At 40.1% G+C, this 72,089-nt stretch overlaps 4 protein-coding genes and 1 long non-coding RNA gene across 8 annotated transcripts in view; 3 read left to right on the forward strand and 2 right to left on the reverse strand.

Moving 5' to 3' along the window:
* Positions 1–14,998: 14,998 nt before the first annotated feature.
* Positions 14,999–27,331, reverse strand: LOC307040168 (uncharacterized protein). The gene is made up of 5 exons (XM_079682758.1): positions 27,205–27,331; positions 24,724–25,257; positions 22,258–22,791; positions 19,634–20,167; positions 14,999–15,550 (listed from the first exon to the last, which is right to left on the reverse strand). Exons 1-5 carry the CDS (start codon positions 27,279–27,281, stop codon positions 15,013–15,015), a joined length of 2,217 nt encoding a protein of 738 aa, XP_079538884.1. The 5' UTR covers positions 27,282–27,331; the 3' UTR covers positions 14,999–15,012.
* A 7-nt stretch (positions 27,332–27,338) lies between these two features.
* On the reverse strand, positions 27,339–38,998 carry LOC307040169 (uncharacterized protein; the record flags this gene model as incomplete). Its single annotated transcript, XM_079682759.1, has 5 exons — positions 38,911–38,998; positions 37,996–38,276; positions 35,349–35,882; positions 32,702–33,235; positions 27,339–27,738 (listed from the first exon to the last, which is right to left on the reverse strand). Exons 1-5 carry the CDS (start codon positions 38,917–38,919, stop codon positions 27,339–27,341), a joined length of 1,758 nt encoding a protein of 585 aa, XP_079538885.1. The 5' UTR covers positions 38,920–38,998.
* LOC307040172 lies at positions 27,608–32,395 on the forward strand. The gene is made up of 2 exons (XR_013808440.1): positions 27,608–28,748; positions 28,841–32,395. It is a non-coding gene; the product is annotated as an uncharacterized lncRNA (long non-coding RNA).
* Positions 38,188–45,838, forward strand: LOC307040170 (uncharacterized protein). 3 transcript variants are annotated; one of them, XM_079682760.1, is made up of 4 exons: positions 39,029–39,155; positions 39,281–39,367; positions 39,482–39,532; positions 42,939–45,838. In XM_079682760.1, exon 4 carries the CDS (start codon positions 42,942–42,944, stop codon positions 44,184–44,186), a length of 1,245 nt encoding a protein of 414 aa, XP_079538886.1. In that variant the 5' UTR covers positions 39,029–39,155; positions 39,281–39,367; positions 39,482–39,532; positions 42,939–42,941; the 3' UTR covers positions 44,187–45,838. The 3 variants fall into 3 exon arrangements, with proteins under 3 accessions (XP_079538888.1, XP_079538886.1, XP_079538887.1); XM_079682762.1 differs by lacking the exons at positions 39,029–39,155; positions 39,281–39,367 and adding an exon at positions 38,188–38,444; XM_079682761.1 differs by lacking the exon at positions 39,029–39,155 and having other exon boundaries at positions 39,270–39,367; positions 39,485–39,532.
* A 23,400-nt stretch (positions 45,839–69,238) lies between these two features.
* Positions 69,239–72,089, forward strand: part of avpr1aa (arginine vasopressin receptor 1Aa) — a 5,281-nt gene continuing 2,430 nt past the window's right edge. The window contains exons 1-2 of one of the 2 annotated variants that reach the window (XR_013808838.1): positions 69,239–70,519; positions 71,309–71,657. Coding sequence is in view for 1 of the 2 variants with exons in the window: in XM_079685112.1 (XP_079541238.1) it covers positions 69,574–70,519; positions 71,309–71,592 (1,230 nt within the window). In the remaining variant the exon portion in view is untranslated. Of the gene's footprint in view, positions 70,520–71,308 lie in introns of both variants that reach the window. The other variant, XM_079685112.1, reaches the window with a different exon arrangement.

Here is a 72,089-nt window from a genome sequence, read left to right on the forward strand (position 1 = left end):
AAGGTATCGTCTTGTTTCATAGATTTCAATTATTTGCTTGTTTTGTTTGTTTAGGATCACTGTCCCGTGTCATTGTCAAAACAAATGGCGCTCAAATTTGACCTCAAAGTCAAAGCATTGTCTTATTTTATTCACATTTGTTTGAGCAGGAAGCCAAAAGAACATCCGTAAACCGACTGACTGCACTCTACGTCCAATCTTAAAGTCTTATAACCCAGAAGGGATTCTCGTGGATTTATTATCATTCATTATTTAAAGTGTAAGTAGCAATTTCATTTTGTAACTGGTGGAGCTAGTTTTACTACTTGACATAAAGTTGAGTATCTTGATGTAAAGCATTGTGTTTAATGAAGGAATGTGTGTTCTGCAGATCTTATCAATCATGTACCTAGCAGTTAAAAAAGAACAATAATTTGAATAAAATGTGATATAGGTACTTATACAGTAATTCAATCAAGGTACTTTCCATCTCTGCCACAAGCTAATTCTTTGACACAGCAGTTGTATGTAGAGGTCAAAGCTTAGCAGGCACACAACAATAATATATGATATTTCTATTTCTTGCAAAACATGGCTTAGTGCTGTAGATCGACGAATGCTTCCAGGAACTTGGCACAGATGTTGTTTATTCGCAGCTGTGACATACAAAGCCTTTTCTTGTATCCTTTCACCTCTTATAGAGAGAAAAAAAAGAAAAACACTTCTGCACAGAAAAGTGATTTAGAAATGAGTCAGTGATACACATGCTTTGTTCTTAGGCACCCTGCTCAGTGGGGGTAGGGTCCTGGACAAGTATTCATAGCAGCAGTTACGTGTTACATCACGTGTCATTAGATCCTGCGGAAGAAAGTTATGATCAATGCCAGCCCAGTATTGACCTTTTTACTTGGCCCCTCTCTGCGTGGCCTGTGCGTGTTTCAGATTTCTAACTGCGTTGAGCAACACCAAGACAAGGTCCAGGATTCTTTCAACAAACTCACAATATCATAAATTTACATCGCCTGTGGGGCTTATGGAAGAAAGGCCACAGAAAAGCCCAATTTAAATTCCTCCTACCATATTAAAGGTATCTGTTGCATTTGGCACAGCCAGTTTTCATTTATCTTATAAATGAGGTTTCAATGAGCTGTATAGGAGACAGAGGAAGGTGGGGGACATGACATTCTCCTGATGAGAATACCTTGAACTCTTCTCTGCTTGCTTGTTGCAGCGCCGTTACACAGAAGACAGCTGCTGTCTCCTCCATACGGCTCATCTCGAGTGATGCTTGACCTGACCGGGCTAAGATTAAGGAGGATTATGGGTAAAGAGGATGGCATGCTAGGTTGGTGTCATCATGTGAGGCATGTTTCCACTTAGCTTGGCCCCCCTATCTGACAGTTAAAGAGCTGGAATGCACTGGTGATCATCTGTCCATCCAGATACAAAGGTCAGATGTGTGCACACGCACCATCACATGTTGACAGACATGCATACTGTCATCGTAAAACCATCCACAAAACAGTTTACTTAAAAGAAACATTTAAGAATGAGAGAATTCCTACAAGGGTCTTGTTTTATTGATCACAGTACATAAACTAAAATGCAATGGCAAAAACATTTGTTTTATTATTTCTATATGTGTCTTTCCAAGTCCCAGCTAATACATATAATTGATGCATGGAACCTTTTATTTTCTTCTGTCTGAGCTTGTTGAAGTGAAAGAATTGTCATTATATTACTCACTTTAGGATGTAACAGTTTTGTGATATTACTGTATAACAAGAAAATAACTCCATTATGTTATTCTTGAGCAGCTGTTGTAAATTATCTAAAAGCAATACCACCGTTAGTACGATTGATTATTTAAAATATTATGTGTATTGTTTGGATGAACAATTAAGCACAATTTACTAACCTTTAACTGTGTCCTTAAGGTGGTTGCATTATGCAGTTTAACACTTTATGGGATAGCATGATACATAATGGAGTTTACAGTAGTGATATACAGTAGGGATGGATTAACAACATTAAATGATTCGACATGATCAAACATGTATGTAAACATGTATGTTTACACTTATCATCTGAAGTGTTAAAAGTTGACAATGTTAAACTCGGGCGGTATCCATGATTGGCTTTCGAACTGTCTTAAAAATATTAGGAAGTGACATTTTATTTTTAATAACGTACCCGGTAACCTGACAAAATAATGCAATTAATTGAATGATGTGCTCCTTGGCTGGAAATCATGTTCCATTACAAGTGTCTGTACAAAACCAGCTAGCGTGCATGCAAAACGAGCCACCTTATATTCATTATATTTCATAATAGCCCAATACACACCACTTTAACATGGACTGATTAGTATGGTTGCAATGGTTCAGATTTGATCATCAGTTTTTGAGGGAGGGATTTAGTGAATGGTCCTTACTGTAACTGATCATTAGTAATCTTTTGTAACAGCATGCAATCTTGGATAACTCACCCTATATGTATTTAAAATATTCCACAATAATAACTTGAAGTGTTTAAAGGATTACTCGTTTAGACAATCTTAGAAAACAAACAATAGCTCTATCCGTCACTTTCTGTGTGCTTTTGTTTCTGATCAGCAACAGAACTAACATGAAGATTAATGAAAAATCTGCTTTTCATGAAGCCTTTCCTTTTTCAGAAGTTTGGAAGGAAATATAATCCAACTTTGCCCGTCAAAATCTGTCAAACTGTAAGGGCTTTTTTTTCTTCAAATGTTCTTAAAGTGTGCGTGAAATTAAACATAGGTTCTACAAAACCTCTCTTTCAGGCCGTTTAGGTTGAAAGCTGCAATAAATTATTCTTTACTTGCTGAGGGGTAGGATTGTTCGACATTGATCAATAACAGCATCTGGCATAAAAAAGGCATTACGTCAGTGAGACTTGTGTGTCTGAACTCACTTTGCACCTTTTATTCTTTGTTTGAAAGAGGCACGCTCATGCATCTGTTCTAGAGCCAAAAAAGAAAGATGTATATTTATTACTGTAGAAAGAATTTTGTATTGTGAAATACCTCGTTAGATATTTCAGATTTTCTGATGGGTCTCTTCTGTACAGTATTTTTCCAACAAATACTCATCAGCACTGTGAAATATGCTTGTACTTTTTGGATCAAGCACACCATGTGCCAGACACCTGTTGACAAGGCAGAGGTCAATACAAGTTATGGATTACTTGATGACTTTTCAAAGGATTTTATTATGTGTACGTCACATGGTAGTACTTAAGGGACCCAATATGTCATTGTGCTTTCCAATAAGGGTGTTTGAGGGTTTCCTGTAAGCACTGAAGTATGGAGACAGTTATGAAACACCCACTGAATATAAAAAAGATCAATTACATTTCTTAAATTACAATTTAAGTTAAAACTGGAAGGTTTAGTTTCACACACAACATGTCTAGCAGCTGTGGCCTCAAGTCGCTTGGCACAAAATCATGTAATCAAGTGCATATCATTAAAATCCCCTCTCACAAAGTACTCATTTTAGATGAGTCCGATGGAAGTGTTAAAAATGTCAGCTGGAGACAGTTTTTTGTAGCTAGCGAGCTAAAGCCATTATTTTGCCTAGGAAAATCGATGTTGTCCTGCTGCAAAAAGCAAACAGAGTGGGGCCTCTTGATTATTTAGATCCTTGTATTTTGTACTCTGTGTGAACTTGTGTTGTGTTGGAATATTGTGATTATTGTTATATGTCATGTCTATATTTGTTGTGCTGCTGAAACTTACATTGAGCTTTTTCTCACCCATGCTGTACCAAAAACAAATTCCACCGGCTCTGGTTATGTGGATACCCATGTGCAACCAATCACCCGTTGGGCCCTATTTCAATCGTAAATATGCATGGGAGTCCTGGCTTAAAGGACATTTGAATTTAAAGATGATAGAAATAAGTTTCCAGGAAACAGGATATGATTCATTTTGTAGACTCTTAACTTGCCATAAAAATGACATGAAATAAATAATGTATAATCGATCCTACAAAGTCGAAACCACTCTGCTGTTCCTTCTTTTAAAGAGGTCTTAACTCAAAAAATCGGGAGCCAGTATTCTTGATCACCCTGCCCTTTCGCTGACTATGAATTATAAAAACAAATCTTTGAGCATGTGGTTTGACTTTACGTCTAATGCCGAATGTGTCCTTTTCAACATTTCTGCATTCAAAACCAGCTTAAGAACGCTTACAGCTTCACTAAAATATGACACCATCATAAAAGTAATGCATGAAGACAAATGATCCGGCACAGGACACGCTCAGCCACAGATTTAATTTAAAACACAACATGTACGCTTTGCCCTCCCCAGACCTCATATTGGAATTGTAATGAAAACTGATTGCCACCAGCTACTGCGCCTACTCGTGTGAAGATGAGTGACTGTCTCCACTCGGTCTTTATTCAAAGGTTTTATCACAAAGCAAACAAATGTAATGAAAATAGAAATGTAGCAGGGAACAAGCTGTGTGATAATACCGCTTTAATGACTAGAAATTAGATACTATGTCCCATCAAGCAAATGAAAAATAAAACAAATACTCTAAACGCTTATTGGATTTTGGGAAAGGTTAACCCTTCTCACGGGGCTTCAGAGCATCTCACTTGTATTGTTATGTCTTGATTATGAACACTCACTGATAATGAGAAAGAAACTGTTTAACAAAACCAATTTATTTAAAAAGGTCACATGCTGCTACTGGGGGAATATGACAGTCAAGGCAGGTCAGCTGAAAGACTCCCCTTTAAAAGTAAGGACATATATGAACCTCTTGCGAAACACACTAAAGAATATATTGTGGGAGTGTATATACACATACAGCTGCATGCATGGTTACTGAAACGTGTTGTTTGCATTTCAGTGATGTATGAAATGATTTTGGCTTCACATCACGGACATCTTTAGTTAAAATGTTCTCAAGATGTTTAGCAGCCCATGCACTGATGTTCCCTGATCTGTGCTGTTATATGACTTGTTTATAATGCATCAAACCACTACATTGACAATTCATATATTTGAATAATCTCTCTTTGTCATTAATGAACTCATAATGATGCAAAAATATGGCTTTTGGACGTTTGAAAAATGTAAAGCTTACTTTTTATAAATTAGCCAAGTGAGTAATGGAGCATACTTAAAAAAATAGGATCAGGCTAACAAAGAAATAAAATACATCACCTTAACATGAGACTTAGCTGATTTGTCTTACTGAACAAAACAACCTTTTTATGTTTGCATTGGAGTGCCTGCCAGTTACATGGTCTGTGCTTCTCATGCAACATATATCCAACCTCAATCATAGCACCCGTGTTATGTTATCGCTTTCTCTGTATGACTCCTGCCACATCGCTCACCTGAATGCTGTTTCTTGCTGATACGGCCAGCGCTGCATCCACCTGACACACTGCGAAGTTTACCATTCACTCCCAACTCTCTGCTGTTTCCTTGTGGGGAGTGGTGAAGCCAGAGACTAAACCCTCGTTGAATACTGAACATGTTCTACTGTACATTCCCACTAGAATTTGTTCCATGTGAGTTGGCTGACAGAACTGGGATCATGCTAACCTTTAGTGTAAAGCAATCCCATTGCGACTATACAGAAGTCATGCATTGCATATTCTTAGAAAACTTTTTCTAGGAATTTAATTGAACACATATAGTATTTCTTAATGTTTTGAATGTGGTTGTTGACCCTTAGTCTGTGATTTAACTGTGTTATATATATATTTGACCAAAAGAGCTAGGAGAACAATGTGGGTTGGACAGTCTTTGTATTTTGTGAACTGCATGGACAGACCAAGAAGGATGGAGTATATGGTGAGGGGTCACATTTCCTCAATAGTTCAACTCCCACAATCAGCTTTTGGGATATAGTCTAATGGAAGGAAACATGCACTGATAAACATCCAATCCTAAAGAGAGCTTAGCATTCCACCATCAGGCTCTTAAGGGTCCCTTGAGATCTGCGCAATATCCTAATTCCATATCGTTCACATATTCACATCATGTTACCGATCAACTCATAAAGATATTTGACTGTTCTGACACTGCATCCTCTAAGATTAGAGTTAACCCCGGTAAAGTTTACATATCTGACATTTTTTAGGCTGTTGGGTCTTGCCACATGACAAGCAAAGCATAGGCATATGGTTCGAATACATTAATGCTTTATTACAAACACTTCAATTCAAGACTTCTAATGGGAAACCAAGGCTTTTAAACACAAGACCAAATGGATGTGGTCAGCAACAGCATTCTTAAACTAGAAATCAAGACAGATGATTTGTTATTCTTACAGTCATAGTTATTCAGAGCACGATTTGAGATGTTTTCCATTCATTAGTGTGATGCACGTTGAATATTATGCTATCGTTTAACAAAAGTTTGAGGTCTCAACCATATAATTATATTGTGACATTTTCATAGCGACAGACTGAATCACTGGAATATGCAGTATTAAATGTACGGCCTCAAGGGGCCCTATTATACTTTTTGAGGATTTACCTCTCCTGTAGTGTGTTATATACTGTAGGTTTGTGTGCATGTAAATGGTCTGCAAAGGCTAAAATCCCAAAGTTCCCTCCAGGGGAGAGTTTCTCTCCCACACTCCCACCCTGCCTGAATTGCCTCGATTGACTCCTTTTTTGGCTTAAATGAAATAAATAGAGCACATTTTTGAAAATGAAAGCATGTAAACATTTCACAATAGAGGCACTAAATACAATTATGTAATAGTCATATCATGAAAATACGCATATTAGGGTCCCTTTAAGTCTCCACTATGATTGCAAAGGAACAAATGCATATGCTAAGTGGCCACAGGTTAGAAACACAAGTCATCAAGCTTTGACTTTTAAACTTTGAATTATTATAATGATATTGGTACAAAACTACTTTTATGGTTAATATTTCAATCACACAGCCATAACCAAAAAGGGGCTGCAGTCCGACTTCCAATCCTTGATAAATGGTTTTAAAAGGTTTTCCGCTGTCAGTTTTACAGCTCTAGTGAATGAGATCAGGCAGTAATAAAGTAATGTCAAGTCTTTTATAGCTCAGTTTCACTTATTATGTCCCAAAGGGCTTTAGGCCCACGACAGCACGGCTCCCTGACCCTGCTCAAGCTCGCTAAGAAGGAAAACAAAAACTTTGTAAAATAAATTAAGGAAACCTCTGGAGAGGCAGGGCAGAATTATTGTCTGGTGGTTTGCCTGAGATTACATCTGTCCACAGTTTCTCATCTTACAAAGTCAGTTACCAGTAAGCAATGAATTCCCAAAACAGAAATGTTAGATTGTACTAATTCCCAAAAGAAAGAACCGCAAGAAGCAATACACGCACACAGCAGCTGTCACAATCTTATGAAGGACCCAAATGCCGCACTCGAGAAACCAAGGAGTATTGGTAATATACTTTATTGGTAATAATACCAGAGCAGAGGGATGCCAGGAGAACAGTATCAGCCGGATGATGTACAGGCAAACGAACCAGAGGACAGCGGGCAGAAGGTGAGTCAGGGCCGGGCAGAGGTTCAGGGAGCAGGCGAGGCGAGATAGTCCAAGGACAGGCAGGATCGGGGAACAGGCAGAGCAGGCAGGTCAGGGACAGGCGGGGTCGGAACCGGGTAGGAAATCTGGTAACAAATGCGTGAAAGACTAGCATGAAGGCAAAGTACGATCTGGCAACGGGTGTGTGTCTGGTGAGGGTTTGAATACTGGCAGTATGACTGATGGGTGCAGTAGAGAAAGAGAGTGAGCAAAAACGTGGGTGTGGTTAACAGGTGAGACAGGTGAATGGAAAACTACTGGTGAATGATGGAGCAGACTGTGACAGCAGCTTATGAATCTTAAATTAAAGGGGAACTCATGGGTAACACTACTGCATGCTGAAACCAAAGTTGAATGAATCCTTTTGGGACTCGAAAGGGAAGTGATTGAAATCTGACAAATTGCCTCAAGTGATGTCACTGAGTGAGAGAGTAGCTGTGTTTATCTGCTGGACGCTAGCGGCTTGAGGCTACATTAGCTTGTCTGGCAGGTGGGTGAGATTTAGCAGGATAAGGAGCCGGGTGCAGAGAATCCAGGAACACAGAAACCGTTCAGTGATTTATTATAGAAGAGAGTTACAATAGCTCATAGGAAAACAGGAAGGTAGATATAAATAGGCTAGGGTGAATACAATGAACTGCATAAGGACAAGCTAGCAAAGAATGAGTGAAAAGTAGCTAGTTACATAACTAGCTACTTTTCACTCATTCTTTGCTAGCTTGTCACAACTTCTTGACACATTTTGTACATGACCTGTCTGTGGCACCTTCGGCTGACCTATTTTAAACCCAAGCAAATAATGCCTTCCCCTGTCTGTGTATTCGCAGTGTCAACACAGATTGCCATAATGCATTTGCACAGGATATGCGCCAATGAACAAAATGGGAACATTGAGGAAACACAAAGCAGAACTGTTCATTAGTTTTAATGGTGTTATGTCTGGCTACCACTTATACGTCATTCAGTAGATCAAACTGACCCTTAGTTCCCTTATAAATAATGTAACCAGTAAATTAGATTACTTACTAGAAGTTAAAATAAGAATGAACACAACAGCACGCGAGTGTCTGTGTTTGACTGATGGACAGTTGATCTGGTTAAAACTAAGTTGTTCTTTTCTTCAAGTCTGATTGATGATTTGTACTTAGAGCCTTACTTTGAAAGAAATGTAAATGTTCTCCTTGCGCAATTTTGCAATGGAAATGTATGAAAAGAGGCTTAACATCAATCAGGTTATCTGCATGAATAAGTCCCCTTTGTATGTTTTTTTTTTCTTTTTCGAAAGCCTTCCTAAAAAATATGCTTGAAAAATGACACGCGCATCTCTCACTGACAGTGTGCAGAGAGAGACACACTGTGAAAAGATAAATATGTGACTGTCTAGCAAAAGCCTTTCTCTTCACTTTTCTTTAAGAATCTAACGATGCTTCTTCAGATTTCTTTTGTCATTTAACTTTAAAAAAGAAATCCCCTATTTAAGTCAAAGTATTACAACTTATTTCCTTCTTTTTCTTTCAACCTGTTCTATCGACCATTAAATCAATGAATATCACTAAATAATTTCTGGGGCAAGTTATTGATTATGAGCTGAGAAGAAAGATAAATATTAGCTAAACATCCTGTCCTTGTCAAGGGATTTAATTTGATTATACAGTCTTATCCTCATGTGTACACACAAAGCTTATTTATGATAACCCAGTCGGCTAAGATCTCTTTGTAATCTTTTGAACTGCATATTGAAAGGATTATTTTCACTTCAACCTCTTTTATGGCTTTTAATTATTGGAATGATAATGATAAAGATATGAGTTCAACTTCTTTATCCTCTGAAGTACATCTGATTTACAAAAATAGTTTTGACGTGGAAACCTCTTTCACCTAAAACAATCAACTATGCTGTTTAAAGTGCCTTACAGGTGACTGACTGATGCAGATAATAGGTACAAATGCAAAGTGATACAATGTGTGCCCTCGAGAAATCCCAAATACAATAGCTATTGCAAATAATCTATAAATAATTCTGTTGACTTCACAATGCTTACAATGTGCTGTAAATAACTTCTGAAGCTTTTGTGGCATAAACATATGTATGTGTACAGAATCTACATTGTTCATTGTTTTCTACCTTAAAGAGGCCCTATTGTGCTTTTTGCGGTTTTCCCTTTCCTGTAGTGTGTTAGATTTGTGTGTATGTAAATGGTCTGCAAAGACCTAAATCCCAATGTTCCCTCCTGAAGGATTTTCTAGAGACATAATATATCCTCTTTAAAATAGTTTATTTGTCTTATGCAGTTCTAAGTGTCTATGCCATGAAGCTATGTATTAAAAATGTGTTAACTGATTATAATTTTCATTTGTAAAAACATATTTCAATGTTTACTCATGCTTGCATGCAGATACAAATAGCACAAATCCTGATAGACCATGTCTGTACAAACAGATACACAAGCCATCATTATAATAATCAATTAATCATGAGGACAGGCTGGCCCAGGTCACCAATGTCTGCCAAGGCAGAGTGAGAAGATGATTAATTAAGTCTCAGTTGGTACATAAACAAAGATATGGAAAAAAGAGACCACAGCAGCCATGACGGCAAATGGATGTTTTGCGTGTTGACAAAAGCAGCTGGGACAAATCAGATTTTCCATCCTCCCAGGTCAGAAGCTGTAATATGTATGCCTTAACCTGGAGGAGAAGCGCACACACACACACACACACACACACACACACACACACACACACACACACACACACACACACACACACACACACACACACACACACACACACACACACACACACACACACACACACACACACACACACACACACACACACACACACACACACACACACACACACACACACACACACACACACACACACACACACACACACACACACACACACACACACACACACACACACACACACACACACACACACACACACGGTTTTGCCGTTTGGAACACAGGATTGCTTATTGAAGTGGAACATGGTGCTTGACGTGTATAGTGGAAGTGTTTGCTGCAGGTTTACTTCACTCAAAATGTAAATTGAGATGGAATTCATGCAGAACCATCATACTTGATCAGGTCTGCAGCTGGAATATGAACTTGTTGTATGAAGAAAACAATCTTTAAGTTCGCAAACTGTGGTGTTTGATGAGGAGTAAATCTCTTATGTACAGTGTTATTCGTGGAGCTGATATTTAAAGGGCATACTTTTGTGTATAGAAAATAAACAAGATTATTGGCACTGCCAATGCACGACTAAAAACAGCTTTAGTAATGTAATCTTTATATAGATCAGCTTGAAGCTGCACAATGTAATGTTATATGCTATCAACCATGAAGTCTAAATAATATAATATTATGGAATCATTTATTTTTTGCTGAGCAATCCAGTAGCTGTCCTTCAATTTAACATTTTGGTAAATCGATTTTTGTCATAATTCTTTACAAACGTTTTCTGGAAGGTGCTGTTCAACTTGAATGATCTTTCTAATGAATTTAGAGACCCTTGTTGTATATTGTATTAAATACGTGGTTCTGATGTTTATTTCCACACACAAAGTTACCAAATTAGGAGTTCTTTTAACAAAGACATCTAGGCTTACTTCCCCATTGAAAGACGGCCGTTCAAGTAGGTTCAATGCAGCCAAGTGAATTCCCTCTGTGGTGACTGAAGTGGCTTTCATTCTCTTACCCTTTATAGTCTTGATTTCCCTGCTGGAGATGGGTTGAGAGCAGGTTGTTAAAGCGTCCAGCAGCCTGTCCCGCTCACTGCACTTCCAGCTCGGGTGCATCAAGAGAGCAGCAGATGTTTGTCTAGATTACAGCTGCATTACATTGTTAGAGCAGCTTTCCTCTTTACCTCGAGGCACTTGTTCGGTTCTGTAACCAGAAGATTAGAAGTGGTCACCAGTTTGCATGAAAACACTTGAGACAAACATGAAAAAATACAAAAGAAAACATGCCTGAAGCTAAGAACTTTCATATTTCCTGTTTGTGTCATTGTGTTATTATCTGGAGAACCTCATGTGTCAGAGGAGAGATGGAATTGTTTGTTTGTTCATTCTCTTAATTGTTCGTAAATGTCAGCTGGGATAAAAAGGTGTTCTCGATAAATGAAATTCCCCTTGTCTTTTTCCAATATCTCACAGATATTAAAAGGGCCCCAGGTCATTCACACAGACATGCCTTGCTTACTGACCTTTATTGGATCACTTCTGTTATATCCGGAGTCACTACTGGGATTTAAGAGTGTGAATCATGACGCTTCTTTTTATGATAGATATGTTTGGGCTGTCCTCTAGAACCCAAGTCTGCAGCTATTTGTGGTCAATACACAGCAATTTAATAAAGTCAGATCACCTTGTCCATCACAGAAAAACGGGCCCCCATGAGCATGAAGACAAAGATCACTCCTCCAGAATAGATGATCTTTAAAGAGGCTTTCTTACAAACAAAACAATGTTAAAGTAGAAGGTTTATCTTTTCAGATTGTACGTACTTCTATGTTTGTATAACTTATATTTTTTTAATGAAAAGATGTATCTGTCAGGGTTTGAGTTTTTGTGTGTCTAGTTTTGGGGTTATTTTGCTTTTCTGTCCTCCCTGTCGTTAGTGTCCCTGGTGTGTCTAATTGTCTGATTGTGTTCACCTGTTGCCCTTGTGTTTCTCCTCCCCTGCCCGGCTGTTTCTCGTCTCGTGATTACCCCTCCCTGTATTTAGTCTCTTCCTGTGTTCAGTGTTGATTCATTATTTGTCGTTCATGTCCCCCTTCATGTTGGTCACAGTCACCTTTGTTTGGATTCTACCTCGTACCTGTTCATGGATTCCTGTTTTGCCTCGTGCCTCGTACCTGTTCATGGATTCTTGTTTTGTTCAGCTTTTGGGAAATAAAGCTCGCCTTTTGTTTCCTTTTGAAACCTGCTTCCTCCTCATTCTGCATTTGGGTCCTATTTTTTCCCACCCCTGACAGTATCACCTCTATTCTATCAACTCAACATTGGTAGTAGGCTAGTCATTTCACAAGGAAATTCAAATCATGCCAGAAAAATGTGTTTGGAAATGGGATAAAACTGTTTTAAGCCTCTTTGGGAAATCAATACTTCACTGATTCATTTGTTGTATTCCACACTTCCTAATCTTCGCTGCAGTTGATCAACAAGTTGGTTAAAACTTTCAAAACAGGTCCAATTCATAATTGTACTATAACAACAAATGTTGAAATTAATGTTATGTTGGTTATAAGAGCTTTGTGACAACTGAAATGTATTGCAAACATAAGTTAGCATTTATGTGGACACCAGTAACACAGAAACACAAGTTTAGTTATTCCTAGTGCATGTTAGTGTCATAAACTTGTTATAAAGACATGAGGAAATCACAACAGAAATATGCTAGCTCGAGCACTCACGCACTGACATACCAGAAAACCAGAACTTAAATACATGCAAAACTAATCACAAGGAGGAGACACAGCAGGGCAGGGCAGGAAAAACCCAAGGGCACAGGAAACACAGTCAGATGGTGACATATACTGTATATTTACATATATATTTACAGGTCTAATCCTTAGCTCAAATGACGAATTAGCTTAGTTTGTAGAACTAAACAAATGAAGCTCAGCGCAAGTTCAGGCAGGAAGACCTATCACTTCGTATTGCGCGTCATGGCAATACTCGCTCCCTTCACTAAAGGATAGGGAGCGCCACTCCTCAGCTAACCTATCACTTCCCTCCATTCACAAGCCTAATCATCGCACCTGTTAATCCCTCTATATATGCTCTCCCCTTTTCCATCAGCTGTCTTCCAGGTGTCAACGCGCAACCCTCCTCCACCCCTGCGCCTCCTGCTTCCAACTCAGGGCCAAGCTCAACCTTCTCCCTTCCAACTGGACCTAACCACTTATCACCACCACCAGTGTCTAGACCCAGGGGGGTTCATCGGAAACGGTTCTTCCCTTCCCGGATGACATCCTACAAAACCTGGGCCTAATCGCCAAACACCATTTCATTCACTTGTTATAAACTGTCATCATTATGTTTCATTTATATAATGTGACCCGATAATAAACATGTATTCCATACATCACGTCTCTCCTGATTGAACTGATAGTACACCATATTTCCACACAGTGAAATTACAGTGAAAGTCCAACACTGGCAAAGTTGAGGTCAACTGTGTTGTGCTGTCTTCCGCTGCACAAAGGTGACAGAGGCTTAGGTGGGAGTGGTTCAACACCTGCAGGCAGAAAGAACCTGAACAATGTAATATCTGCAGAGAGCTACAGTAAATCACTTTTTTTTCCATTTAAAATGAAAAAATGTAACTGCTGAAAAATAATGTGCATGTCAGAAAGTGTGTTGTATTGTGTACTACATCAAACAGCTGAGCCATTGCCAACTAGTCAGGTTGAAGCATGCAGTGTGATGGTGACGTAAACACATGGGTTGGATTTTAATTAAAGGTACAGTAACTGACCCATCATCAACCATGTTATAAAGCCATTGCTACCTGAAGATATAGTAAATGCCTTTAATAACAGAGCATTGTATTTGTGTCACGCAACTTCCTCATACAGTAGGAGTTGGTGACTCATTGCTGCCCTGCTTTAGGAGTTTGTTATCTAGAGGTAAGAGAATACTTTTCTTTTTTAAACACTCCTCAGTGAAACCAGTGCTGTTCTGATATAATGCAACATTAAGAAAGAAGAGTAAATTAATGACTAAATCCTGACATTAAAATGTTGTTGAAACTGTTTTAAATAGGCGAAGTTTCTTATATGCTGTGTGGTCGTTTTTAAGGCTGTTGATGGTACGACTGAATTTAACTGTGTTTGTCTTCCCTCGTTGACATTGTGACTTGTTTCACAAGGTGCATGGACGAGACAGTCATGATCAGTTTAAGTAATCTTATGGTAAACTCATACAATGGATTATAGACAAAGGCAGCAAGGGGGGTATTTGTAGGAGTAGCATTGTTTTCAGGATGTGTACTTGACATACTGGACTATGAGCAATGGCTGGTCAGTACTTGTGATCTATAATGTGTCAGATTAGCACCAATACAAACACTCATAACATGTATGTAAAAACATTTTTTTTAATCCTGTTTATCAAAGAAGTAAGTTGGTAATTTACTGAATTGATTTTCACTACAAAATTCTAAACACTTAAAAATATCTAAATTAAACACTTTCAGAAACGTGTTCAGACATCATTTACTAATGATGATGTTGCGTACAACCCATGTGATAACAATTTCAAATGAATGTCTCTTCAATACCTTTTGGGGATAATATCTAATAAAACCATGTTTCTAAAAAATGTATTACTTGCACACTGTTCAAAGCCATAGGTACCCTTGAAGAGTATCGTTTTAAGGCATTAATAACTTTACAATGTTCTCACCTCTGCCTTCTCTTTAGAAAATGGATCTGATTCAATCACCTGAGACTGCAGACATTCAGCCACTGTCTCCCTCTGTCCCTGTTCCTCCCACCCTGAGAGATGGAGAGTGTTACCATGTCTTCATCAGCTACAGCAGCACTGACTACCAGTGGACCCACTGCCTCATCGACCAGCTGGAGGCCTGCGGCCTGCAGGTCTGCTACCATGATCGAGACGTCCTTCCCGGCCGCACCGTGTTGGAAAACATGTCCGACTGCATCCAGGAGAGCCAGAAGGTCCTGCTGGTTCTCAGCCCAGAGTTTGTGAGGAGCCGCTGGTGTCTCCTGGAGGCCAACATGTCTTTGTTCAGAGACTGCCTGGAGAGGAAGCCCATCGTCCCAGTGCTGCTGGAGCCAGGAGTCTCCGTTCCTCTCCACCTCTGCCACCTCACCTACCTGGAGGCCAACGACCCCAACTTCAAGAATAAGCTGCTCAAGGTGCTCTGCACCCCCAACCAGCAGCTTCAAGGGTCCACCGTGCTGCCCTTCCATCCTCCCTCCATCTACAACGGGAAGGCCCTGCAGCCGTTGGATGCTGTGAATGAAGACAGTCTCAGTAAATGGGATTGTGGTCAGTTCAGTGACATGGAGGTACCAGACCAGCTGCGCCTGATCATCGAGGACCAAGAGAAGTACAGAAAGGCTGTGAGGATGATCAACAGTTTGTCTCAAAATAAAGTATGGTTCCGCCCCGTTTGGGTTAGAGTATTGATTTACATTTTTGGCATAATATTTGTTTCCTTTTTGGTTACATTCAATGTATTTTCAATGACTATATTAGGAGACTATTCAAAGGTATTCACAGACTCTGTTGTATGTGTGCTTTTTATTTTGAGCTTTTTCTTGGTTCCATTGGGATTGTTTATTCATATCTGTCTCTGGAAGAATGATGATGAAAAGTACATAGTGAGGGAAATGAAAAAAGCTATTTGCCAAGCAAACATCATCCTCTCTGAGGAGAAGATGTTAATGGGCCGTCGGTCAAACTCAAAAATCTCTCTGGTGTATGTTTCTCTGGACCGCTGCAAACATTGCAGAAACGTTTTCTGATCAGGTTTGTCCTGAAGATTTGTATCAAAGAGCTCTGCTGTACTTCTCATCAGGTTACGCCTGCTGCCTTGCTAAAAGACACTTCCCCTTTCCTCAGCCCAGCTCCACCGGTCACCTGGAGGGAGGGGTGTGTTTCTGTCAGTATGTGTCCCAGCAGCTGAGTGTGGACCAATGGGAGTAGCAGTGTCCACATGTGTGACCTAACTATTCCATAATAACTGGATCATCATGAAATGTCTGCATTAGTATAAAAGCCACTTAGTCCCACTGAAGGCACAGCGACTGTATTCATGTTAGCCCTCAGATATCAGAATGAGTCTCTTTCACAAACCTTCACCTGCTTCATAAAAGCAGAACTGTGAGCAGGATGTTTCTCATCTCTTACTTCCTGACTTTATTTTCAGTTCTTTGCCATCTGCACCTTCGATCTCTCTTCATTGTAATTGCTGGAATGAATGTTGTCTAAAACAGGTACGAAAATGCTTTGTTTTTGAATGGTGTTGTTATTGTGCATCATTCCTCCGTTTTTAGAAACATTAATCGAGGTATGAAAGCTTCTGTGTCTTCAAGCTATTTTATTCGTGAATCACCTTCCTGATTAACATTTTCTTCTGTTATTTACGATTGTATTGTTTCTTTTATTTTAAAGGTTTACAACTCTAAGAAACTCTTTACTTAAGTTTATTTAATTACTTATTTACAGTACACATACTGTAGTCTAATTACGATTTATTTTGATGCAGCAGAAAGCTTATTGAATACTGATTATTTTGCAGTGAGTGAAGGTGGATCAACATTTTTAGACTTGGATTTTGTTTTACATAAAATCAACTGAAAATCCTTGCCTTCTTCATTTTACAGTGTATTGTGTTATTTGATGTAATCCTTATTTGAATAACATATCTCAAGTTTTCCACAAACCTATACATTTGTTAACGAACTTTTTTCCCATATTACATGTGGGAGTATCAGGATGACTTGGAGAAATGTACACAGATCATCCATAACATTATGACCACCTGCCAAATATTGTGTAGGTCCCCCTTTTGCAGCCAAAACAGCCCCTACCCGTCAGGGCATGGCTTCTACTAGACCTCTGAAGGTGTGCTGTGGTATCTGGCATCAAGACGTTTGCAGTAGATCCTTTAAGTCCTGCAAGTTGTTGGTTCACCGGTTTTCCTTCCTTGACCACTTTTGATAGGAACTGACCACTTCAGAACGGGAACACCCCACAAGAGCTGCAGTTTTGGAGATGCTCTGACCGAGTCGCCTCGCCGTCACAATTTGGCTCTTGTCAAAGTCGCTCAAAACCTATCGCTTGCCCATTTTCCCTGCTTCCAACACATCAACTTTGACTACGAAGTGTTCCCTTGCTGCCTAACATATCCCACCCACTGACAGGTGCCATTGTAAAGAGATAATCAATGTTCTTCACTTCACCTGTCAGTGGTCATAGTGTTATGGTTGATCGTGGTATTTGTATTGAAATTGTGTTTATTTGCAAATGAGGAATCCAAACCAAATACATTTGTACTACTCAAGGTTGAAAACATGTGCAAGTTATTTTTTGCTTTCACTGTGGATTTACAAATTAATGATTGACTTTTCATTTGACTGAGTCTAATCCAGCACTGAGAAAGGGTCATTTGTCAAAAATGACGTTACATTGGTAGTTATAAATGCTTTATGGCAACTGAAATGTATCAACTATAAGTTAGCATTTATGTGGACACCAGTAACAGTTAAGAAACATGAGTTTCTCTGTTTATTGCTTGTGCATGTAACCCTCAGTAACTGGTTAGAGAAACATGAGGAAGTCCTTACCTTGGTTTTGAGAAACCAACATATGCTAGCTGGAGCACTCTGAAAGAAAACAACACACTGTGACATGCCAACTATATTATGGCTCAGAGGGTAGAGTGGGTCGTATACAACACATTATATAAATGAACTACATATTTGATATTAAATATACGTTCAGGTACGAGCAGAGCAGGGAGGACGCAAATGCAGTACACACAAATACCTAGGCAATTCAGACAGAACAGGGGAGGGCAAGGCCAAAACAGAAGCAGGTTTATTACCAGGTAGGTTGACACGTATGAGGAATTTGACTTGATGTCGTGGTGCATACATAAAAGTAAAACAAAAATTAAAAACACAGATAGAGAACTAGAAAAATATTTAAAATAATACAAAAAATAGTAAAATATAACAGTATTTACTGCTCAAATGACAAATTAACCTAGTTCGTAAAACAAAACAAGTGATGATTAACAACATTTCTACACAATGGAATGTAATGAAAGTCCAACACTGGCAAAGTTGAGGTAAACTGTGTTGTGATGTCTTCCTTTAATGCGGCCTTAAAACAAAATGTGTTCAGCTCAGCTGCACAGAGGCTGAGGTGGGAGTAGTTCAAGACCTGCAGGGTGAAAATACCTGAAAATGTAACATGTGCACGGTGCATCTATTCTTCATGTAAATGTCCTATTTCAAATGTAATTCAAACCAATATAAGACTGAAAACGAATGTGTATGTCAGAAAGCCTTACGACCAGTGCGTTTTATTGTGTACTTCAGGCAGCTGAGTAAAACATTGCAAACCAGGCAGTCATGTTGAAGCATGCAGTGTGAGGGTGACGTAAACACATGGGTTTGATTTGAATTAAAGGTAAAGTACTAACAGCACCCATATTATAAAGCCATTGCTACAGAACATATCGTAAATGCCTTTAATAACAGAGCATTTTAGTTTTGTCCCGCAACTTCCTAATACAGTAGGAGTTGGTGACTCATTGCCGTCCTGCTTTAGGAGTTTGTTATCTACAGGTAAGAGAATACTTTTCTTTTTTAGCTGTCCTTAGTGAAACCAGTGCTGTTCTGACAGAATACAACAGGATGTACAGTTTATCGATTAAAATATTCAGTGAATGAATGTCTGAATCATAATATTAAAATGTTGTTGAAACTGTTTCAACAGTGTGGTCGTTTTGAAGCTGTTGGTGCCGGTAATACAAAGGATTACAGACAAAGGCAGCAAGGATTTTTTGGGGAGATTCGAAGCAGGTGAGTAGGTGGAATAGTCCTTGGTCAGATAACAGGGAACGGTGTTTATTTCTGTGGGGATCTGATGGATGGATAGACAAGTATGAAGAGTTCCATACAATGCATTTGGATAGAGGAAGTGAAAAGTGGCTTGAGAAAGGGACAGAAGAGTTCAACTGAATTCATTTAGTTTATTTAAACAACTGAGGCAGCCTTGACAGCACTATGTTTAAACCCTAAACAAACTGAACATTAGAACCTTGAGGAAAATAGGTCTGTTTGCCAGACCTTGTGCTTATTCATATTTATGTGTGGTTAACAAACTGGAAATGATGGAAAATGAGAACTAAACCATGCTGCTAATAACTGTATTTTCGTGCACACTGTTAAAAGCTGTATCTGTTTATACTTCCTTTTGCAGCTTTACAATAACCTCGAAGAATATCCTGTAGGGCATTAATAATTATGGCGATATTCTCACCTCTGCTTTCTCTTTAGATTATGGATCTGATTCAATCACCTGAGACTGCAGACATTCAGCCACTGTCTCCGTCTGTTCCTGTTCCTCCCGCCCTGAGAGATGGAGAGTGTTACCATGTCTTCATTAGCTACAGCAGCACTGACTACCAGTGGACCCACTGCCTCATCGACCAGCTGGAGGCCTGCGGCCTGCAGGTCTGCTACCATGATCGAGACTTCCTTCCCGGCCGCACCGTGTTGGAAAACATGTCCGACTGCATCCAGGAGAGCCAGAAGGTCCTGCTGGTTCTCAGCCCAGAGTTTGTGAGGAGCCGCTGGTGTCTCCTGGAGGCCAACATGTCTTTGTTCAGAGACTGCCTGGAGAGGAAGCCCATCGTCCCAGTGCTGCTGGAGCCAGGAGTCTCCGTTCCTCTCCACCTCTGCCACCTCACCTACCTGGAGGCCAACGACCCCGACTTCAAGAATAAGCTGCTCAAGGTGCTCTGCACCCCCAACCAGCAGCTTCAAGGGTCCACCGTGCTGCCCTTCCATCCTCCCTCCATCTACAACGGGAAGGCCCTGCAGCCGTTGGATGCTGTGAATGAAGACAGTCTCAGTAAATGGGATTGTGGTCAGTTCAGTGACATGGAGGTACCAGACCAGCTGCGCCTGATAATCGAGGACCAAGAGAAGTACAGAAAGGCTGTGAGGATGATCAACAGTGTGTCTCAAAATAAAGTATGGTTCCGCCCCTTCTGGGTTAGATTATTCATTTACATTATTGGCATAATTTTTTTTTTCTTGGTGGTTATAATTAATATATTTTTAACGATTACATTTCCAAAAGTTTTTATATACAGATCTGTTGTAGAATGTGTGCTCTTAAATGCTAGCCTGTACTTGGTTCCATTGGGATTGTTTATTCATATCTGTCTCTGGAAGAATGATGATGAAAAGTACATAGTGAGGGAAATGAAAAAAGCTATTGGCCAGGCAAACATCATTCTCTCTGAGGAGAAAGTGTTAATGGGCCGTCGGTCCAACTCAAAAATCTCTCTGGTGTATGTTTCTCTGAACCGTTGCAAACATGAGTTTGCAGAAACGTTTTCCGATCAGGTTTGTGCTGAAGATTTGTATCAAAGAGCTCTGCTGCACTTCTCATCAGGTTACGCCTGCTGCCTTGCTAAAAGACACTTCCCCTTTCCTCAGCCCAGCTCCACCGGTCACCTGGAGGGAGGGGTGTGTTTCTGTCAGTATGTGTCCCAGCAGCTGAGTGTGGACCAATGGGAGTAGCAGTGTCCACATGTGTGACCTAACTATTTCATAATAACTGGATCATCATGAAATGTCTGCATTAGTATAAAAGCCACTCAGTCCCACTGAAGGCACAGCGACTGTATTCATGTTAGCCCTCAGATATCAGAATGAGTCTCTTTCACAAACCTTCACCTGCTGCACAAAAGCAGAACTGTGAACAGGATGTTTCTCATCTCTTACTTCCTGACTTTACTTTCAGTTCTTTGCCATCCACACCATGCGATCTCTCTTCATTGTAATTGCTGGAATTAAGGTTGTCTAAAACAGGTACGAAAATGCTTTGTTTTGCGAATATTGTTGTTATTGTGTGAATTTAGTTCTGATACTTAAACTGAGCTTCATCATTCCTTTGTTTTTAGAAACATCAATCGAGGTATGAAAGCTTCTGTGTCCTCAAGCTATCTTTTGGGTGAATCCCCTTCCTGATTGACGTGTTCTTCTGTTATTTCCAATGTGTATGTTTCTTTATATCTTGAATGTTTAAAACTCTGAGAAACTCTGTAAGTAATCTTGTTTAATTGATGGTTTTTATACAAATAGGCTAATTATGATGGAAGCAGCTGAGAGCTTCTTGAATACGGACTGTTATGCAGTGAGTGACTGTAGAAGAAAGCTTTAAGATGTGTGATTTTGTATTACTTAAAATCAACTGAAAATCCTTGCCTTCTACATTTGACAGTGTTTTGTGTAATTTGTAATCATATTACTAACAGAACTCAACTTTTCTGCAAACTTAAACTAATTTGAGAGCCTTTTATTTTTACATTACATGTGGGAGTATCAGGATGACTTGGAGGAACTTCTACGTGTATTGACATTGACTTTATTTTCAAACATTGGATCCGAACCAAATAAAAATGTACTATTCAAGGTTGAACAAAATGAACATATTATCTTTTGCTTTCACTGTGGATTAAAACAAATATGATTTACTTTTCATTATTCTGAGTCTAATGAGAATGATTTGCTTTTCTAAGCTGGGCGCTTTTGGGTGATTGAAAACTTTAAAAAAAAAATCCTTTTCTAGAAGTATGCTGACAGAGCATCTCGTTAGTCTTGTTGATACAAAATAAAATATATGTTTTATTTCTTCTGAAGGTATTATTAGTAAGTAAATGTGTGGCATCTATGTTCTGCCAATATCACACTCCAAAAGACAGAGTTCGGAAAACAACAATAAAATTATTTAAAGACAACTTAATTCACTGAGTCTCAGTGGGACTTTCAAAGGTGGTTTAAAAGGTGGAGATATATTATCATAACAAACAAATGCCTAGAATTGTTGAAAAGATCATGCCTATATCTCTAAATCATATTTTCTTTTTACTTTAGTTTTTTTTGTATAGATAATGGAGCCAATTAATTCACCTGAGACTGCAGACATTCAGCCACTGTCTCCCTCTGTTCCTGTTCCTCCCGCCCTGAGAGATGGAGAGTGTTACCATGTCTTCATTCGCTACAGCAGCACTGACTACCAGTGGACCCACTGCCTCATCGAGCAGCTGGAGGCCTGCGGCCTGCAGGTCTGCTACCATGATCGAGACTTCCTTCCCGGCCGCACCGTGTTGGAAAACATGTCCGACTGCATCCAGGAGAGCCAGAAGGTCCTGCTGGTTCTCAGCCCAGAGTTTGTGAGGAGCCGCTGGTGTCTCCTGGAGGCCAACATGTCTTTGTTCAGAGACTGCCTGGAGAGGAAGCCCATCGTCCCAGTGCTGCTGGAGCCAGGAGTCTCCGTTCCTCTCCACCTCTGCCACCTCACCTACCTGGAGGCCAACGACCCCGACTTCAAGAATAAGCTGCTCAAGGTGCTCTGCACCCCCAACCAGCAGCTTCAAGGGTCCACCGTGCTGCCCTTCCATCCTCCCTCCATCTACAACGGGAAGGCCCTGCAGCCGTTGGATGCTGTGAATGAAGACAGTCTCAGTAAATGGGATTGTGGTCAGTTCAGTGACATGGAGGTACCAGACCAGCTGCGCCTGATCATCGAGGACCAAGAGAAGTACAGAAAGGCTGTGAGGATGATCAACAGTGTGTCTCAAAATAAAGTATGGTTCCGCCCCTTCTGGGTTAGAGTATTGATTTACATTATTGGCATAATATTTTTTTTCTTGGTGGTTATAATTAATATATTTGTAATGATTACATTTCCAGAAGTCTTTATATACAGATCTGTTGTAGAATGTGTGCTCTTAAATGCTAGCCTGTACTTGGTTCCATTGGGATTGTTTATTCATATCTGTCTCTGGATGAATGATGATGAAAAGTACATAGTGAGGGAAATGAAAAAAGCTATTGGCCAGGCAAACATCATCCTCTTTGAGGAGAAAGTGTTAATGGGCCGTCGGTCCAACTCAAAAATCTCTCTGGTGTATGTTTCTCTGAACGATTGCAAACATGAGTTTGCAGAAACGTTTTCCGATCAGGTTTGTGCTGAAGATTTGTATCAAAGAGCTCTGCTGTACTTCTCATCAGGTTACGCCTGCTGCCTTGCTCAAAGACACTTCCCCTTTCCTCAGCCCAGCTCCACTGGTCACCTGGAGGGAGGGGTGTGTTTCTGTCAGTATGTGTCCCAGCAGCTGAGTGTGGACCAATGGGAGTAGCAGTGTCCACATGTGTGACCTAACTATTTCATAATAACTGGATCATCATGAAATGTCTGCATTAGTATAAAAGCCACTCAGTCCCACTGAAGGCACAGCGACTGTATTCATGTTAGCCCTCAGATATCAGAATGAGTCACAAACTGGAAAGCAGAACTGTGAGCACGATGTTTCTCATCTCTTACTTCCTGACTTTACTTTCCGTTCTTTGCCATCTGCACCATCGATCTCTCTTCATTGTAATTGCTGGAATTGAGGTTGTCTAAAACAGGTACGAACATGCTTTGTTTTGCGAATGTAGTTGTTATTGTGTGAATTTAGTTTTAATACGTAAAGCGGAGCTTCATCATTCCTTTGTTTTTAGAAACATCAATCGAGGTATGAAAGCTTCTGTGTCCTCAAGCTATCTTTTGGGTGAATCCCCTTCCTGATTGACGTGTTCTTCTGTTATTTCCAATGTGTATGTTTCTTTATATCTTGAATGTTTAAAACTCTGAGAAACTCTGTAAGTAATCTTGTTAAATTAATGTTTTTTATACAAATAGGCTAATTATGATGGAAGCAGCTGAGAGCTTCTTGAATACGGACTGTTATGCAGTGAGTGACTGTAGAAGAAAGCTTTAAGATGTGTGATGTTGTATTACTTAAAATCAACTGAAAATCCTTGCCTTCTACATTTGACAGTGTATTGTCTAATTTGTAATCAACTTTTCTGCAAACCTAAACTTGTTTGAGAGCCTTTTATTTTACATTACATGTGGGAGTGTCAGGATGACTTGGAGGAACTTCTACGTGTATTGACATTGACTTTATTTTTCAAACATTGGATCCGAACCAAATAAAAATGTACTACTCAAAGTTGAACAAAATGAACATATTACCGTTTGCTTTCACTGTGGATTAAAACAAATATGATTTACTTTTCATTATTCTGAGTCTAATGAGAATGATGTGCTTTTCTAAGCTGGGTGCTTTTGGGTGATTGAATTTTTTTTTTTAAATTCCTTTTCTAGAAGTATGCTGACAGAGCATCTCGTTAGTCTTGTTGATACAAAATAAAATATGTGTTTTATTTCTTCTGACTTTCAAAGGTGGTTTAATATAACTCTTGGAGATATATTATCATAAAAAACAAATGGCTAGAATTGTTGAAAAGATCATGCCAATATCTCTAAATCATATTTTCTTTTCACTTTAGTTTTTTTTGAATAGATAATGGAGCCGATTAATTCACTTGAGACTGCAGACATTCAGCCACTGTCTCCCTCTGTTCCTGTTCCTCCCGCCCTGAGAGATGGAGAGTGTTACCATGTCTTCATTAGCTACAGCAGCACTGACTACCAGTGGACCCACTGCCTCATCGAGCAGCTGGAGGCCTGCGGCCTGCAGGTCTGCTACCATGATCGAGACTTCCTTCCCGGCCGCACCGTGTTGGAAAACATGTCCGACTGCATCCAGGAGAGCCAGAAGGTCCTGCTGGTTCTCAGCCCAGAGTTTGTGAGGAGCCGCTGGTGTCTCCTGGAGGCCAACATGTCTTTGTTCAGAGACTGCCTGGAGAGGAAGCCCATTGTCCCAGTGCTGCTGGAGCCAGGAGTCTCCGTTCCTCTCCACCTCTGCCACCTCACCTACCTGGAGGCCAACGACCCCGACTTCAAGAATAAGCTGCTCAAGGTGCTCTGCACCCCCAACCAGCAGCTTCAAGGGTCCACCGTGCTGCCCTTCCATCCTCCCTCCATCTACAACGGGAAGGCCCTGCAGCCGTTGGATGCTGTGAATGAAGACAGTCTCAGTAAATGGGATTGTGGTCAGTTCAGTGACATGGAGATACCAGACCAGCTGCGCCTGATCATCGAGGACCAAGAGAAGTACAGAAAGGCTGTGAGGATGATCAACAGTGTGTCTCAAAATAACGTTTGGTTCCGCCCCGTTTGGGTTAGAGTATTAATTTACATTATTGGCATAATATTTTTTTCCTTTTTGATTACATTCAATGTTTTTTCAATGACTATATTAGGAGACTATTCAAAGGTATTCACAGACTCTGTTGAATTTGTGCTTTTTATTTTTAGCATTTTCTTGGTTCCATTGGGATTGTTTATTCATATCTGTCTCTGGATGAATGATGATGAAAAGTACATAGTGAGGGAAATGAAAAAAGCTATTGGCCAAGCAAACATCATCCTCTCTGAGGAGAAAGTGTTAATGGGCCGTCGGTCCAACTCAAAAATCTCTCTGGTGTATGTTTCTCTGAACGATTGCAAACATGAGTTTGCAGAAACGTTTTCCGATCAGGTTTGTGCTGAAGATTTGTATCAAAGAGCTCTGCTGTACTTCTCATCAGGTTACGCCTGCTGCCTTGCTCAAAGACACTTCCCCTTTCCTCAGCCCAGCTCCACCGGTCACCTGGAGGGAGGGGTGTGTTTCTGTCAGTATGTGTCCCAGCAGCTGAGTGTGGACCAATGGGAGTAGCAGTGTCCACATGTGTGACCTAACTATTCCATAATAACTGGATCATCATGAAATGTCTGCATTAGTATAAAAGCCACTCAGTCCCACTGAAGGCACAGCGACTGTATTCATGTTAGCCCTCAGATATCAGAATGAGTCTCTTTCACAAACCTTCACCTGCTGCACAAAAGCAGAACTGTGAGCAGGATGTTTCTCATCTCTTACTTCCTGACTTTAGTTTCAGTTCTTTGCCATCTGCACCATGCGATCACTCTTCATTGTAATTGCTGGAATTAAGGTTGTCTAAAACAGGTACGAAAATGCTTTGTTTTGCGAATATTGTTGTTATTGTGTGAATTTAGTTCTGATACTTAAACTGAGCTTCATCATTCCTTTGTTTTTAGAAACATCAATCGAGGTATGAAAGCTTCTGTGTCCTCAAGCTATATTTTGGGTGAATCCCCTTCCTGATTGACGTGTTCTTCTGTTATTTCCAATGTGTATGTTTCTTTATATCTTGAATGTTTAAAACTCTGAGAAACTCTGTAAGTAATCTTGTTTAATTAATGGTTTTTATACAAATAGGCTAATTATGATGGAAGCAGCTGAGAGCTTCTTGAATACGGACTGTTATGCAGTGAGTGACTGTAGAAGAAAGCTTTAAGATGTGTGATGTTGTATTACTTAAAATCAATTGGAAATCCTTGCCTTCTACATTTGACAGTGTTTTGTGTAATTTGTAATCAACTTTTCTGCAAACCTAAACTTGTTTGGGAGCCTTTTATTTTACATTACATGTGGGAGTATCAGGATGACTTGGAGGAGCTTCTACGTGTATTGACATTGACTTTATTTTTCAAACATCGGATCCGAACCAAATAAAAATGTACTACTCAAAGTTGAACAAAATGAACATATTATCGTTTGCTTTCACTGTGGATTAAAACAAATATGATTTACTTTTCATTATTCTGAGTCTAATGAGAATGATGTGCTTTTCTAAGCTGGGTGCTTTTGGGTGATTGAAAATTTAAAAAAAAAATCCTTTTCTAGAAGTATGCTGACAGAGCATCTCGTTAGTCTTGTTGATACAAAATAAAATATGTGTTTTATTTCTTCTGACTTTCAAAGGTGGTTTAATATAACTCTTGGAGATATATTATCATAAAAAACAAATGGCTAGAATTGTTGAAAAGATCATGCCAATATCTCTAAATCATATTTTCTTTAGTTTTTTTTTAATAGATAATGGAGCCAATTAATTCACCTGAGACTGCAGACATTCAGCCACTGTCTCCCTCTGTTCCTGTTCCTCCCACCCTGAGAGATGGAGAGTGTTACCATGTCTTCATTAGCTACAGCAGCACTGACTACCAGTGGACCCACTGCCTCATCGACCAGCTAGAGGCCTGCGGCCTGCAGGTCTGCTACCATGATCGAGACTTCCTTCCCGGCCGCACCGTGTTGGAAAACATGTCCGACTGCATCCAGGAGAGCAAGAAGGTCCTGCTGGTTCTCAGCCCAGAGTTTGTGAGGAGCCACTGGTGTCTCCTGGAGGCCAACATGTCTTTGTTCAGAGACTGCCTGGAGAGGAAGCCCATCGTCCCAGTGCTGCTGGAGCCAGGAGTCTCCGTTCCTCTCCACCTCTGCCACCTCACCTACCTGGAGGCCAACGACCCCGACTTCAAGAATAAGCTGCTCAAGGTGCTCTGCACCCCCAACCAGCAGCTTCAAGGGTCCACCGTGCTGCCCTTCCATCCTCCCTCCATCTACAACGGGAAGGCCCTGCAGCCGTTGGATGCTGTGAATGAAGACAGTCTCAGTAAATGGGATTGTGGTCAGTTCAGTGACATGGAGGTACCAGACCAGCTGCGCCTGATCATTGAGGACCAAGAGAAGTACAGAAAGGCTGTGAGGATGATCAACAGTGTGTCTCAAAATAAAGTTTGGTTCCGCCCCGTTTGGGTTAGAGTATTAATTTACATTATTGGCCTAATATGTATTGTCTCTCTGGCTATATTGCAAACATTTTCAATGGATGAATCTTTTCGAGTAGTTCCAAATGTTCAGAAATTCAAAGTCACAGATTCTGTTGTTGAATGTGTGCTTTTTAGTTTGAGCTTTTACTTGGTTCCATTGGGATTGTTTATTCATATCTGTCTCTGGATGAATGATGATGAAAAGTACATAGTGAGGGAAATGAAAAAAGCTATTGGCCAAGCAAACATCATCCTCTCTGAGGAGAAAGTGTTAATGGGCCGTCGGTCCAACTCAAAAATCTCTCTGGTGTATGTTTCTCTGAACGATTGCAAACATGAGTTTGCAGAAACGTTTTCCGATCAGGTTTGTGCTGAAGATTTGTATCAAAGAGCTCTGCTGTACTTCTCATCAGGTTACGCCTGCTGCCTTGCTCAAAGACACTTCCCCTTTCCTCAGCCCAGCTCCACCGGTCACCTGGAGGGAGGGGTGTGTTTCTGTCAGTATGTGTCCCAGCAGCTGAGTGTGGACCAATGGGAGTAGCAGTGTCCACATGTGGGACCTAACTATTCCATAATAACTGGATCATCATGAAATGTCTGCATTAGTATAAAAGCCACTCAGTCCCACTGAAGGCACAGCGACTGTATTCATGTTAGCCCTCAGATATCAGAATGAGTCTCTTTCACAAACCTTCACCTGCTGCACAAAAGCAGAACTGTGAGCAGGATGTTTCTCATCTCTTACTTCCTGACTTTACTTTCAGTTCTTTGCCATCCACACCATGCGATCTCTCTTCATTGCATTTGCTGGAATTGAGGTTGTCTAAAACAGGTACGAAAATGCTTTGTTTTGCGAATATTGTTGTTATTGTGTGAATTTAGTTCTGATACTTAAACTGAGCTTCATCATTCCTTTGTTTTTAGAAACATCAATCGAGGTATGAAAGCTTCTGTGTCCTCAAGCTATCTTTTGGGTGAATCCCCTTCCTGATTGACGTGTTCTTCTGTTATTTCCAATGTGTATGTTTCTTTATATCTTGAATGTTTAAAACTCTGAGAAACTCTGTAAGTAATCTTGTTTAATTAATGGTTTTTATACAAATAGGCTAATTATGATGGAAGCAGCTGAGAGCTTCTTGAATACGGACTGTTATGCAGTGAGTGACTGTAGAAGAAAGCTTTAAAATGTGTGATTTTGTATGCTATAATCACACTCTTGACCTTGTTCTGACTTATGGTATTGAAATTGAGCAACTATTAGTCGAACCGCATAATCCTGCTTTATCCGACCATATCTTAGTAACTTTTGAAGTACTGTTACTACACTACAAAGCATTAGCCAAAAGCTCCTGCAGCAGAAACCTATCTGTTAGTGCTATAGCCAAATTTAAGGAAGAGATTCCACCAATACTTAACTCGATAGCATGTCTGCATGTAGGGGAGGAAACTTATACAAAATGTACACCACCCCAAATTGATCATGTTGTTGATAGTGCTACAGATGCGCTGCGAATAAAATTAGACTCTGTTGCTCCTTTGAAAAAGAAGAAAATAAAACAACATAGATTAGCTCCATGGCATAATGCCGAAACCCGCAAAATAAAGCAAAAGTCGAGACAACTTGAAAGGATATGGCGTTCCACTAAACTTGAAGAATCTCGTTTAATTTGGCATATTACTCTCAATGAATATAAGAAAGCACTGCGTAAAGCGAGAGCAGCATACTACTCTTCATTAATAGATGAGAATAAGAATAATGCAAGATTTCTTTTCAGCACTGTAGCCAGGCTGACAGAGAGCCACAGCTCGACTGAGCCTTCTATTCCCATAGCACTCAGTAGTAATGATTTTATGTGCTTTTTTAACGATAAAATTGTTACTCTTAGAAACAAAATCAATGACCTCTTGCCTTTGACCAGTATAGTGTTATCAACAGCTCCCGGAAACGTAAGTTCTAATAATATTACACTAGATAGTAAACTAGAATGCTTTTCAGCCATAAACCTTGAACAATTAAATTCAATGATTCTCTCTTCTAAACCATCAACGTGTATCTTAGACCCGATTCCAACTAAGCTGTTAAAAGAAGTTTTTCCATTAATTAGCACTTCTTTATTAAATATTATGAATATGTCTTTATTATCAGGCTATGTTCCAAAATCATTCAAAGTAGCAGTGATAAAACCGCTTCTTAAAAAGCACAACCTCGATCCAGAGGTTTTAGCCAACTATAGACCTATTTCTAATCTTCCGTTCCTCTCAAAAATTCTTGAGAAAGCAGTCGCAAAACAGCTGTGTGATTACTTAAGAAACTATGATTTATTTGAAGATTTTCAGTCTGGCTTTAGAACACAACATAGCACAGAGACAGCTCTGGTTAAAGTCACAAATGACATTCTAATAGCCTCTGACAAGGGACTTGTCTCTATTCTTGTCTTACTCGATCTTAGTGCTGCATTTGATACTATCGACCATGATATCCTATTGCAAAGACTAGAGCACTTAGTTGGCATACAGGGAACTGCTTTAGGCTGGTTTAGGTCTTATCTATCTGAACGCTCTCAGTTTGTACGTGTCAACGATGAATCTTCCATGCAAACCAAAGTTAGCCATGGAGTGCCACAGGGCTCAGTGCTTGGACCTATTTTGTTCACCCTATATATGCTTCCGTTAGGCAATATTATAAGGAATCATTCTGTAAACTTTCATTGTTATGCGGATGATACTCAACTATATTTATCAATCAAGCCTGATGAAATTAATCATCTAAATAAAATTCAAGACTGCCTCAAGGACTTAAAAACGTGGATGACCTTAAATCTTTTGATGTTAAACACGACCAAAACTGAAGTTATTGTACTTGGCCCGAAGAATCTACGAAACAAATTATCTAAAGATATATTAACTATGGATGGCATTAATTTGGCCTCCAGTGAGACTGTAAGGAATCTTGGTGTTATATTTGATCAGGATTTATCCTTTAACGCCCACATAAAATCAATTTCAAGGACCGCCTACTTCCATCTACGTAACATTGCAAAAATCAGGCATATCTTGCCTCAAAACGATGCAGAGAAACTAGTCCATGCATTTGTTACTTCAAGGCTGGATTATTGTAACTCCTTATTATCAGGGTGTACCAAGAAGTCAGTCAAGTCGCTTCAGCTGATTCAAAATGCTGCAGCTCGTGTACTAACCAGAGTTAGGAAAAGGGACCACATTACTCCTGTTCTGGCTGCCTTACACTGGCTCCCTATAGAACACAGGATAGAATTTAAAATTCTTCTTCTCGCCTACAAAGCCCTTAATGGGCAGGCGCCATCTTACCTTAAAGAACTCATTATACCCTATTGTCCTACTAGGGCATTGCGTTCCAAGAATGCAGGGTTGTTGGTTGTTCCTAGAGTCTCTAAAAGTACAATGGGAGCCAGAGCCTTTTCTTATCAAGCTCCACTTTTGTGGAATCAGCTTCCAGTTTGTGTTCGGACGGCAGACACCCTATCCGTTTTTAAGAGTGCGCTTAAGACTTTCCTTTTTGATAAAGCTTATAGTTAGGGCTGATTAGATTCAGCCCCTAGTTTTGCTGATATAGGCTTAGTTTGTCGGGGGACATCTTACTTCTTCCTTCTCTCTGTCTATACCTGTGTACTCTCATGTTCCGATTAACCCAGCTTCCCCAAATTTCTTTCTTTTTGGTGTCTATATACGCCGGGATCCGGAGTCATGGATGATCCTGCGGTCCTGTGTCATGGATTGCGAGTCCTGGATCTTGAGTCGTGGCTGCGGTCCTGGATCATAAGTCCTGGATGGATATCCTCGTGGATTCATCTTCTTATTATACACACATGCATTTCAAAACATTTGGACTACCTATGTTGCAAATGTATTATCTTTTCAATTTACACACGGCATCTATTGCACGTCTGTCCGTCCTGGGAGAGGGATCCCTCCTCTGTTGCTCTCCCTGAGGTTTCTCCCATTTTTCCCTTTAAACTGTGGGGTTTTCTCTGGAAGTTTTTCCTTGTACGATGTGAGGGTCTAAGGACAGAGGGTGTCGTATTGTCATACTGATATTCTGTACAAACTGTGAAGTCCACTGAGACAAATGTAACATTTGTGATATTGGGCTATATAAATAAACATTGATTGATTGATTGATTGATTGATTGATATTACTTAAAATCAACTGAAAATCCTTGCCTTCTACATTTGACAGTGTTTTGTGTAATTTGTAATCATATTACTAACAGAACTCAACTTTTCTGCAAACCTAAACTTGTTTGAGAGCCTTTTATTTTACATTACATGTGGGAGTATCAGGATGACTTGGAGGAACTTCTACATGTATTGACATTGACTTTATTTTTCAAGCATTGGATCCGAACCAAATAAAAATGTACTACTCAAGGTTGAACAAAATGAACATATTATCGTTTGCTTTCACTGTGGATTAAAACAAATATGATTTACTTTTCATTATTCTGAGTCTAATGAGAATTATGTACTTTTCTAAGCTGGGTGCTTTTGGGTGATTGAAAACTTTAAAAAAAAAATCCTTTTCTAGAAGTATGCTGACAGAGCATCTCGTTAGTCTTGTTGATACAAAATAAAATATGTGTTTTATTTCTTCTGACTTTCAAAGGTGGTTTAATATAACTCTTGGAGATATATTATCATAAAAAACAAATGGCTAGAATTGTTGAAAAGATCATGCCAATATCTCTAAATCATATTTTCTTTTTACTTTAGTTTTTTTTGAATAGATAATGGAGCCAATTAATTCACTTGAGACTGCAGACATTCAGCCACTGTCTCCCTCTGTTCCTGTTCCTCCCACCCTGAGAGATGGAGAGTGTTACCATGTCTTCATTAGCTACAGCAGCACTGACTACCAGTGGACCCACTGCCTCATCGACCAGCTGGAGGCCTGCGGCCTGCAGGTCTGCTACCATGATCGAGACTTCCTTCCCGGCCGCACCGTGTTGGAAAACATGTCCGACTGCATCCAGGAGAGCCAGAAGGTCCTGCTGGTTCTCAGCCCAGAGTTTGTGAGGAGCCGCTGGTGTCTCCTGGAGGCCAACATGTCTTTGTTCAGAGACTGCCTGGAGAGGAAGCCCATCGTCCCAGTGCTGCTGGAGCCAGGAGTCTCCGTTCCTCTCCACCTCTGCCACCTCACCTACCTGGAGGCCAACGACCCCGACTTCAAGAATAAGCTGCTCAAGGTGCTCTGCACCCCCAACCAGCAGCTTCAAGGGTCCACCGTGCTGCCCTTCCATCCTCCCTCCATCTACAACGGGAAGGCCCTGCAGCCGTTGGATGCTGTGAATGAAGACAGTCTCAGTAAATGGGATTGTGGTCAGTTCAGTGACCTGGAGGTACCAGACCAGCTGCGCCTGATCATCGAGGACCAAGAGAAGTACAGAAAGGCTGTGAGGATGATCAACAGTGTGTCTCAAAATAAAGTTTGGTTCCGCCCCGTTTGGGTTAGAGTATTAATTTACATTATTGGCCTAATATGTATTGTCTCTCTGGCTATATTGCAAACATTTTCAATGGCTGAATCTTTTCGAGTAGTTCAAAATGTTCAGAAATTCAAAGTCACAGATTCTGTTGTTGAATGTGTGCTTTTTAGTTTGAGCTTTTACTTGGTTCCATTGGGATTGTTTATTCATATCTGTCTCTGGATGAATGATGATGAAAAGTACATAGTGAGGGAAATGAAAAAAGCTATTGGCCAGGCAAACATCATCCTCTCTGAGGAGAAAGTGCTAATGGGCCGTCGGTCCAACTCAAAAATCTCTCTGGTGTATGTTTCTCTGAACGATTGCAAACATGAGTTTGCAGAAACGTTTTCCGATCAGGTTTGTGCTGAAGATTTGTATCAAAGAGCTCTGCTGTACTTCTCATCAGGTTACGCCTGCTGCCTTGCTCAAAGACACTTCCCCTTTCCTCAGCCCAGCTCCACCGGTCACCTGGAGGGAGGGGTGTGTTTCTGTCAGTATGTGTCCCAGCAGCTGAGTGTGGACCAATGGGAGTAGCAGTGTCCACATGTGGGACCTGACTATTCCATAATAACTGGATCATCATGAAATGTCTGCATTAGTATAAAAGCCACTCAGTCCCACTGAAGGCACAGCGACTGTATTCATGTTAGCCCTCAGATATCAGAATGAGTCTCTTTCACAAACCTTCACCTTCTGCACAAAAGCAGAACTGTGAGCAGGATGTTTCTCATCTCTTACTTCCTGACTTTACTTTCAGTTCTTTGCCAACCGCACCATGCGATCTCTCTTCATTGTAATTGCTGGAATTAAGGTTGTCTAAAACAGGTACGAAAATGCTTTGTTTTGCGAATATTGTTGTTATTGTGTGAATTTAGTTCTGATACTTAAACTGAGCTTCATCATTCCTTTGTTTTTAGAAACATCAATCGAGGTATGAAAGCTTCTGTGTCCTCAAGCTATCTTTTGGGTGAATCCCCTTCCTGATTGACGTGTTCTTCTGTTATTTCCAATGTGTATGTTTCTTTATATCTTGAATGTTTAAAACTCTGAGAAACTCTGTAAGTAATCTTGTTTAATTAATGGTTTTTATACAAATAGGCTAATTATGATGGAAGCAGCTGAGAGCTTCTTGAATACGGACTGTTATGCAGTGAGTGACTGTAGAAGAAAGCTTTAAAATGTGTGATTTTGTATTACTTAAAATCAACTGAAAATCCTTGCCTTCTACATTTGACAGTGTTTTGTGTAATTTGTAATCATATTACTAACAGAACTCAACTTTTCTGCAAACTTAAACTAATTTGAGAGCCTTTTATTTTACATTACATGTGGGAGTATCAGGATGACTTGGAGGAACTTCTACGTGTATTGACATTGACTTTATTTTCAAACATTGGATCCGAACCAAATAAAAATGTACTACTCAAGGTTGAACAAAATGAACATATTATCGTTTGCTTTCACTGTGGATTAAAACAAATATGATTTACTTTTCATTATTCTGAGTCTAATGAGAATGATGTGCTTTTCTAAGCTGGGCGCTTTTGGGTGATTGAAAACTTTTTTTTAAAAAAATTCCTTTTCTAGAAGTATGCTGACAGAGCATCTCGTTAGTCTTGTTGATACAAAATAAAATATTTGTTTTATTTCTTCTGAAGGTATTATTAGTAAGTAAATGTGTGGCATCTATGTTCTGCCAATATCACACTCCAAAAGACAGAGTTCGGAAAACAACAATACAATTATTTAAAGACAACTTAATTCACTGAGTCTCAGTGGGACTTTCAAAGGTGGTTTAAAAGGTGGAGATATATTATCATAACAAACAAATGCCTAGAATTGTTGAAAAGATCATGCCTATATCTCTAAATCATATTTTCTTTTTACTTTAGTTTTTTTTGTATAGATAATGGAGCCAATTAATTCACCTGACACTGCAGACATTCAGCCACTGTCTCCCTCTGTTCCTGTTCCTCCCAGCCTGAGAGATGGAGAGTGTTACCATGTCTTCATTAGCTACAGCAGCACTGACTACCAGTGGACCCACTGCCTCATCGACCAGCTGGAGGCCTGCGGCCTGCAGGTCTGCTACCATGATCGAGACTTCCTTCCCGGCCGCACCGTGTTGGAAAACATGTCCGACTGCATCCAGGAGAGCCAGAAGGTCCTGCTGGTTCTCAGCCCAGAGTTTGTGAGGAGCCGCTGGTGTCTCCTGGAGGCCAACATGTCTTTGTTCAGAGACTGCCTGGAGAGGAAGCCCATCGTCCCAGTGCTGCTGGAGCCAGGAGTCTCCGTTCCTCTCCACCTCTGCCACCTCACCTACCTGGAGGCCAACGACCCCGACTTCAAGAATAAGCTGCTCAAGGTGCTCTGCACCCCCAACCAGCAGCTTCAAGGGTCCACCGTGCTGCCCTTCCATCCTCCCTCCATCTACAACGGGAAGGCCCTGCAGCCGTTGGATGCTGTGAATGAAGACAGTCTCAGTAAATGGGATTGTGGTCAGTTCAGTGACCTGGAGGTACCAGACCAGCTGCGCCTGATCATCGAGGACCAAGAGAAGTACAGAAAGGCTGTGAGGATGATCAACAGTGTGTCTCAAAATAAAGTTTGGTTCCGCCCCGTTTGGGTTAGAGTATTAATTTACATTATTGGCCTAATATGTATTGTCTCTCTGGCTATATTGCAAACATTTTCAATGGCTGAATCTTTTCGAGTAGTTCAAAATGTTCAGAAATTCAAAGTCACAGATTCTGTTGTTGAATGTGTGCTTTTTAGTTTGAGCTTTTACTTGGTTCCATTGGGATTGTTTATTCATATCTGTCTCTGGATGAATGATGATGAAAAGTACATAGTGAGGGAAATGAAAAAAGCTATTGGCCAGGCAAACATCATCCTCTCTGAGGAGAAAGTGCTAATGGGCCGTCGGTCCAACTCAAAAATCTCTCTGGTGTATGTTTCTCTGAACGATTGCAAACATGAGTTTGCAGAAACGTTTTCCGATCAGGTTTGTGCTGAAGATTTGTATCAAAGAGCTCTGCTGTACTTCTCATCAGGTTACGCCTGCTGCCTTGCTCAAAGACACTTCCCCTTTCCTCAGCCCAGCTCCACCGGTCACCTGGAGGGAGGGGTGTGTTTCTGTCAGTATGTGTCCCAGCAGCTGAGTGTGGACCAATGGGAGTAGCAGTGTCCACATGTGGGACCTGACTATTCCATAATAACTGGATCATCATGAAATGTCTGCATTAGTATAAAAGCCACTCAGTCCCACTGAAGGCACAGCGACTGTATTCATGTTAGCCCTCAGATATCAGAATGAGTCTCTTTCACAAACCTTCACCTTCTGCACAAAAGCAGAACTGTGAGCAGGATGTTTCTCATCTCTTACTTCCTGACTTTACTTTCAGTTCTTTGCCAACCGCACCATGCGATCTCTCTTCATTGTAATTGCTGGAATTAAGGTTGTCTAAAACAGGTACGAAAATGCTTTGTTTTGCGAATATTGTTGTTATTGTGTGAATTTAGTTCTGATACTTAAACTGAGCTTCATCATTCCTTTGTTTTTAGAAACATCAATCGAGGTATGAAAGCTTCTGTGTCCTCAAGCTATCTTTTGGGTGAATCCCCTTCCTGATTGACGTGTTCTTCTGTTATTTCCAATGTGTATGTTTCTTTATATCTTGAATGTTTAAAACTCTGAGAAACTCTGTAAGTAATCTTGTTTAATTAATGGTTTTTATACAAATAGGCTAATTATGATGGAAGCAGCTGAGAGCTTCTTGAATACGGACTGTTATGCAGTGAGTGACTGTAGAAGAAAGCTTTAAAATGTGTGATTTTGTATTACTTAAAATCAACTGAAAATCCTTGCCTTCTACATTTGACAGTGTTTTGTGTAATTTGTAATCATATTACTAACAGAACTCAACTTTTCTGCAAACTTAAACTAATTTGAGAGCCTTTTATTTTACATTACATGTGGGAGTATCAGGATGACTTGGAGGAACTTCTACGTGTATTGACATTGACTTTATTTTCAAACATTGGATCCGAACCAAATAAAAATGTACTACTCAAGGTTGAACAAAATGAACATATTATCGTTTGCTTTCACTGTGGATTAAAACAAATATGATTTACTTTTCATTATTCTGAGTCTAATGAGAATGATGTGCTTTTCTAAGCTGGGCGCTTTTGGGTGATTGAAAACTTTTTTTAAAAAAAATTCCTTTTCTAGAAGTATGCTGACAGAGCATCTCGTTAGTCTTGTTGATACAAAATAAAATATTTGTTTTATTTCTTCTGAAGGTATTATTAGTAAGTAAATGTGTGGCATCTATGTTCTGCCAATATCACACTCCAAAAGACAGAGTTCGGAAAACAACAATACAATTATTTAAAGACAACTTAATTCACTGAGTCTCAGTGGGACTTTCAAAGGTGGTTTAAAAGGTGGAGATATATTATCATAACAAACAAATGCCTAGAATTGTTGAAAAGATCATGCCTATATCTCTAAATCATATTTTCTTTTTACTTTAGTTTTTTTTGTATAGATAATGGAGCCAATTAATTCACCTGACACTGCAGACATTCAGCCACTGTCTCCCTCTGTTCCTGTTCCTCCCAGCCTGAGAGATGGAGAGTGTTACCATGTCTTCATTAGCTACAGCAGCACTGACTACCAGTGGACCCACTGCCTCATCGACCAGCTGGAGGCCTGCGGCCTGCAGGTCTGCTACCATGATCGAGACTTCCTTCCCGGCCGCACCGTGTTGGAAAACATGTCCGACTGCATCCAGGAGAGCCAGAAGGTCCTGCTGGTTCTCAGTCCAGAGTTTCTGAGGAGCCGCTGGATGCTGTGAATGAAGACAGTCTCAGTACATGGGATTGTGGTCAGTTCAGTGACATGGAGGTAACAGACCAGCTGCGCCTGTTCATCGAGGACCAAGAGAAGTACAGAAAGGCTGTGAAGATGATCAACAGTGTGTCGGAAAATAAAGTTTGCAGAAACGTCTTTCGATCAGGTTTGTGCTGAAGATTTGTTTCAAAGAGCTCTGCTGTGCTTCTCATCAGGTTACGCCTGCTGCCTTGCTCACAGCCTTTCTGTACTTCTCTTGGTCCTTGATGATCAGGCGCAGCTGGTCTGGTACCTCCATGTCACTGAACTGACCACAATCCCATTTAGATAGAGCACTAGAAAAATATTTAAAATAATACAAAATATAGTAAAATATAACAGTATTTACTGAACAGAACTCTTACATGATTGAGAAACACCAAAAGAAAACCAGAACTTAAATACATGCAGAACTATCACAAGGACAAGACACAGCTGGGCAGGGCTGGAAAATCAAAAGGGCACCAGGTGAAAAGAATCAGGTAATGGAACAGGAGGGAAAACACAGAGACAGGAAGTGAAAACAGACATAACACAGGGGTGAACATGAAACAGAAAACACTGACAGATTGTGACATATACTGCATATTTACGTGTATCATTAGCTCAAATTACAAATTAGCCTAGTTCTTAAAACAAAATAATTGATGATTAACAACATTTCTACACAGTGAAATGGAATGAAAGTCCAACCCTTGCAAAGTTGAGGTAAACTGTGTTGTGCTGTCTTCCTTTAATGCGGCCTTTAAACAAAATGTGCTCAGCTCAGCTGCACAGAGGTGACAGAGGCTGAGGTGGGAGTGGTTCAACACCTGCAGGCAGACAGAAGCTGAAAAATGTAATATATAGAGCTAAATAACTTTTTTTTTCATTTAAAATGAACACATTTAACCAATATAAGACTGAAAGCGAATGTGCATGTCGGAAAGCCTTACCACCAGTGTGTTGTATTGTGTACTTCAGGCAGCTGAGTAAAACATTGCCAACCAATCCTGTTGAAGCATGCAGTGTGATGGTGACGTAAACACATGGGTTGGATTTTAATTAAAGGTACAGTAACTGACCCAACAGCACCCATGTTATAAAGCCATTGCTATCTGAAAATATAGTAAATGCCTTTAATAACAGAGCATTTTATTTTTGTCCCGCAACTTCCTCATACAGTAGGAGTTGGTGACTCATTGCCGCCCTGCTTAAGGAGTTTGTTATCTACAGGTAAGAGAATACTTTAGTTTTTAAGCTCTCCTTAGTGAAACCAGTGTTGTTCTGATGGAATGCAACAGTGCATAGGGGTGGGCGATAACACAAAATCTGGATTCGATCCGATACCTAGTATTTCAGGGCCAGTATCGCCGATACCGATATCGATACCGATACTTTTTTTAATGAAAAGCGTCTTATGTACTTTCATATAGGGGATTGCTGCATTACATGATTTTTGAGCTGGAAGCATCATACATAGACTAAATCTGAATTGATTTTCATGAATAAAGACAGGACAGTTTTTATAGACAAATAAACGTTTTACTTTTGCAAATTTAAAGTGCAAACATGAAAAATAATAATACAAAGTGGCCAGAGTAGCGAACTGTCTTGCACACATCACAGTTCGCTACGTTTTAATTGCCAGTTGTGAAATTGCTCCACACAGCGCTGCTCTTTCTCTCAGCCATCATGCGCGTGTGTGTGTTGCACTCGCGAGTCGCTGGCTGCTGCTGTCCTGCCCTGCCTGCTGCTGTCAGTCAGTTTGATAATCGGCATTCAGGCAGGGAGCGCGCTGCGCGTGCGCGAGCCTCGAGGAGAGGAGGACAGCAGTGGAGAGAGAAGAAAAGACGTCTGCACATTTTTTTTTGAAGAAATTGACGAGTAGAGGAGACGGGGGAAAAAGTACAAAAGTATCAATCCTATTGGCTCTAGTATCGATATTTTGAAACGTAACGTAATATCGGAAGTATCGATATTTTGGGATCGATCTGCCCACCCCTAGTGCATTCACACCAGCCTTGTATAGTCCGGTTGAATCGAACCCTGGTGCGTTTAGCCGCCTGGTGCGGTTCATTTGGGTCGGTGTGAACACAATCCGAGACCTCTAACCAGTTAAACCCTGAGCCTGTTTTTCAGGTTTCAGGCTCGAAAATGACATTCCCAGAACAAATGACCATATCTTCCCTTCTAAAAGGGTTAAATTAATTATCTTTTTTCTCAAAGTAATGATAAACCTGTCAGTTGGATGTAGAAAAGTCAGATTCAATATAGATGTTTTTTATTTAAAAAAAAATTCAGATTGAACATGGTAAAAAACTGTAAATTATAATGTCCGTCCAAAAAATATTTGGTACTTATAGTGAAAACTAACCTTGGATGATGGGTTAGTAGACTAAAAGCTGTCACACTCCTAGGCTCATGTCACGTTGGTAGTTTTGTATGTTTAGGTTATGTCACGTTCTATGTCTATGTTTGGGTGTTTTGCTGTTTTCCCTGTCATGTTTTCCTCCTGTTTATTGTCTGGTCCTTTTCCCTGTGTTTTTTCTCCTGTCATTAGTTTCCCTGGTGTGTCTAATTGTCTGATTATATTCACCTGTTGCCCCTGTGTTTCCTCCTCCCTCCTCACCTGTGTCTTGTTGTGTGATTAGTCTTTTGTGTATTTAAGTTCTGGGTTTTCTGTCTGTCTTTGTCGGTTTGTCTTTTGCTTTGAAATAAAGGAGTTTTTTCAGTTTATATCTGCATTTGGGTCCTGCTTCATTCACAATCTGTAACAAAAGCTTTAGGAATCCAAAGTACAACATATAATAAGTACCCTGTATCGAGATTGATGCAAAACAAGTGATATTTAACCTTTTTTTGACAGATTTAGCAAAAAAAAAACTCTTCTGGGGCCATTTGGGTGGATTTTTCATATATCTGGCTCCCCCTGCTGGATTTTGACATGTGACATCTCTTTCTAACCGTCAGAGCCAATGCAATCGAGGGGAACTCCCACATAGTTCTTATTTGGTCATGTGTGTGTGTTAGACTGACGCATAGCCAAGACCGGAAGCAGCAGCCACTCTGATGGCTACCGTTAGCAGCTAACTTTTGAATTATGGATTATAAATAAAACAAATTATTGCCCAGAGACTTTATCAACCTATGGATTAACCGATTAAGCCGCGTTTTCTCGTTTTAATGCCATTGAACACGTATTTTGAGTCATTTAGATGCTTCTTATGAGACTTGTGTTTTTGTTTTGGTAAAAATTGTTTATATCGTCAGTTAGCTGAGATTATTTCCGTTAATCTGGTATAACACATTAATAGGTTCTTAAACATTAAGATCCCCTGAGACACAGCGGCGGGGACCTTGGGGCTTAACTTAAGTGAACTAAACAACCGGTCTCTGGTCCGCTAAAATAGGTGGTCTCGGAGCGCTTGCTTACGAACTCTGGAGCGGTTCATTGCTGGTGTGAACGCAGTCCGCACCAAAACATAGGAAGCGTAGTATTTACGTGTCACAAGAACGCGAACGCCCCTCCTTACTGCAGAACGTCTTTCATTATATATGTTATAATGTTTTTTAACGGACATTGTCTGATTATATAATCATATGCGCGGGCCGCTAGTGTCTGTTGATCTCCAGATTAACAGCAGCGTGAGAATAACCTGCCGAAAGTGCCGATGCTCCATGGCGGAGGCTCCGGTAGAAATTGCCGGTATTTGCGTTTTTACCCCCCCTTAATGTCTGACCAATGGTTGAACAGCATTTCCGTGCACATGACTTGTGTTTAAAGTTTATAGTCCGTTTGAGTTTTGCCCTTGTGAACCGTGTGAACGCAAGCCGAACCTTCTGAAAAATGAAACAATGTAACAAACTGTCGTCTGGTGCGCACCAGAAAACGGACTATTAGGTGTGAATGCACGAAGAGTAAATTAATGTCTAATTCTTGATATTAAAATGTTGTTGAAACTGTTTTAAATACGCATAGTTTCATATTTGCCGTTTTTGAGGCTGTTGATGATACTACTGAATTTAAATGTGTTTGTAGCCTACTTGTCTTCCCTTGTTGACAATGTGACGTGTCACAGGGTGCATGGACGAGACAGTCATGATCAGTTTAAGTAATCTTATGGTAAACTGATACAATGGATTATAGACAAAGGCAGCAAGGGGGGTATTTGTAGTGGTAGGATTGTTTTCAGGATGTGTACTTGACATACTGGAAAATTATAAATGGCTGTCAGTACTTGTGATCTATAATGTGTCAGACTAGTACCAATACAAACACTCATAACATTTATGTAAAACCTTTTTTTTGTGATCCTGTTTATCAAAGAAAAAATTGAAGTATTTTACTGAATAGTTGTTCACTACAAAACTCTAAACACTTACCTAATATCTTTAGGTCGAATTAAACACTTTCAGAAACATGTGAAGATATCATTTACTAGTGATGATGTTGCATCCAACCCATGTGATTACAATTTAAAATGAATATCTCTTGAATACTTTTAGGGGATAAATATCTAATAAAAACCATGTTGCTAAAAACTGTATTACTTGCACACTGTTCAAAGCTACCCTTGAAGAGTATCCTTGTAGGGCATTAATAATTCTGGTGATATTCTCACCTCTGCCTTCTCTTTAGATTATGGATCTGATTCAATCACTCGAGACTGCAGACATTCAGCCACTGTCTCTCTCCGTTCCTGTTCCTCCCACCCTGAGAGATGGAGAGTGTTACCATGTCTTCATTAGCTACAGCAGCACTGACTACCAGTGGACCCACTGCCTCATCGACCAGCTGGAGGCCTGCGGCCTGCAGGTCTGCTACCATGATCGAGACTTCCTTCCCGGCCGCACCGTGTTGGAAAACATGTCCGACTGCATCCAGGAGAGCCAGAAGGTCCTGCTGGTTCTCAGCCCAGAGTTTGTGAGGAGCCGCTGGTGTCTCCTGGAGGCCAACATGTCTTTGTTCAGAGACTGCCTGGAGAGGAAACCCATCGTCCCAGTGCTGCTGGAGCCAGGAGTCTCCGTTCCTCTCCACCTCTGCCACCTCACCTACCTGGAGGCCAACGACCCCAACTTCAAGAATAAGCTGCTCAAGGTGCTCTGCACCCCCAACCAGCAGCTTCAAGGGTCCACCGTGCTGCCCTTCCATCCTCCCTCCATCTACAACGGGAAGGCCCTGCAGCCTTTGATTGCTGTAAATGAGGAGAGACTCAATAAATGGGATTGTGGTCAGTTCAGTGACATGGAGGTACCAGACCAGCTGCGCCTGATCATCGAGGATCAAGAGCAGTACAGAAAGGCTGTGAGGATGATCAACAGTGTCTCTGAAAATAAAGTTCTCCCTTTCTGGGCTGCAGTTATGATGTTCATTTCTGTTGGAATAATACTTCTTCCTTTGTTTGCTCTATCAACATATATGATAGTTATTTTTTTTGGTGATGAAAGCTTAAAGAACAAAACTCTTTGGGCGTTCATTTTTTGTAGTTTGTATTGTTTATTCTTTGGGACATTGACTCAGCTTTGTCTCTGGGGAAAGGACCAAGGGAAGCACATAGTCCGGGAGATGCAGAAAGCTTTGGGCCAGGCAAACATCATCCTCTCTGAGGAGAAGGTGTTAATGGGCTCTCAGTCAAATTCAAAAATCTATCTGGTGTATGTTTCTCTGGACCGCTGCAAACATGAGTTTGCAGAAACGTTTTCTGATCAGGTTTGTGCTGAAGATTTGTATCAAAGAGCTCTGCTGCACTTCTCATCAGGTTACGCCTGCTGCCTTGCTAAAAGACACTTCCCCTTTCCTCAGCCCAGCTCCACCGGTCACCTGGAGGGAGGGGTGTGTTTCTGTCAGTATGTGTCCCAGCAGCTGAGTGTGGACCAATGGGAGTAGCAGTTTCCACAGATCCCAACATGTTATAGAGATTACAAAGCATAAAATTCCCTTTTTGTTGCAAAATGTGTTATCATTTAGTTCCCTTTAATAGTAACGCAATACAACGCTATATATGTAGGTGACACACGTGTATATTGACTTATTTTGCAACAGCTTCATATTTTTTGTTTTATCATTTCACATTTCAAGTGTTAATTAATTCAATAAATGTTTTATATCAAAAGTACAGTGATTATTTCCTTAATTATTTACTATTTTGAAAGAAAAGTTGCTAAAAACACAGAATAATTGAGGGTGCAAGGACACGGTTGGAGAGCGACACGAACCGTTAGCCCCGCAGTCAAGCCTCGTAGTTCTGATAGCTCCGCCCCTTCGCTCCAATCCCCCTCCCTCCCCACATCTACAGCTGATCTACAGGTGAAAATTACTTTTGCGACACATTTATCGCAAGAAGTGTAGCAAACTTGTTTTGTGCTATTTAAAAAAAGAAGGAGGAGTAAATCAAACATGGTGCACTAAAACCAAAATCATCCAGCAGATGAGAATTGCATGAGAATATCAGGTGTATGCTGAATAGAAGCACCCATTGTCTGTATATGCACAGAATGTCAGATATGTTTATGTATGATATGATATGTAAATGTAAAGTTATTGTAAGATGCATCAAGTGTTCATCACAACTTTAATCGGCCCTATCCTTCTTTTTGGGGTTCTCCCTTTCCTGTAGTGTGTTATTTGTGTGCATGTAAATGGTCTGCAAAGGCTAAACTCCAAAATGTCCCCCCAGCGGGAGTTTCTCTCCCAAACCAAAGAAATAAAGACCATTTTGAACATTAAAGCATGTAAATATTACATGTCACAGTAAAAGCATAAGATACAAATATGAACATGAAAATGAGCATAGTAGGGTCTCTTTAATCATTACTCTACATAAGTTGTACTTACTTGATTTAGGTCCCCTCAAGTAAGTCGTGATTCTCATTTGAAAATGATTACAGTACAGATACTGTACAGATAATGTCTTGTGATTAAAACATTATGCATAACTTAATCATATGTTTATTATAAAGGGTTGCCACCATTTGTCACACAGAGAATCATCGAACCTTTTTTAATTGTCTTTTAGGAATTTTAAAACCTTTTAGAGAAATGAAAGGTGCCAAATTGAATTAATTTGTCAAGTTTATTAACATAATTCACTCGGTTGCATCTGGGTTTACTTTCAGCAAGAAATACTGGATGAGTGTGGTGTCTAGACATTTATGTTAAGTTAATTCATTTAGTTCAGTCCTTTTGTCTTTTGCTTTGTCTTGTGAATTCCTGTTTTATTTTGTAGTAACCTTTCCTTCTCGTTTCAGAGCCCTTCCTGCCCTTGTGTGTTTTCCCTGCAATGTGATTGTCAGCCCCTCCCTATATGTTGCCTTACCTAGTGTGTATATATAGTCTGCGTCTCCCTTTGTCCCAGTTCGTCTTGTCTCACCAAGTCTGCCAGTCATTCCTTGACCTTACTAAGAATATCTTTGATAGACTCCTTATGTTTCATTTTTGATAGTCCATGTAGATGTTTTGTTTAGAGTTTTTGGGTACTTATAGTTTCTCAGAGAGCGTTTTGTGTTTTTGCCTTTTATTAAATACCTTGTTAATCCTGACCTGTTTCTGGTGTTGTGAGTTTGGGTCCTGAGCCTTGTGACATTCATAACAATGAGTGCATAGTCCTAATTAAAAACAGTTTTCTTTACTGCATCAAAAGCATCATAAATCAAACTATAAAATGTTTTAATATAAGTCATGTATGGGGCTTGAGACAGCCGGTAAAAGGTGCTCTTTTCTGTTATTCTTTTGACGAAATATTGTTGACCTTTCCAAGTGATGCCACCTTATCAGAAGCAAAGACTTGTTTGAGATGTGAGCGCCGCCATATAACAACGAAGAAGGATCAATATTTGTTGTCCTTTACGACATTCGACGATGGGATTCAGGATATGAGACAAGATAGATGACACTGTTGTTTGAGGGGTCTGTAGCAAGTAGCAACACATCCTAACAAACAGTAAAAAGACACAAGGATTGCATGTCAGTGGGGTGATGCCTGGGTCACAGTGAGCACGTCCAATACCCACTGTGCCTGATGAGAAATGTCCTCTTACTGCTGCAGTTCAATTAAAACTGAATCATGATAAATAACCTGTAGCTACATGCCTCAGCTTTAAAACAAATTGCCTTGCTGCCATGTTATCATGTTGTGCACGCATGTTGAAAGTGTGGTTTGGCAGGATAATTGCTCGCTGAAGCGGCGGTCATGACGAGAACAATCTCATCCTCAGCAATGACTTTCATGCTGATTAAGTTCAATCATCTCCGCTTCTGTCTCATCTGTTGAACCTTTTTTTTTTTTCTTCCACAAAACAGCGTTTATATGCGCCCATGTGTATGTACAGGTGTGCTTGTTGTTCCTATGAGTTATTTCTGTGTTCAAATTGCTGTCAATGTAAATGCTTCTGTTCTCAAGCCCTGGGGGCTGAAAATTGTATCGTTTTCTTAATGAGTTCTCAAATCCGCCTCACACAAGCTTCTGTTATATTATGGCATGTTTTGAATTTCGATGGAGTTAATTAAAACATTCCTCTGCTGCGAGGTGTGGTATGGACAGATTATAGAAAAACAGCAGATGGGAAATGAAAATGTTGAGCATAGGAATGATTGAAATGAGCAAATTACTTGGTTTGCTATTATTGTGTTGATATTCTTTTTACTATCAAATATTGTCTTAAGTGTTAAGAAAGACGGCTAGTGAAGGCTTGCATTTCCCTCCTTCAAAGAGAACAGTCAGCTTTCATTCTTAGAGTAATACTTAATCCAATTAGGTTTAAATTAATTGTTTAAATGTAGGGTTTTAACATCATCAGATTCCTCCCCCACAGAGAACAGAAGCTGTGCTCAGCTTGAAGTCAGTTCATCCACAGCCTTTAGAGTTGTGATGAATCATGGCATTCCCTTTAAAAAGGCACTTAAACCTTATTTGCGATGGAGCTGCTCTGGCTCGCTGCATGGAGGTGTGGTCGCCACACTCTCATCCACTGAAGCAAAATGCCGTCTGGGTGCTATCTCAAGTCATCATTGTGTTTCACTCTATTAAATTGGCCAGTGACAAGAAATGGTGAAGAGAACGTTCAAAAGACAGACACGATTTTCAGTCACACACATGTGACATCAAAATCATCTAAATGAATGAATGATAACACTTTTTACCCCAAAAGGCTCGTTCACACATCAAGCACATCAATTTGCGTACACGTAACAGCACCGCGCGTTCTGGATTGTTACTTATGATGGATTTGATATTAACGAATAACGAGGCAGTTAGCTGCTAACTCTGGCTCCCTCTCAGAAAAGTGCCATCTTCTGTCAACAGGAAGAACTGAGCCTCCCAACCAGCATTCTGAACATGAGTCTGGTTCACTATATGAAGCTCAGCACAAGTCCTTTCAGGAAGACTGGGTATGTATACATTCACTCCCCAGCTGCTTATAATCAGCTCATCACGGGCGCTGTCTCCAGCAGCCAATCACCAAGCTGCAGCCATACTTTAAAATGGTTCTCCTCTCTCCTGCAGTCAGCTGTGATTTCAGGTGTTCATGCTGCCGCCCGCCTCCTCTCCACCCACCTCCGTTCATCATATCCAGAGCCAGGACAGATAATCCAATTGTACTGTCTGGACCCCATCCTCAACTTTTTTTCAAACCATAAAATGCCTTCATGGGGCTTTCCTGTTGATCATGTTTGGTGGATTTTTTAATATAATAATTGCAATCAATTTTCATTTCTTATTTTTGTGAATTTCTATATAAAATGCTGATTTCTACCTGAAATGCAAATGTATTTTTAATTACATTTTTGTAGAGGTTTGACTTTTTCAGCTGAATAATAGATGGTTTTGTTCAGCATTGCCAGCTTCAGCATTCTCCTGCTCTGAAATCAAAATCTGGATAAGCATAAAACAACACTAAAATAAACACTATACAACTTGTTATTTGACACACAAGGTTGTTCATTTGTGTGTATACATATACAACACAGGCTATATACATATGTCATATATATATTTATATACATATAAAAGTATAATTAATACAACTGTTAATTTGATTAGAGCTTGCCTTTGACACATATATCTTTATTTATATATGTATAACGACTTCCTCGGGCGATATCATATGGTAGCCTATAGCTAATTCGTCGGTCAAAACCATAGGTCAAAACGTGTTGTGCCACATGCAAAGGTTGTAAACTCTGGTTTATCCCTGCGTGGTATTATAGTAATAGCAAACAGCAACGTTCAACTCCTTTAATGGTATATTGCAGCGTGTCTGTGAGGCCCCGCCCCCACACGCAGATGAGAGAGAGAGATCTCTTTTAAAATATATTGAAAGTTAGAAACGGAGATGGTTGGATAAAATGTGCAAGATAACGTTTATGTAGCCTTTATTTATTGTCGAAATGATGACATTTCATTACGGGATAAAATCAAAGTGAATGGCCTGCTGCTGCTGAATGCATGGGGCAAGTGACTGGAATACTGCCATCCACAAAGTGACCCAGGACGGACAGAAGAGCAATAGATGTCGAGAGTAAATTAAAATATAATGTATTTATAACATAGACAGTCAAAATGCTAGAAAAGATAATGTGACTAAAGTGTGCAGATTTGGGACATGAGAGTATAAAGGTATACAGAGAAAGAGAGTCACTTCCTTTAGCGCTTACCTTTTAAGCGCGTTGAGCACCAGGAAAAGTGTTTTATAAATGTAAAGTATTATTATTATTATTATTTAATAAACAAAACTTGCCATTTCACATAGTTTTTACTAAACTAAACTAAAACATAATGAGTTATTTAGGGGGGGGGGGGGGGGGGGATTAACGCCAACAGTGATTGTCTTGATTTAATGAATTTTAATTTGGCATGCTCGTATTGAACTACTAATAGTGGAATAAGTTAACCAGAGTTTTTATAAAAGCTGTAAGGAACATTTTACACGCTTCATCAATGCTCATGATCTTGCCTGGGTGTAAAGAGGCCACTGAGGGTAGTGTATTGACAAAGTGTGTGCATCCATGTGTAAAGGTTCTCAGTTCAGGCTGTGTGCTTTGTATGCTTAAATGTATCTATAGCATGGCTATCTGCATTACATACATCTTCATTATCATGTATAACTTGTACTGTGACACTTGGGTCAATAAGCTGAGGTTAAAACAACATCACATATCACTGAGCAGAGGTTTGTACAGATACAATCTTACTGGGCAAACGCAACCCCCATTAAAAAAATAAATCTCTTATCAGCAGAAAACCTTGTGACACTGTCTGCAAGACCCTGGAATGAAACCACAGATAAAAGAGAAAGAGAAGGACGGCAGCTCTGAGTCCAGCCCAGAACCTTCAGTTAACACTTCAGTCCCTGCAGTGACAGATCTATTCCACGCTGGCAGTGACCTTAGGAGCCTCTCTCTCTGCAGCGCTCAGTTAGTGGGACTTTTATCTGAAAGAAAAGGCTTGAAGCACTTGCCAGTTATCGATGTTGCACGTGCCAAACACCCAAGCCAGAATAAGAACATGTTGCCAGCTCAGTTGGCGCAAAAAAACTAAAACAGACTCTGCATGTTTGATGTGAAAAATAGACGTTGATTGCATAAAATAGAAAAATAATCGACAAATTCTAACGTAAGGTACTTTAAGAGAGATTATAAAAACATTCATGATTACATGAGATAATAATAATAACATCACTTCTTCTATCTCAAAGTGTTTCAAGTTAATTAACCATTGTTTAAAAATGTGAAATGTAGAGGTCTCCCTGGATTTATTGTACTGCCTTATCATGTCTCTGGCAGAATCCTTAATGCACTGATTTAATTGTGTAGACGCTGAGATGAAGGGCACACCATTTTCAACTCTTAAACCACTTACAAACACTTGTTATGTAAGCTGACAGTATATCAGTTGACAGTATGAGTCCTAACAATTCAGTTTGTATCTGTCACGTAGATTTATCAGGATCTAATCTGGCAGTCCTGAAATAAATCGAGTAAATCCCACAGAATCTCAGGTGTTATTATTTCAGAGGATATGGGTCTGTTTAACGTGCCCTCAGAGAAGAGTCTTAAGAGGGCTTATTCACAGATATAAAAAGAAATAAATCAGGAAGAACAGAAGCCAAATGGAAAGATTAGGTCGGAGCAATAATAATTATCCATTATTTTAAAAAGTACTCCAGACATGAATTAATCAAAACTCATAGGAGCTTGTTTTTCTTTTGGTATATTTTTGGTTAGCGCTCCCACAATATCAAGTATTTGCACGATCCCACAGACTAGCTTGGCATGACATGCATCTCATCATGGTTTTCATTATTTTTTGGGGGGAACTATACAGGCATGCAATATCAAGAGACTGAATGGCTCACAAGCTACATTCTGCAGGAATCGTTATGACTATGATTACAGTCCAAATCGATGTGGTTTGACAGAGTGAAAGAAAAATTGCTAAACTGGCCTGGCTATCTCTGAAATGGCTTCTGATCCAGGAGCGAGCCAATCTGCTGCAGACCCTAATGGCAGACACTACAAAGGAACATCTTGATCAGTGATCACACATGTCTCGCTTGGTGATAGCTGAGTCTTAGCGTGAGACAAAGCAATAATGGCGGAGCTGCTGGGCAGGTCTTTTGTGTGGCAGGTCTTTTGTGTGGTTAGTGGGAAAATCACAATTTTTCTTCCAGACTCAGAAAGCTAAAATGTGCCTCATATTTTATTTCAACACTGTGCAACTGAAAAAATATTGTAGAAAACACTTGGGTGGAGAAATGGAAGAGCTGCGGTGGAAACAGAAAAAACGCACTTCTTGCTTTTCATGTGACTGTGGCAAGCCGTGCCTGCTGCTGGCAGAAAATAAGGATGTGAAAGTTCTAAAAATAAACACGCATTTTTTTTTTAACTAACCAATCCGATTTAATGTAACACTTTTGGGATCATTCTGTACTCTTGCTTTGGAGAGATATCAATTTGAGTTGTTCACGAACAGTTTAGATTGAATTAGCTGCCTCGAATGGTTTTATTTACTTTAAATAATGACACAGCAGAAAGGTTTAGTATGTAATGCAAAACTATTGACAACCATGTGACTGTGGGCAATGGAGAGGCAAAGTCCCTCCCCTTCCCGGGGACCTCCATGGGACCTTATTTCGGAAAAATTATGTAGTCAATGGAGAGAGAAAGATTATCTTTCGATCCCGTTTGAATTGTGAATTTAAAAGATAATTTTGCAACTCAAAAAAATAAAATTGTGTCGTAAAACTGTGAAGTAACACATTTTTTGTGTGAAACCGCTCAATGAACTACTGTACATCTCCCGTCTCGCATCACACACCAAGACGGCCGTCACGTTGGCACATTTCACTTCTTTCTTTCAGAATGAGGCGAAAAGTATTAAAAGAGGTGAAAATCACTACAAGTCTGGGCATGTTGAGAGCTGTACACACACACAAGGGGAGTTAGTCGGTTCCGTAAGAGCCAGAATGTGGGACCGGGATTCTGGGATTTGTAGTCTTAGTTGCGTATTTTTCATAGTCTTATATTTCAACAGTTTTACGACAAACTGACTTTTTTGACATGGAAATGATTTTTTAAGATTGAAAAACATCATATGTGTAATTCGTGGCACAATTCAAATGGGGTCGAAAGATAATCTTTCTCTCTCCATTGACCTCAATACATAATTTTTCCGAAATAAGGTCAAATGGGTCTGAAGTAGATGGGCGGGACTTCGCCTCTCTATAAAGTATGTGTCCTATTTGATGATTGCATGGAAATGTCCGATATTCATGTCCAGCTTGTGATACTGGAGACATCTATTGTTTCATCATCAGGTCAAAATATTGTGTATAAGTGTTTTTTTCCACCAAAATATCACGGATGTGCTGAATTACAGCCTCAAAGAGGGGCGTGACTGCAGACATCGCTAAATCCTATTAAAAAAGGATGAAAGGGGTTCTTCTACTCTGAGGACAATGTTGGGTGTGAACCAGTTTCCTGTGAACCGGACCTCTGGGTCATCCTGGACGGAAAGCAGATCTGCTTTTCCATTCACTGTGACCAGCCTGGGTGCAATAGACCTCTGACCAGCATGTTTACAATTTCACACAAACCCCTGCTCTGCTCTGATTTATGTATTAGAAAGCATGTCCGTACATTAATCAGTAGTGTTTTACATTGATTAGTCTTGTGTTCACCGGCAATAGAAAAGGGATGCCGTGATAAAGTGGTAGGTCCGGAACATTAATCGCTGAAGATGGTCAGGGACACGATGATGGGACAGTGGAAAATGCAGCGAGGTCAATGAGGGAAAGTTCCGGTGACACTCGTAGAAAAACATCAAATTGGGGGAAAGAAAATAGGTTAACAGTTAATCTGGTGATTTACAAACAGTCTAACAAAGTCACCAAAGGTCCACTGAATGACTTGTCACACATGTTAAACAGATGTACAAAGAAACCCACTTCCTCTCTGGGTGTTTTTATTTTTGCCTTAAAGAGAAACACCAAGGACTCTGGTGAAACATAAACACTTTCTCGGTCAACAACACATGTAGTACGGTGGTCGACAGGTGCAAACGCATTACAACTGCACAAAACGTTTACATTAGGAGAAGCTGCAGTTTCAAAAACGGTGCAAATAAAAAAGCAAAAATGTGCCAAAACACATGCAAATGAAGAAACCTCTTTACCAACTTGACAACACATGTGCATTGCTTACTGAAAGCGCTGCATAAACGAAACACTGCCAACACAAATCACTGCAAGAAGCTCAAAACAGTGATGCACACAGCTGGGATCTGTGGGCTTGTTGACAGGGGCGGTTCTAGGGGGGGGGGGGTCAGGGGGGGGGCAGTGCCCCCCTAACACTGACCTCTGACCCCCCTGTGGCCCCCATAAAAATGAAAAGTGAAAAAAGTGAAAAAAATGAAAAATGTATGATTTATTACACGATTTATTGAATGACAGAACAGGCGGAACTAACGTTATTCGTCATTCTATTCTGACCCATTAGAGCGGTGCACTCAGGACCCATTAGAGCGGTGCACTCACTTTCACTGTCCGGCTTAAGCGCGCGAAAAACAAACACTTTTCATCTCGGATCATCAGAGGCTGTTGCATCCAAGAAAGACTGATTGAAACCTACCTTTCGAGAGACTACCACGAGAATTGAAGGTGAGTTAAACTATTGTATCTGTGTAATTGTAGATGTAAAGAAGAGATGTAACTGTTCATTGCTTTTATTTTTATATAAATATGATATGGTGTTAGTGCAAAAATTGTACTATAACTTAAGCTGAAGCTAACAGTAATAGCTATAAGATATATCTGAAATAAATAAGTGCACTGAAACAAATACCAATAACTGTATTGCATTGTTTTCTTATGCGCAATTACTTCATACTGTCTAGTTCTCTTTTTCGTCCTGCATTTATTGTGCCCCCTTCAGAAAATAACTGGCCCCGCAGTGGCCCCCCCAGTCAAATTGGTCTAGAACCGCCACTGGTTGTTGACGTTGGGAATAATACAATTGGTCAACTGTCACTGGAAACTTACCTTAAGTGTAAGATTTACTGGCTTATTTTAACAATGTGATCACTTGATTCCTTTCGACATTATTGCAGATCTGCTGTAATCTAGCTAGTAGCTAACCCATTCATTTCAAATATACTGACAAAACGAAATTATTACGGGCTAACTGTATATCAACAGTGACAGTTAGCCAACCTTATAATCCCCAAACGTCAACAAGCTCTTCGGTCCCAGCTGTGTGGATCACTTTTTTAGTGTCTCCGTTCCCGTTGTGTTTTGAGCTTCTTTTTTATTTATTGTTTCCTTTACGCAGTGCTTTTTGTAAATGATATGCATGTTTTTTCAAGTTGGTGATTTTTTTTTAAATGCTGCGCATGTGTTGGCATGTTTTTTTTTATATTAGCATTGTTTGTGGAGCTGCAGCGCGTTTCTCCTCATGGAAGTGTTTTGTGCATTTGCACCATGGTTTGTACCCGTCGGCCACAGTACAGCAGGATTCAAAAAGTGAGACTTTGAAACAGTTTGCAAACAACTTTGTTAAATTGAAGTAGTCACGATATACAAATCCAACTTTAGACATATGGAGAGACACCTGCATATAGTGGAGGTACTTTGAAGGGAGCAAGACTGTCGTTTGTAAGTGAACACATTCAAACTGGTTGAAGGGAGGGAGCCTTTCAACAGAGACCTTTTCAGCCTGGTGTCCTTGCAAATACATCCTGAATCTGTACCTCACAATTTATTTCCATTACCAACCATCCGGGAGGCAAAGTGTTTTATATAAAGTGCCTTATATGATGGTGTTGTATGAGGAGGTTGATGTGTAGTCCATCTGGCTTTCATATGGCAACTGAAGTCACCTCATGCACTGACGGACCCTCAGTCCATGCTCACATTTACATCCACTCCTATAGCAAATTATTTCCACTGATTTAACAAAGTTTTTGACGAAACCAAAAATATAATCGATTTGATTCAACTACAATCACCTTGACCTCAATTACCATATTTGACATACATTATTGATTATTGTGCTGCATTTTTATTTTATTTATTTATTCATGTCTTATAGAGTATACAGTATTTTGGGTTCGTAAATGACCCTGGGACCTAATCATTTCACTGGCGAGAATTACGCAGTAGCTATTGTGCATATGGCGATAATACAGTGGCTGACAGGTGCAAACGCACTGTAACCGCCCAAAACGTTTTCAATAGGGTTGTAACTTCAGAAACAGTGAAAATAAAATACACAAATGTGCCAAAAGACAACAATTCAAAAGACAAAACATCTTGACCAACTTGACAACACACTTCAGCACACAGCAATCTAGCACTAATGTACATTTCCCAAAGATATTGAAGTGACTGTTATTTTGTATTGATTGTTGTGCTTTTATTTATGTCTTAATGTGTGCATAGTGTCTGTTGATTGTGATAACATATTTTATACATATTTGTATTTTTGTATTCTAGATTGTGGTTATTCCGATCTCTCTGTACACACAATTATTATTGACAATAAAGTTGACTTTGACTTTTAGCACTTAGCACCAATTTGACCAAGTTTGTGGATTTATCAAATATTTGAATGGGACGTCAAAAAGCATTTGTATTATTCTGAGGCATTGCAAACTCATTCAATATTTATGTTCTCATTTCATGTCTTCTCTGTGGTTACTTCTCTGACCACAATGACACAATCATGCCTGAAGACATGACTGGTACAACAGTCCAGTAAACATTTCTAAACGTCTACATCTCCATATAGATCTCAAGCTTCTGACAACATCCTTCACTGTATCCCAATCTGGATCGTTTCCATATGAGCTGAACCTCATTTATATAAATGCCCACATATGTACGTTGGGAATAAACACTGAGACTTTCTGTTGGTACGCCGAGCAGGTCCAATATGTTCTTCAGCTAGCGTTGATGGCTTTTAGGAGGACACAACAAAGTGAGTCAATCCCACAGAATAAGAGCAGATGGAAAGAGAAGGAGGACTGTAATTGGGTAAAAGGCCAAGCTGGAGTGCTCTGGTGCCATTATCAGGAAGGTGGCCCCAAACTCAGACACATCTATTTCTGTTTGCCCTTCAACTCTCTTGACAAGCAAGGAAACCAACAAATGAAAAATTAGGCAGGAATTTAAAGTATGAACATTATGTAAGTACATTGTTCAATTATCGTTAACCTATTCATGGTCACTTACTCATTGTAGACACAAAAACAGCCTTTGTTTTGGATTAAAGGAAAAATTCAAGTTTGTTGCTTTATTCAGGTATGTTTCTTTTTACCATTTTCTAAAATAAAGGTTTATTTGCTCATTTAAATACCCAAATGTATTAAGAGTAACATTACCTTAAAAAATATTATATAGAAAAAAATTAATTCAACTGTGAGGGGTAACTTCTTTGTTCCATCCTTACCTTTGCCAGTGTTATTTTTCATGGTTCATGACAAGAAGCTACTTTATTTCTCCACAGAGAGATGGGACACACTATCTGGTTTACCTATCAGCTGAAAATGTAAATTAAAGCTGAAATCCACTTGATGACAACATCTGTTGTTCCTGTGGAGGCTGGCCAAAATAAAGACAGGATAACAGGAACTTGCATTCCTACTTAATTTACATTTTCCCATGTTACAGGACGTCCCTTCTGGCATGTGTTGAATTAAAAATGAATTGGAATCATGATTGGTCTATGTAGTGTGTGTGTGTGTGTGTGTGTGTGTGTGTGTGTGTGTGTGTGTGTGTGTGTGTGTGTGTGTGTGTGTGTGTGTGTGTGTGTGTGTGTGTGTGTGTGTGTTAGTGTGTGTGTGTGTGTGTGTGTGTGTGTGGTGTGTGTGTGTGTGTGTGTGTGTGTGTGTGTGTGTGTGTGTGTGTGTGTGTGTGTGTGTGTGACCTAGCATTACTATCCTTGAGGGGACCTAAATCTGTTTACACAGTCGCGTGTGGGGACTCGCCTCCCTCATGGGGAAATAAGGGAGGTCCCCATGAGGGGAATCATTCATTTTAGGGTGAAGGGTTAGGGTTAGGTTTTTGTGTTGGATTGGGGTTAAGGTTAGGATAAGTCTCCAGGAAATACATGTAAGTCAATGTAATGTCCCCTGAAGTGATGTATACATGGTGTGTGTGTGTGTGTGTGTGTGTGTGTGTGTGTGTGTGTGTGTGTGTGTGTGTGTGTGTGTGTGTCTGTGTGTCTGTGTGTCTGTGTGTCTGTCTATCTGTCTGTCTGTCTGTCTGTCTGTCTGTCTGTCTGTCTGTCTGTCTGTCTGTCTGTCTGTCTGTCTGTCTGTCTGTCTGTCTGTCTGTGTGTGTGTGTGTGTGTGTGTGTGTGTGTGTGTGTGTGTGTGTGTGTGTGTGTGTGTGTGTGTGTGTGCCCATCTGTTTCCCTTGTGATTGTGAGAATGTAAACAAAGACAGGGATGTTTAGCACTGCTCCATTTAAAATCTATTTTTGAGTATCAAACATACACCCATATATATTTGTAATATGGATGTAATGAATCAACTAGAATATTCAAGTAGTCAAACAAAGCACCTCGTTCTAAGGCCTTTTTTTTCAAATACATAAATCTATTCAACGGTCCAGTTGTCTCCGCACCAAATGAATAAAAGAGATCAGAGTGAGGCCAAGATGCTCCCCCAGAGAGTTGATGTTTTTCGGTCATATGGGGATTCAAAGAAAGAACATTGCATACTCTCCTGAGGGATGACAAGTAGTGTCGTTGCCTTTGAATTTCCCATAAACTCTGATTGCAGGACACACATGCACACACAGGAACCACCATGCAGTCACATCTGCACTACAAATAATCCATGGCTTTAAAATGTCCTCTCAGATAATCTATCCTCATGTAAATAACTAAATATCACTTTTTGTATTGGATGTAACTCTTCAGTGCTGCATCTACTGTATATCCTTTTCAAATGTCTCACATTGACTCTTTGATGCAGGATTTTCTAGCATGGCTAGTATGTGTGAGAAATTATAATATCAGGGGATAACATGTTGTGGAAATATTTTTCTCTCACATTTTGCATTAAAGATCAAGGTATGGTCTATTCTTCTTTGGATGATGCAAGACTGGCTTTGTGCGTCAAAAAACCTCTCAATCTTCAAACAGCCTTGACTTCTTGACTCAAAGTGGTTTCAAAGCCCTTTCCAGGGATATAATATTGCATTTCAATTTACACAGAGAACCACTTACTCATACCTCAAAGCAGATCAATAAACTATAAAAGCACAATTAACTTGGCCAGCTACTAAGAAAAGGATATTGCTTTCTTGTCTGATGTTTAAGCTGTGGCAGTGGGTCAAGTGCAATTTATTAGACACGTGAAAGTCCAGTCAATCCATTTAGGTATATTTCTTGTAACAGTAAATCAGATTAAGTATTTACTGTGTGTTTGTGATCCACAGCCCATCTGACATTAGATAAACCTTTCAGAGAGATGGCTGAAATATATACATATACTGTGAACACAATGTACAGTTTGGTAATATGGCCTTGTTAAATTTATCTTTGTTTCCAACGTAATTTTAACAGGCCCTGTTATTTGTGGGGGTTTACATTTCCTGCAGTTTATAATACAGGTTTTTGCGCATGTAAATGGTCTGCAAAGGCTAAAATATCAAAGTTCCCAAGTTAGATGCTGGTAGACAGTTAGACATGTCTTTTCCAATGTTCTCACATATGGTGTTGATGGGGACATATCTCTCTCTCTCATTCCATGGCCTGCATGCATGTACACTAGAGATGAACCAAACATGTATTTGCTTGCATAATATATGAGCAGTACATCCACACCTGTGTCATCAGACCTCACGATGATGCGGGAATATGACTCTGCTAGATGTATGGCATGGAGCCCCATCCTTGTGTCTGACTCCTCCTGATCACTGAACAGTGATGTCAAACTGCTGACTCCTGCTGTGCAGATGCTCTTCACCTCCTCCCCTTTGTCAAATCCACCTGCCAAGATGATGGAGTGACCTGAGTGTAGTCTCTGTGGGGCAGCAGGGACAATGTAGTTGCTCACATGCAGAGTGCAGTGTTTCCACTACTCCTCAAGTACTGTAGTTTGGGACATTTGTTTTGCTTTAGGTTATAACACTTGTGTTATTCTTCAGAGCTGGGTCCTCATTACAGGTCTGCACTTTCTACAGGTCAACACACCCGTTCACAAAATCATACAGAGTGTTTGGCAAATATTATATATATAGAAAAAACAAGAAATGCAATGTGTGGTTATGGTATTTGACAGGTATGACCGCCCAGAGTCAATCAAAGACCTGGAGAGGCGAAGGAGAGGTGCAAGTGGTGGAAGGCCTACACATGTTACCACTGGAAAAACAAATGTCCCAAACTACAGGAAGTACTTGAGGAGTAGTGGAAACAAGACTGCACTGTGCATGTTTGTGGGCAACTACATTGTCACTGCTGCCCCACAGAGACTACAGGGGAGCCCTTATGAAACGAAAATATATTGTAATATATTAGTAAATATAATACAATATACTGGATCATACATTTCCATATATGGGAAAGTAGTCCTTATATTTTAAAGTATATTGCAATATGTGCATGGACTATGTATGGCTATATATGTCGAGGAGGTGAAGAGCATCTGCACAGCAGGAGTCAGCAGTTTGACATCACTGTGCAGTGATCAGGAGGAGTCAGACACAAGGATGGTGCTCCATGCCATCTTGTAGAGTCATATTCCTGCATCATCATGAGATGACACAGATGTGGAAGTACTGCTCATATAATATGCAAGCAAATACATGTTTGGTTCATCTCTAGTGTACATGCATGCAGGCCATGGAATGAGAGAGAGATATGTCCCCATCAACACCACATGTGAGAACATTGGAAAATACATGTCTAACTGTCTACCAGCATGTCGTGCACTCACTGGCTGTGGCACAACAGGTGTTATTGAAACTGGAACCTTAATTCAAAGTACAGTATACAATTCATCAAATCATTCTGTGAGAGGTCAAGTATATAGATACTAGAATATAATGTTAAATGTCAGGTTCCTCAGAAACGTTAGGGGACACATGTTGACATTCTGCACAGCAGCTGCAGAACTCCGTTCAGTGAAGGCCAACAGAGAGGCACTGGCACTTCCCACTCTCTCCACACTTTGCATTTTTGCAATACAAGTGAGTAATGTCTCTCACTTCTGTAGGTGCTGTTTTTTTTTTAAATAGCACTGGTTGAATGGCCCCATCTCTGACAATCCACCCCCTGCCAACAGGACTCCATAACAAGGGTTTGGGTTCGGGCTGTGACACCATATCGCTGTCTGAAACATCGCTCTTTACATGTTGTTGAAATGCATCCTCTGTTGGCGGCAGATTTTCCGAGACTGCATCTGTTGTTGATGCAATTATGAACCTCAGTTCATCCAAGTTTGTGCACATCAGTCCAATTTCCTTTTTTCCGTAGCAGAAGCGCAAATTCTCTTGCGACTGGCAAAGACTCTTCCAAGCTGGGAGAGAGTCCAACATGGGCCAGATCTTTGAGCTCACTGAGATGGTTCTTGAGTTTGGTGAATGCTGTTGTCTTTCCTTTTCTGTACAAACTACATGTCCTATTTACACCTACAGGACTGTCTCAGAAAATTAGAATATTGTGATAAAGTTCTTTATTTTCTGTAATGCAATTAAAAAAAAAAAAATGTCATACATTCTGGATTCATTACAAATCAACTGAAATATTGCAAGCCTTTTATTATTTTAATATTGCTGATTATGGCATACAGCTTAAGAAAACTCAAAAATCCTATCTCAAAAAATTAGAAGAGTTCCTCAGACCAAGTAAAAAAAAAAGATTTATAACAGCAAAACACAATCAAACATTTGAAAATGTCCATTAATGCACTCAGTACTTGGTTGGGAATCCTTTTGCACGGATTACTGCATCAATGCGGCGTGGCATGGAGGCAATCAGCCTGTGGCATTGCTGAGGTGTTATGGATGCCCAGGATGCTTCAATAGCGGCCTTTAGCTCATTAGCATTGTTGGGTCTGGTGTCTTTCAGCTTCTTCTTCACAATACCCCACATATTCTCTATGGGGTTCAGGTCAGGGGAATTTGCAGGCCAATCGAGGACAGTAATGCCATGGTCAGTACACCAGTTACTGGTGGTTTTGGCACTGTGGGCAGGTGCCAGATCATGCTGGAAAATGAATTCCTCATCTCCATAGAGCTTTTCAGCAGACGGAAGCATGTAGTGCTCTAAAATCTCTTGGTACACAGCTGCATTTACTCTGGGCTTGATGAAACACAGTGGACCAACACCAGCAGCTGACATGGCTCCCCAAACCATCGCTGACTGTGGGAACTTCACACTGGATTTCAAGCAACTTGGATTTTGCTCCTCCCCAGCCTTTCTCCAGACTCTGGCGCCTTGACTTCCAAATGAAATACAAAACTTGCTTTCGTCTGAAAAGAGGACTTTGGACCACTGTGCAACTGTCCAGTGCTTCTTTTCCTTAGCCCAAGTCAGACGCCTCTTCCGTTGTCTTGAGTTCAGAAGTGGCTTGACCATGGGAATACGGCTATTGTAGCCCATTTCCCGGACACGTCTGTGAACAGTGACTTTTGATACCTGGACTCCAGCTTCAGTCCACTGTCTTTGAAGCTCCCCCAAATTCTGGAAGCGACTCTTCTTCACAATGCTGTTAAGGCTGCGGTCATCTCTCTTGGTTGTGCAGCGTTTCCTGCCACATTTCCCCCTTCCAACAGACTTTTTGTGGATGTGCTTTGAAACTGCACTCTGTGAACAGCTTGCTCTTTGAGAAATTTCTTTTTGTGTCTTACCCTCCTGATGGAGGGTGTCAATGACGGTCCTCTGGACAGCAGTCAGATCAGCAGTCTTCCCCATACTTGTGATTTAGTTTACTGAACCAAGCTGAGTGTTTTTCAAGGCTCAGGAAACCCTTGCAGGTGTTTCGAGTTAATTAGACGATTCAAGTGATTCGTTGAACACCCTACTAGTATACTTTTTCATGATATTCTAATATTTAGAGATAGGATATTTGAGTTTTCTTAAGCTGTATGCCATAATCAGCAATATTAAAATAATAAAAGGCTTGCAATATTTCAGTTGATTTGTAATGAATCCAGAATGTATGACATTTTTGTTTTTTTAATTGCATTACAGAAAATAAAGAACTTTATCACAATATTCTAATTTTCTGAGACAGTCCTGTATGTTTTAGAGGCTTACAATTTAGAACTAATACACTTTATTTTATTGGGTTACTCTTATTAAGACTATTTGGTGATGTAGTTCAGCCACCTGGTATTTCCCTCTCCAAATATAATGACCATCAGAGTGAGCATTCTTAACTTATAGGTTATTATGCCACTTCTCCCCCACTCGGAATTTGAATGTCACAGAGAAGAGGTAGGCCTATGTCTAAAGAAATCTCATTTGTAATAGAACTATACCAGATATTTCCATACAACTACTGGTTAGTGTTCAACAGCACCCTAGATATTCAGTAATGGTATACTTTTTAGGGATTTCTGTTTTTCTGATAAATGAGAGAAAAGTGATTGAGTCCTATGTTCCTATCACCAAAAAGTACAATTTCCGTCTAAACTAAAGCTAAGTTTACAGGACTATAATCCAGTATCTTTTTAGTTAAATAATTGTCTGACTATTTGGTGATGTAGGACAGCCACATGGTTCATACCTCAGCAAATCTGAAGAGGAAAAGAGAGGTCATTCTCAAGTTATGGGCTTTCTTGTCACCTTTCCCACATTTGGCCTGGTTTTCAGGGATTGGTGTAGTTCTAAAGAACAACCCAAAAAAAATGTTTTTCCCCAAAATATAAATGTGACAACAATCAATTTCATTAATGGGAGACCCTAAAGATAAGAAAAATCATTGTTGTGTTTTGTTCTACCTCGGGTAGGGGTATCTCAAAATCTGAGGGCCCTTCCTGCTAGCTAGACTACTAAATCAAGACCAGGTGACTTTGGACAAATTGTATTCTTCTGTGAGATTTTGCGCCTCACATTTATTGCAGTTTACCTTGGAGGGACAAACATTTCTGCACCAACTTCAACCAAAATGCTATGTCAGGGCGTGATCACCTGGGAAACATCCATTGGGTTCCTTTAAAATGTCATGACAATCAAAACAGTTGTTGAGATATTTCCGGCTGTACCAAGTGGAGGACCGACAGATATAGCGACTAACAGATGGACATTTCAGACCGAGTCACACTGCAATCATTACTAAAAATATATTTCTTAATGGAGCTCTAAGTACAGTATATTATGTGGGACACTGAAATAACTTGAGGCATTTGTTGTAATTATAACTTATGCTCTTTGCCGTCCAATTTACTGAGGGAATTCTTCATACTTTTAAAATCACCTCGACTTACTTCACCATCAGCAGCACTGCTCAACTTCAGCACTAACATCTTATTAAATCTAAAACAACACGGTATTGTAAATTACATGTTTTCACATTGTAATAAGGTATTCAATATACTCTTTTATGTTTATATAAATATGTGTATCTTATCTTTTATTGTGCTAAGTTTCATTTTATTTGGTCTACTTATTGTTTTTCTTTTAACATTTTTGAGTTATACACTTTTTTTATTCTATCTTTTTCATTTTTATTTCATCTTACGTCATCCTTAAATGTAACCCAATTTACAAATAGTTAAATAAACTACTCTGATTTTGATTCTTTCAATGAAAAAGTGTTACTGTTAGGATACAGTATTTGTAAAAGGAAAAGAAGGATACAAAAACACAGTTCAGTCAGACAACTCACGTGTTCTTAATATGTTTATTATAAGCAGCATATAGTTTGAGTTTGGCGTCTAGGCTCGGGCTTCATCACTCCATGAGTGCTGGGGTGGTGGTGGGGCAGGCGAGCAGCAGCAACATGAAACAGAGCAGCAGGAACATGAACGCAGCAATAGCAAGTGAACACAGCAGTGGCAGCAGCAGCATTAGCGAGGCAGAGGCAGGAAGACCTGGCAGCTTAAATAGAGCGGCATGTTTAGGAGAATGTGATTGGTTGGTTGTAAGAAGGACGAGGTGCGTCACGTGTTAATGTATCATTGGTGCTCGAGTTGACTGCCTGAGCTAGCTCGCAGGCTTAGCCCAATTTCATAAATATTGTGTATTATGCATTACAAAAAACACTCATTGAGAAAATGTATTAATGGGAGAAAGCAGAACGCGATATAAGGTGAAGAGAAATCTGTAAATGTAATGATTAAAGCGGATCAGACTTCCCTTCTCTTGTAAAAGCAGAACAGCCAATCAGGACAGTCAGATCTGTCCTCTGAGGAAATAGTCTCGAACATCTCTATGACTCATCGAGAAAGTCAGACCCATTGGGTTCAGCCGGGTTGTGTTTGCTTGAACAAATCATCTATGGCACTGTTTTATTTACGAAGAAATAAAAAAACTCTCCTATGATATCATTTTCTATGGGTAAAGGAGTGATTTCATATCAAAGTAATAATATTTCCTTTCACAATAATGTGATAACAGAGATCATTTCTGCTTTTGTCGTTGTTAGAATCATATCTAAGTAGGTTTGAGGTTGGGATTGCTCAACAACGAAAGGCGCTATTCTTATCTAGTTATCATAACAGACCAGATTGTGTTAGAAAGCACACATTAAAACTCTATCAGGTGTTTTTTAAGTTCCTGTTTGACGTAGAAATTATCACCAAACAATATGATATATGTCCAGGTTTTGTACTTTTCCAAACAACATTACATCTTGTTCAAATACAAGCAGTCTCTGAAAGGAAGTGGCGTCATACATAACCGCTTTGTGTGCTGTTCTTTTTTAGATTGTGTAACAGAGGAGTTTATTAAAAACAAATTCTATGTTTGAAGGTTTAGTTTCGGTGTGTTTCATAATTCTTTGTGTTTCTTTATCTCTGCTGGTGATGAATGGTGGTCATGCCGAGCACTGGTTTCTTTTCTGACCTGCAGGTTCAGCCAAGGGGCACTCGGCTGGTTGGGTAAAGATCTTGGTTTCGGTGAAAGGTTAATAGAGTAAACATGTGTCATGCTTCAAATCACTCTAGACTTTTTCATTATCCCAAAGAGAACAGTCTTTCCCTACTGTACCTTTAACCAAGTGTAAGTAAGAGATTAGGGAACACAAATCAAATATAATGTCATTAAACATTTCGCAGATATGATTTTTGCGACTGGAAGGATATAAATGAACATTATATTGATACAAATTGTAATCATGTTGCTATATTTGTTTTTAAGTAACTTCTAGGTGACTGTTTGGCTTTAGGCATATCATGTTTTAAGAGAAAATAACCATATTCAAAGTGTTGCTATAGTTAAAAGCACAGTGTTTTCTAGACGACATCGTGAAGTATTGAGATTCAACTATATTTGAAAGGCCTTAATTACATCACAATTCCATAAACAAGAGTGTCCAAATGCTTTTTAATTCCTGCTGTTGCCTTTTAAGCTGTGATTTTAATGCATTTTTACATAGCAGATGAATTACATAGCTTTCCTTTTTTGCATTATCCACCTGCATAGCGTTTCTAAACACTGCACCCTCCTTTGTAGTGTTTCAAATTCTCTCCCAAAGAAAGATGAATGTTTACCAAAGAAACTAATACCCGCACACTATGTTTGGTTTGTAAATCCGAGCCAGTGTGGTGTTTCAAATCCAAACACGGAGGCTAGTAAATTGGCTTCAAACGTAATATATCTGCACTGAAGTTCTCAGAATGTTATCCATGTACTGTCGGTTTAGATTGCATAACCACTCTGTACTGAGTGCAGATTTTGAAGACGTCGTATTTACTGAAACACTGATTTATCACCAGCCAGAGGCTATAGGAGAACATACATAAAGTTACATAACGTATGTATTATTGGTCTCTGCGGAGGTCCTGGTAATTGTCATATTCATTCGTAAAGTAAACAGATAATTAAATGTTTTGTTTGACATGATCTTTGTAAAGGTCCTTACACACCTAGCCGATTTCGGCCGTCGATAGATGTTGATAAATGTCGATAGATGTCTGCCCGTCGATGAGCGTCCTGTCGCCCTACTCAGATTGGTGTGTCCCGTGTGCCGACACCTTCCGCCGCCGATTCAACATGTTGAATCGGTAGGCTGTCAGTAAAAGGACTTCGGCTAAAGAAATCACTCTGATTGGCTGTTCAGCTTAGCGAATCAGTGCATGAGAAGCGAAACGGAAGTGAGGGACCCAAACAAACTATTAAGAAGGCAAATCTGAAATGTAATTTAACTCCAGCTCTCGACACAGGTTCGGGAAAGCCCCATGAGCTTCTCGCTGTAGAGTGAAAATGGAACGCACATGCTATTTGTTGTTTGTTTATATCACGCAGTCTGTTCTTCTTCTCTCGGTTATCACGCAGTCTGTCTTCCGGTTGTTGCCTCTTTTGAATGATGAATACACACTACCGCTGCCTGCTTACCTGCCACTCATGCATACGCAGTTCGTACGTGCTACTTGGCCGTCGGCTGAAGTCTTTGCGGTGTGTTCCAGTGCGAAACATGGCCAAGACGCAGGAGACGTGAGGAGACGTGAGGCGACGTGAGGCGACGTGAGGAGACGTTCCGTCAGGACGTGTTCTTTGGTGTTCTTTGGTTTCAGTTTGGTGTGTAAGGACGCAGGAGACGTGAGGCGACACAACAGTCGTGTTCTTTGGTGTCAGATTGGTGTGTAGGGGCCTTAAGACTGAGGTCACACAGGGGACAAACAGATGTGTGCTTTTATTCATAATATATAGAAAAACAGGTATAACTCTGATTCAGGAGTCTGATCCTTTGAAGCATTTTAAAAAACGTTTTCAACAATTGTTTTCAGGTGCTGCTTCTTGATGTCAGTCTTATGTCATAGAGGGAGCAGGGTAAACTGACAGGGTATTATAGCTCATGAGGTGTTGATGATGTATGCCAGACAGAAGTAAGCCTACTATGAAGTTTTTTAAGAGTCGACATTCTTCTCATGCATGAGATTACATAGGGCAGAGACATAAACAACGTATAAGCCCCCAAAGACCTAATGTTGAACTTTTAGAAACTATTTGTTTCTTAACCGAGGGCCAATTGATCCTCAATGACTGAAATGTGATAATGAACAGAAATATTGAGTCTACCATTGTGCCCACAAAGTCATTTAAAAATGGAGAGAACTGAGGAGGAGTCGACAAGGAAGAAATACAATTCTTTTTGTGAATTCCTCTGTGGATTCAGGGCTTTATTCTAGCTTCATATTTCAATTAAAAGGTGTAATGAAGATCTTTTGATATTCACAAAGCTTTCTTAATAACATGTTGGAAAGACATTCTGTTTTATGAAAGAAAAAACTCATTAACAAGACACTTTATCCCTAAGGATAACAACAAAAAAAACTTCCAGAGAGTCTGAGGAGAGCTTACCGAACCTCCTGCCTATGAGTGGAAGGGAAACATAACGGAAATAATTCAGACTGACTGCTACAGCCACTGGAGACACAACAGGCATTCACATGATTCCCGGCCCTAGACACACCGTCCGCAGTGGAGAATGGCGAACAGGGTCTTCATGTTTGGATGAACAAATGAGACAATCTGAGCCCGAAGCTGTAATAATAGCACAGGGAGTCTCCGGTGAACATCTCAAAAACAGGAGATGAGGGTAAACGTGGTTCAGTCCAGCGTGAAGGGAGACATCCGTACTGTCATTGAACCCCCAGGACCAAACAAGACTGTACCAGAGAGGATGGCGGGGGGGTTGGGTAAATCAGACACATAACATGAGGGGAGGCTGGTTAACTGGTCAACAGAAGCCAGAGGCATCAGAAACCTCCCTGGCTGTGGTTGTGATGGCAAGATTAGCAGAGACTCACACAGAGATAATTGAGAAAACTTCATTAAACCACTAAGCCAGTTCAACAGGCCAGCAGGAAATGTTAAGGGAGGAGGGTCCAATCTGCACCACTTACAACAAGGGCTATAGGAAATGAAAGAGAGGAGAACTGGACAGTGACTGCAATGGGAACGCAATAAAGATTACTATCCTCACTATCAGCACATGGATCAGATGAGCTTAATAGCGGCTGGATACCCACAGCCAGTTGGCAATCATGTGCTTTCGCAATGGAAACTGTAATAAGCATCCACATTGTTAAATGTCACTTGGAAACTAAGGCGGTGCTAAAGATGCAAAGGCAACAAAGTGAGAGGATTGCAACAGTGGAAAAGGACTTTCTAACAAGGGAAGCTATGAGAGAGACAGAACATTTAGACAATGCAATAGTAGGTGATTTTAAAGGGTCCATATTATGCTTATTTTCAAGTTCATATACTGTATAACCGCTTAGAGATGTCCCACCCCTTAGCTTCTGAAACGACAATGTGTTACATGGTGATGTCACTTTGTTTGACACTGAAAGCTCATTTTGGATAGATCTGCCGAGGTTAAACGTTTCTCTGAGTTTAAGAAATGAGCATGAAATTGTGACATCACAAGTCCAATGCAAGTGTGTGTTTAAATATATGCCATATTCATACACTGAGAATGTACTAATTAGTGAATTATTTTAATTACAAAATTAAGGAGAATGAGCTGATGCGATACAATGTGCTTAAAACAGCATTTTATGCTGTTATCATTAAAAGCATGGGGACTTGTGCTTCGTGGATTAATCCAAATGACATGTACAAATGAAATCTATCCTAGAGATGAATGCAGAAAAATATCTATCTCCAGATTTTTGCTAAAACTGATGAAAATGAATGTAAGTGAAACTTTTTGAAGGCAGAACCGAAATGTTTGATTACAAAGAGAAACACACTTAACTCATTATTTGATAAATATGAATGATTATAATCAGTTTGTCACAGCCTGAAAGGTCTGTTTTGATAGTCAATACTGAACCTGCACAAATTAGGTTGATTCTTTGAGCAAAGCAGATAAACAACTTTAAACAGTTCATCATTGCACAAGTAATTGCTTAGCATGGCGAGAGCAAACAACATTCCTGTGTGTTGGTCAATATTCCTATTGTAGCAATAGCTTCTTATTTTAACAAATGATTACCCCTCTTACTTCCTTGAAAGGTATAATTTATTTATCTTGTTACTTTTAATAAAAATATGCTTTCTTAACATTTTGCCCACGACATGAGTGGGAGGACCTGTGGTGATATGGAAGATAATACCAGGAGAAGGGCTTGGCCAACCACTGCAAAAAATACTTAGCCATCATAACGAACAGTAAAAAAAACTGCAGCCCAAGAAGAAAAAGAAGGAAAGGAACAAAACTGGCATTTATTTGTTCCATGGGAAAACGTATTTTTTCTATTTAATAAGCCTATAGTGGCAATACAATTATAAGAAAGTATATCTTCATTTGCACTGGAACCATGGAATAATCTAATTACTAATAAACATACATTATGATATTACTTTATTAAATAATAATTTGTAATGTCAGTCCTTGTATGGTGTCAATGTGTGCTTGGGGAGATATCCCTACACCAAATGATTTTTTGAGGGGTGTTCTTTTTTGCAGTGTGTCCACTTTACGCACACGCTTTCTGTTATTCGATTCGAGTTTAAAAGCCCCGGCAGCAGCCACAAGTCACAGAGCAACGGATTCCTTTCTGAGAGCATCAGGTAGCTCCATATACGGGTTGGAGAGGCACCTCGCAGCCCCTCTGGCACTGAATCTGGTAGGTCGCACAGAGGGGCAGTGCCATGCACACTCCTGACTATGCTCTGCTCCTGAGCGGAGGGAACCAGTCTCTGGTCTTCGGTCCCAGTGGTGACCTAACTATGGAGAAACCTGGAAACAACACCGTCCACCCGAACCGATCCGATCCGTACTCGCGAAACGAGGAGTTGGCCCAGATGGAGATCATGATCCTGAGCATCACCTTCGTGGTTGCTGTGGTTGGGAATGTTAGCGTCCTGCTGGCAATGTACAACACGAAGAAGAAGATGTCGCGGATGCACCTTTTCATCAAACACCTGAGCCTGGCTGACCTGGTGGTCGCCTTCTTCCAGGTGCTGCCGCAGCTCTGCTGGGATATCACCTTCCGCTTCTACGGTCCAGACTTTCTCTGCAGGATCGTCAAGCACCTCCAGGTGATGGGGATGTTCGCCTCCACCTATATGATGGTGATGATGACCCTGGACCGTTACATTGCTATCTGCCACCCTCTGAAAACCCTGCAGCAGCCCACGCAGCGCTCCTACATCATGATCGTCTCCACGTGGATGTGCAGCCTCGTGTTCAGCACTCCGCAGTACTTCATCTTCTCCCAAAGCGAGTTCGACAGCTCGAACGTTACCGACTGCTGGGCGCACTTTATCGAGCCGTGGGGCCCCAAGGCTTACATCACCTGGATAACAGTGAGCATCTTCCTCATCCCCGTGGCGCTTCTCATGTTGTGCTACGGGTTCATCTGCAACAGCATATGGAAAAATGTCAAATACAAGAAAAGGAAAACGCCGGCTGGTGCTGCGAGCAAGAACGGGCTGATTGGGAAAAATTCAGTCAGCAGCGTTACAACTATTTCAAGAGCCAAACTGAGGACTGTTAAAATGACTTTAGTGATCGTTTTGGCGTACATTGTCTGCTGGGCGCCGTTTTTCATAGTGCAGATGTGGTCTGTGTGGGATGAGAACTTCCAGCTTGTTGGTGAGTAATGAATACATTAAATGTAGTTATGATCACTTGATTCAAAACTGTTAACAGCTTGAGGAATGTTGTCAAAACATTACAGCCCAGATAAAGAACCATGTCACTTGAAACAACAAAAAACCTCACTGTGCGTAAAACACATATCCACAGCCTTTACGCACGGATATATTTGGCATACAAAACCCATAATACGTCTAAAAAAGAGTACACATCTAAAAATTAAGAAAAAAACTGTTTAAACAAACTGTCTGAAACAACATTTACATAATATAACTTAGTGCAGCACTGTGAGCCTTAAGGACTAATAGTTTTACTGCAGATAAAGTAATGTCTTCTTAAGATTAAGATGCCTCAGCCATTTGCTCCTAAAAAAGCCATCACCCTTAGACTCATACCACCACGTGTAGTCTCCTATTCTGACTGATACATATTCTTTCTTGAAACACGTTGTTAAATGTAATTGGGTCATCAAGTTACACTAGCTTGGTGCTTTTGTTTGAACTTTTCTGGGACAGAATCCACCTGCAGCAGACAGATTAGATCACTAATATCAAGAGAATGACACCTTATCCAAAAAGTCTTTCATAATGTGTTATTGCAACAGAAACGTAACCTTTCGGGCATGTGCAACTGGTATAGATGTTCTGTTATTTGATTTAAAAAATAAGTGTTTTTACATTTGACACCAGATAAATGATCTTTCATAGCCATTTTTTTGCAGCCAGCTTGAACCAGATGTTTTGCAGATGAATCACCTCTTGCCTCTTTCCTCTCTCTGTTCTCCAGATTCTGAGAACACAGCAGTGACTCTGTCTGTGCTGCTTGCCAGTCTCAACAGCTGCTGTAACCCATGGATATACATGATCTTCAGCGGTCACCTCCTCCAAGATTTTTTGCACTGCTTCTCCTGCTTCAAAAGACTGAGCACTGACTTCAAGAAGGAGGACTCAGACAGCAGTATCCGCAGAACAACATTACTGACCAGGTTGAACAATCGCAGCCCCACGGGCAGTCAGAGCAACTGGAGAGAGCTGGACCTTTCTCCAAAGTCCTCCATTCAGGCGGAGTAAACATGCAGCCAGGCAAATCTGTTTACTGTGGTGGGAATACAATTATATCTGGGAGTGGCATCAAGGTAAACATACAGAATCAAGACTTTTTAACGTTGGGCATGACTGACAGTGGCTGACATTTCCCCCAAACAACAAAATCTTAAAGCAAATCAAGCTTTTTGCATGGACATTTGGAAACAGAGTGAATAAATATGTTGTCGACTGAGAATTGTGCAACATGGACTGAAAATACAGACATGTTTGTGTGCAAATATGTTATTTTTCACTAAAAATATTGGGAAAGGAGGTGAAAGTAGAGATGTATTCCTACATGTTCAAGCTTGTATGCCACCACACTTTTTTGTAAAAGCACAAAATGCTGATAATTGGGTTTTGACCTAATTCCGTTGCATTCTGTTGAATTTCCTTGATCATTTGGCTGCCCCTGTTACTGTGGTGCCATGATTTCCCTTTAGATATTTTTAGGGGAAAACACATTTCCTTACTTCCCTACT

This window comes from Notothenia rossii (assembly GCF_949606895.1).
Source record: "Notothenia rossii genome assembly, chromosome: 5".
NCBI lineage: Eukaryota > Metazoa > Chordata > Actinopteri > Perciformes > Nototheniidae > Notothenia > Notothenia rossii.

What these genes read in the sequence shown, in the direction of transcription:
- LOC307040168 (XM_079682758.1), bottom strand. Translation starts at nt 27,281, where the DNA reads ATGGTAACACTCTCCATCTCTCAGGGTGGGAGGAACAGGAACAGAGGG. An exon ending in CTGAATGTCTGCAGTCTCAA is followed by an intron (nt 22,792 to 24,723) that starts GTGAATTAATCG and finishes CTTCATTCACAG; the next exon opens with CATCCAACGGCTGCAGGGCC. An exon ending in CTGAATGTCTGCAGTCTCAG is followed by an intron (nt 15,551 to 19,633) that starts GTGATTGAATCA and finishes CTTCATTCACAG; the next exon opens with CATCCAACGGCTGCAGGGCC.
- LOC307040170 (XM_079682762.1), top strand. Translation starts at nt 42,942, where the DNA reads ATGGATCTGATTCAATCACTCGAGACTGCAGACATTCAGCCACTGTCT.